The 68,863-nt window shown below is 43.2% G+C and overlaps 8 protein-coding genes and 1 pseudogene across 13 annotated transcripts; 3 read left to right on the top strand and 6 right to left on the bottom strand.

Moving 5' to 3' along the window:
* Positions 1-28: 28 nt before the first annotated feature.
* On the bottom strand, positions 29-5,513 carry LOC127766974 (B3 domain-containing protein Os03g0620500). The gene is made up of 7 exons (XM_052292166.1): positions 5,402-5,513; positions 3,685-3,812; positions 2,828-3,272; positions 2,471-2,694; positions 1,569-1,986; positions 1,270-1,487; positions 29-599 (listed from the first exon to the last, which is right to left on the bottom strand). Exons 2-7 carry the CDS (start codon positions 3,805-3,807, stop codon positions 336-338), a joined length of 1,692 nt encoding a protein of 563 aa, XP_052148126.1. The 5' UTR covers positions 3,808-3,812; positions 5,402-5,513; the 3' UTR covers positions 29-335.
* A 5,141-nt stretch (positions 5,514-10,654) lies between these two features.
* On the bottom strand, positions 10,655-15,556 carry LOC127765565 (B3 domain-containing protein Os03g0620400). Its single transcript, XM_052290485.1, has 7 exons — positions 14,799-15,556; positions 14,331-14,397; positions 13,697-13,828; positions 12,831-13,275; positions 12,471-12,694; positions 11,488-11,994; positions 10,655-11,177 (listed from the first exon to the last, which is right to left on the bottom strand). Exons 3-7 carry the CDS (start codon positions 13,817-13,819, stop codon positions 10,917-10,919), a joined length of 1,560 nt encoding a protein of 519 aa, XP_052146445.1. The 5' UTR covers positions 13,820-13,828; positions 14,331-14,397; positions 14,799-15,556; the 3' UTR covers positions 10,655-10,916.
* Positions 15,557-22,558: 7,002 nt separating this feature from the next.
* On the top strand, positions 22,559-23,677 carry LOC127768255 (uncharacterized). Its single transcript, XM_052293797.1, has one exon. It carries the CDS (start codon positions 22,624-22,626, stop codon positions 23,287-23,289), a length of 666 nt encoding a protein of 221 aa, XP_052149757.1. The 5' UTR covers positions 22,559-22,623; the 3' UTR covers positions 23,290-23,677.
* Positions 23,678-25,469: 1,792 nt separating this feature from the next.
* On the bottom strand, positions 25,470-28,272 carry LOC127768467 (putative B3 domain-containing protein Os03g0619850). Its single transcript, XM_052294047.1, has 5 exons — positions 28,170-28,272; positions 27,526-27,653; positions 26,498-26,948; positions 26,127-26,365; positions 25,470-25,984 (listed from the first exon to the last, which is right to left on the bottom strand). The coding sequence occupies exons 2-5, from the start codon at positions 27,646-27,648 to the stop codon at positions 25,721-25,723; spliced, it is 1,077 nt and encodes a 358-aa protein (XP_052150007.1). The 5' UTR covers positions 27,649-27,653; positions 28,170-28,272; the 3' UTR covers positions 25,470-25,720.
* Positions 28,273-32,291: 4,019 nt separating this feature from the next.
* Positions 32,292-36,592, bottom strand: LOC127767913 (B3 domain-containing protein Os03g0619800). Of its 2 annotated transcripts, none has more exons than XM_052293400.1 (7): positions 36,423-36,592; positions 35,867-36,182; positions 35,214-35,619; positions 34,906-35,114; positions 34,279-34,633; positions 33,949-34,187; positions 32,292-32,802 (listed from the first exon to the last, which is right to left on the bottom strand). In XM_052293400.1, the coding sequence occupies exons 2-7, from the start codon at positions 35,987-35,989 to the stop codon at positions 32,527-32,529; spliced, it is 1,608 nt and encodes a 535-aa protein (XP_052149360.1). In that variant the 5' UTR covers positions 35,990-36,182; positions 36,423-36,592; the 3' UTR covers positions 32,292-32,526. The 2 variants fall into 2 exon arrangements, with proteins under 2 accessions (XP_052149360.1, XP_052149359.1); XM_052293399.1 differs by having other exon boundaries at positions 35,867-36,021.
* A 3,007-nt stretch (positions 36,593-39,599) lies between these two features.
* Positions 39,600-43,263, bottom strand: LOC127765982 (B3 domain-containing protein Os03g0619600). 4 transcript variants are annotated; one of them, XM_052290969.1, is made up of 7 exons: positions 43,146-43,263; positions 42,414-42,595; positions 41,765-42,185; positions 41,468-41,673; positions 40,775-41,141; positions 40,444-40,676; positions 39,600-40,085 (listed from the first exon to the last, which is right to left on the bottom strand). In XM_052290969.1, the coding sequence occupies exons 2-7, from the start codon at positions 42,534-42,536 to the stop codon at positions 39,825-39,827; spliced, it is 1,611 nt and encodes a 536-aa protein (XP_052146929.1). In that variant the 5' UTR covers positions 42,537-42,595; positions 43,146-43,263; the 3' UTR covers positions 39,600-39,824. The 4 variants fall into 4 exon arrangements, with proteins under 4 accessions (XP_052146929.1, XP_052146928.1, XP_052146927.1 ...); XM_052290968.1 differs by having other exon boundaries at positions 42,800-43,256; XM_052290967.1 differs by having other exon boundaries at positions 42,932-43,256.
* Positions 43,264-45,433: 2,170 nt separating this feature from the next.
* On the bottom strand, positions 45,434-50,493 carry LOC127767827 (T-complex protein 1 subunit beta). 2 transcript variants are annotated; one of them, XM_052293277.1, is made up of 11 exons: positions 50,291-50,493; positions 48,892-48,952; positions 48,719-48,784; positions 48,520-48,631; positions 48,200-48,328; positions 47,700-47,771; positions 47,206-47,321; positions 46,996-47,072; positions 46,293-46,778; positions 45,878-46,193; positions 45,434-45,797 (listed from the first exon to the last, which is right to left on the bottom strand). In XM_052293277.1, exons 2-11 carry the CDS (start codon positions 48,946-48,948, stop codon positions 45,651-45,653), a joined length of 1,578 nt encoding a protein of 525 aa, XP_052149237.1. In that variant the 5' UTR covers positions 48,949-48,952; positions 50,291-50,493; the 3' UTR covers positions 45,434-45,650. The 2 variants fall into 2 exon arrangements, with proteins under 2 accessions (XP_052149237.1, XP_052149238.1); XM_052293278.1 differs by lacking the exon at positions 50,291-50,493 and adding an exon at positions 50,115-50,133.
* Positions 50,494-57,620: 7,127 nt separating this feature from the next.
* Positions 57,621-58,673, top strand: LOC127767981 (dof zinc finger protein DOF5.8-like). The gene has a single exon (XM_052293479.1). It carries the CDS (start codon positions 57,663-57,665, stop codon positions 58,425-58,427), a length of 765 nt encoding a protein of 254 aa, XP_052149439.1. The 5' UTR covers positions 57,621-57,662; the 3' UTR covers positions 58,428-58,673.
* Positions 58,674-59,479: 806 nt separating this feature from the next.
* On the top strand, positions 59,480-61,143 carry LOC127766341 (uncharacterized; annotated as a pseudogene).
* Positions 61,144-68,863: the final 7,720 nt, after the last annotated feature.

The following is a 68,863-nucleotide window of genomic DNA, read 5'->3' as shown; positions in this document are numbered from 1 at the left end:
GAACAAAAGGACAGGTGTTTAGCTTCGATGTAAACATAGAACTGACAAACAAGGCTCAAATTTTTGTACTTAGTGTAGAAATTCGCAAGTAGGACAACTACCATCAGCGAGGTTGTTTAAAAGCTGCCAACTCTGGATAAATATTGCAGTAGAGAGCTCCTTTAACCATTATTTAGACAGGCCCATAATTTTCAGGTTTCAACTCCAGCAGAAAGCTACACAAAGAAAGTGCTAAATAGAAGCTAATAACTATTCTCATTGCCAGTCTACCACTAATGAAAAAGTGCTTCTAGAGGTCCATATCTCTGATCTTCTACTACTAGAAGCTGTGGAAACTAGCTCCTCTCGCTGTGACGAATGATGTGGACTGTCATGGCAAGCCCCCTCTCACTGTTCTTCATCAGCTGGAAGAGGCAGATGTCCTCCGTTTGCAGACGGTTGTCGCGGACGAAATCGCGCCAGCCGAGGGTGAACATCCGTGCGTCGCCGCTCCGAGGGCGCATCTTGACCTGCCATGCCTTGCCCGTCCCCGTCGTCAGGAGCGTCAAGGTTTGCTCCCCTTCCGGGAGGTATCTTGTAGCAAACTGCCTGCCAAGGGTCTGTTTTCGGATACGGTACAGTGTTCATTACGGCAACAGGTTAGTACTAAGCTAATACAGCCACAAATATGAACAACTCTAGTTAACTACCAGACTTTGTTTGGATGGTGAATGGTGAATGTTCAAGATACGAAAACTTGAAATAGTAGATGCAGACATCTTGCCTAATTCAATAAAAACAATACAACCTATTGATAAGTAGCAGTAATAAATAAGTACTCTCTCGGTTCCAAAATATAAGGATTTCTAGGATTCAAATTTTGTACCATAATATAAGGATTTCTACACTGATTCCCATGGTTCATATCACTTCAATTAATCCAAAGCCAATCAGATGTTTCAAAAGGGAATATAATACATTCAAAATTAAAAAAATGACAACTGAAATGACTAAAGAGGAATCTTTTAACATAACCTTAGTACATTTCCTCTGCCCCCATCATATAGCAAATAGTACCGGATGAGATATATCATAATACTACGAATATTGACAGAAGTCTTGTCCAAATGTCCAAATTCATAGTACTAGCCTACGAGGATGTGTTCCATCCGGTACTATATAGGAGGGGGGGGGGGGGTTCTTGCTCAATGACCTAAAAATCCTTATATTTTGGAACGAAGGGAGTACTAAATAGTACTGGAAGTGTGTCCAGAAAAAAGCAAGACTTACAATGATGTAGAGCCCGTCGGTACCAACATTGCTCTTGTTCATTATCGACACATAAATGGGACCTTCAGATTGAATGGAGTGAACATTCTCTTCCACTTTCCTGAACTGTTCTTCAGTCAGAGAAACTCTGTCTGCTGTCAAGTAAGGCTTAGAACTCCCCACAGAAACATCAAAATTGAGAGGTTCCTGACGCTTTCCTTGACCATTGTTGCATTGTTCTGAAAAAGTAACATTTTCTCGTCAACAAAAAATTTCACATGTAACACAAAAGAGCAAATAACAATGTATCACAACATTACCATTGTCCGCTTCCTTCTTGACATTGGTTGTAGAAGGTTCCATTGTCCCTCTCCTACATTCAGTTGAGCTTACTCTTCTATCATCAGTCATTTTCAGCCTCATTCTGCCATTCCTAGATTCAAACCTTTTAGGAATATGGAGTGCACCAAAGGAGTGAGGAATTGTTTCACGGAGTAGATGCACTGTTGCCCTGAATTTTCTCCCATTAAAATTTTTTAGGTGAAAGATGCAGATATCTCCCTCTTTCACATGGTTGTGACGAACAAAGTCTATCCAACGCCCATGAAGGATGTACCCAACTTGATCTTTCCTAATGTAAAATTTGGGATGCCACTTCCTGTTCTTGCCATGCCACTTAAGTGTGATGGTTTGACTCGTACGCGGAAAGTACGCACATGCATAATGCTTAGCAATTACCTGATCCAGAGAGAGATTTGATGCTGTAAATGATTCTGAACCTACATAATTTGTGGCTTATGATGTAACGGAAGACGAAATAAAGATAAATTTAGCTCATTGTGCAAATTAAGGTGCACAGACCACAGCAACTTTAATGGCATTCTCTACTAAAATTAATCCAAAAAGCTACATTTCTGATTCAATTACCCATACAACATACACACAATTCATGCTCTTCTCCTTTTTTTTTTCCTACCAATTACAGAACTATACCTCTGATGGAGCTATCTCCATTAAAGGACTTGAATAACTATACCTGATGCATCTTCCTCACTTTCTACCGATCATGGGCATTTCTAATCTAGCTTCTCAAATGATTGTGGGATGCCTGCATCTAATTCACTGCATTTTGTTTCTTTTATAAATAGGTAAAACAATTATATTGTGTAAAATGCATGGATTATGGCCTATGTACTTGATTAAAAAAAAAGGCAGAACTTACAAGGGAAGCATGGTGTGAGTTAACATTGCTATGCTTCATGGTAGTCACATATAGAGGAATTTCAGGTCGAATTTCCTGGACAAGCATATCTAGTTTCTCCTCATGTGCTTCAGATAGATTAGTCCCGCGCGACAAGACATAACCAGGCATTGGAGCTATCTGAGGATCAACTAGATCATAGGATGACTCATGTTCAGAACTGCTGCTCTCCTTGGCCTCCTCTCCTGTGGATTCTCAACAAGGCAAATATAGAAAAAAAACTCCACTTTTCAGTTAACTATAAAATCTAATATAAAAATGTGTAGCTGAAGCATAGTACAAAAAAGGTTCACAGAGAAGAGAATCAGCAATTTAGACCTGATCCCCCAGATGAACATGTCGCTGCCAATTTCGCGGTTTTACTATGCTGACTGTCACTACCACTTTCACTTCTAGCAAATCTTTCACCCCCGGATGATTGCGCGGTATCATCATGGGTGCTGCTTGAAACATCGATAGGATCTGCATTTCTTTCTTGAACACCAGAGGCCCTTCTTTTGCCAGAACAGGAGAAGACTTTCTCACAACCATTAGAATCAAGGATCAGAACCGTGAAGCGGGAATTCTCGATGTGACGGAACAATAAGGAGTCATTCTCTTCTATCTGATGGGCATCTACAAATGCCTCCCATCCACACTGGAGGACTGTCTTATTCATGTGCTTGCTAACTTTGACGACATACACGTTGCCCTTGGGGGATTCTAGTTCAACTGTTCTTGATATTTTCCCTCCGAATTGGTCCAAGAACTTGTTTGGTATGATCTGTAGAGAAAAAGAATAACAGTGTAACATAATGGTATTGGTGTGAATAGAGCAATTCCTAGTTTCATACAACACTTGATATATTGTTAATGAGAAGTCCACAATGGCATAACAAAACATTGTTATTTCAAACACATGATATAGTGATTAACTTCAGCTTAGAATTTAGGACTTTGGAGTACTTGGTACAATGAGTCATCCTTGCATGTAAACTGTTATCAAGAAACCCAAGGTTTTTAACTAGTGAATTTTGCTCCCATGCTAGCTTGCATTTCAGCATGTTTGATTAGCATACCACTTGAAACTTAATCAAGTTCATCAGATAAGCGATAAACTAATCACATGCAAAATCCAATCAATCCACCATGAAGAATATGAGACTAAAAGTGAGTGGTCTTAGCTGCAGGCTTACCATGCTATGCTCAAAATTAGCACTCATTTGCCTGTGGAAGCATTTCATCTTTCCATTGGAATGGTCCACATATCTTTTGCAGCAATCACAGTATTTCTTCATCTGGGAACCTTGTCCAGCCATATGAACTGAAAATTGTAGCTTATGTCAGCTGAAGATGCAACTAATCAGCAAGTGCTGATTAAAGGTACAGATGCAACTAATCAACAAAGAGAGTACTGTTTTATCACCAGAATTATACTGTGGAGCAGTAGATAGAGATAAAAAAGTTATGAAGAGGGTTTTTTTTTTTGGGGAAGTTATGAAGAGGTTAATACTCCCTCCGTCCCTAAATATAAGAAATTTTGGTTAGATATGACGTATCCTAGTACAATAAATCTAGACATGTTTCATGTCCAAATTCATTATACTATGATGTGTCACATTTAACCAAAATCTCTTATATTTAGGGGTGGAGGGAGTAGTATTTTAAATCAAAATGGACACCTAAGCAAGGATAGGTGCTTCTCAAAGTTATGTGGAGCTTATATTATACTCTCTCGATCTCTCCAGGTTGATAATACTTATCGTTTTGAACAAAACTGATATGAAACTTTAAAATCTTTGACTATGAATAATTTCTAAAGTATTTGTCAAAGAAATATGGAGACCATATGTATAGATTAGTATTAAAATAAAACCATATATTTGTTGATATTTCTATGTATATTATAATAAAAAAATAGTGGTGAAATTTATTTTCTGAAGACCTTGTACTTGTTCAAAACTAAACCTACAGGGAGTACCAAGCAACTGTATGCAGAGAACAAAAGGGGGTCCAAGACCAAAAGTCAGAATCACTTGAACTTCCAATGAGCGTGCTGTCAATAAGGTAACTAATGAAAACCCCCACTAACCAAAGAAATTAGTAAGATGATTTATTAGGGAGTTATCTGCACACTAATAACCATGATTACTCGATCTTGCGCTGGAATACAGACAGTCAAAATTAGTAAAACTTTGGCAATCAACATCTTAATGAATATTTATGTTAGAGATACGAAAACGATATGGGAATATATCTGTCGGAAAGACTATGTCAAAACTCCAAATATTTTTACAGTGTTAATGTATTACAGTGTTAATGTATTACAACAGAATCTGAGGCATAACAACAGCAATCTTCTTCCTTACGTGACAAATTGATCCAACAGCCAGATTAAATCACCGGTTTCTTTTGTCCAATCTCTAGTCAGCTATACAACCAGTGCAGATAATCAATCTACTGAACAAATCTAGAACCTTGGACGTTCCATTCTCCATTTTGTCATGACTTTGAAATTGCTCCTTACTCTATCACAATCCAAACCTAGGGAAGTAATCTTGTTCACATCAAGAAATAGAAAATGATTCTCCTCGTTTGTTCATTTTCCTTTTTTTTAAAGAAAAAACGAAGGTAGAAACCCTGTCTTATTTCATTGATAGAGACGAGATACACATCGACCTAAGAAAGGGTTCACACCGAAAACACCATCATACAAGCACCTCAAGATCACTCCCGACGCTAAAACACCTATAACACCCAACGCCTTAAAAAAATTATGGATCATAATATACAAAAACAAAAAAAAAAAGAAAAAGACATAGACCTTCAAATTTAAAAGAAGAAAAAGACAGAAACCTTCAAATTTTGACTAATTTGTTAGTACTTAGTTGTTTAACAACAAAGAGTTACTACCTCTGGGTTTGGAATAGTCGTCTTGAAGGGAGATTTGCCGCTGCAGCAGTTGCGCTTTTCCGGCCCGCTGGTGGACGAACTCGCCTGATGAGTTCCCAACTTCCCAAGGCCAAGTGAGGCTCCTGGGCTGGCCAAGTCGCTGATTTGATTTGCTTAATAAGGGTAGTTTAGGGGTGGAAAAGGTCATAACTACCTGTAACTTCCTCCTCGTTTGCCGCGCTATTTTAAGGAGTGCTGGTGTATTTCTCATCGGATTCCTGCGGCCTTCTCTCATCACACCCACACTAAGCAGCTGATGATGATGTTGGGAACTTGTTGAGTATTAAGAAGCAGTAAAAATAGGGATAATAAGTCCTAAGGATCAAAGATGAATGCTGAGGGGATAAGAGCCTTAATTACGGCTCAAACACGTGGATTGAGACGTACTCAGTACATTCTTGAGGCATTATATTTTATTATACAATACAAATGTTGATGCGCTATACGCCTATACCCGATAATGGCATTTTAAGTATAGGGTATATTGAATCAGCGTATACGTGAGATTGCGATAAAGAGACGGAAGATATAAATTTTTATACAGGTTTGGACTCATTTTGATGGGTAATAACCCTACCCCTATCGACCGAAGACGGTGGTGCCATTATACAACTATCTCTCAGAAGTACAATGGGGAGGAAAACCTAATCTAGCCTATCAGAATAGCGGCATAAAACTTGAGCATGTAGTCGACGACTAGGTGTTGTCGGCTTTCTTGAGAAGGAACTCGGTGAGATTGGGAACTTATATAATATTTTAAATACCCTAAATATAACAAAGTTAAAACTATAAATGGATCAAATGTGCATCATAACATATTAAAAACAAGTTTTATTATTATTATTTCAAAAGTTTTTTTTTCACATATGTATATACTCCCTCCGTCCTATAATATAAGGGATTTTAAGTTTTTGCTTACAACGTTTGACCACTCGTCTTATTCAAAAAAATTTGAAATTATTATTTATTTTATTTGTGACTTACTTTATTATCTACAGTACTTTAAGCACAACTTTTCGTTTTTTATATTTGCAAAAAAATTGAATAAGACGAATGGTCAAACGTTGCAAGCAAAAACTCAAAATCCCTTATATTGTAGGACGGAGGGAGTATGTATTGGGCTAGGATTTTTTGGGTGGTCCTGGGACCACCCCTAGATCCGCCTGTGCCTCTTGGCTCTTAGGGCACCCGCAATGGTTATCTATAGGCTCTCTATAAGAGATCCATGTCAGCATATTTTCTTACTTGGAAGGGATTAAATGAAAAGAGAGAGCAAAGCTATCTACTAACCTGGAGATAGTCTATAGAGAAAAACGAGGCAATGTATTAGAGAACTATAGATACCCATATAGACATACTATTGAGGTGGTTTACTATTAATCTAGTCTATTGCTGAGATGCACGTGTTTTATAGAGAGCACCTTACTTTACCATTGTGGGTGCTCTTATTAGGCTTGTTGGATTCTATGTTCCCTCTTTTCTAGGGGGTCTTGTATTTATACTCTGAGTGCTCCCTTGTACAAGTAAAATTAGTTTGGGCCTAAACAGGACTATGTTATTTTCTTATCCGAAACTTTTCTTTTTATCTACTCAGGACTTTTCCCATACGTATGAGGCTTGATTCCATATAGGACTTGATGTATGGTGGGCCCCACCAAACTTACTTAGCCCTCGAACTCTATTCAAATGTATAAACCAAATCAGAGAAGGAGTCGAGTTGTTGATATAGAAAATTTTATCAGTATGGTAGCCGATAAAGTTTGACCCGAGAACTAACACCTTTTTGGAAGGTGAAACGATCACGTGGTTGGATCCGACAATTTGATAGAGTTTAGAACTTTTGTGTAAATAAAATCTCGACGGAGAAACCATCGTTTTATTTATTTTCTCCTAAAATACTCGAATAAACTGATTAGAAACCATAAAGTCCCCAAGCATGTCAGGTAGCTCAATATATAGGTATTTAAATATAAGTACATGCATATAAAAAACTTTTGCACCTTGTGCGTATATGTCCAAGATTGCAGATATATATACTTTCTCTTGTCTGATCAGATCCATGACTACTCGGATCGTATCCATACTTGGTTAGTTCTACTTAGATAAGGTAGTACTCGAGGGTATAAATGCAAGAACCCCAACCCCTAGGAGAAGAGGGGACAAGCGAGTATAGACAAAGACAAGTCAACATAGGCGAAGGCAAGCCTCGAAAGACCCGATACGGAGCTAAAAAAAAAAAGCTGACTAGAGCTACCTTCAATATAGGTGAGTTCTTATTCGAGGAAATGGACTATCTCAAGTCGTCGACCACATGTCAAAGCTTTATGCCGTCAGGCTGACAGAGATTAGATTAGGTCATCCTCAATATTGTACTCGTGGGATATTGATATATAATGACAACACCAGCTTTAGTCGACAGGAGTAGAGCTATTACCTATAAGCTGGGGACCTGAACCTGTATAAATTTCCCTAACTCTCATCTCTTTACATAATCTCGTGTATACTTTAGCCAACGATCCTCATATTCTACAACTACCTTTATCAGGTACAACTACAAAATCAATATCATATAAAACTACTTTTAAATGCAAATATAATGATATATAAACTATTCATGCTAAAAACCTTTGAGGAAATGCAATATTCGCCACAAATTTCATTAACAGAATACTAACTGTTCTTTTCAATGTGCGCTACTTACTCCCTCACCTCCCACTTGGTTCACATGTTTGTGCCAATTGTTCGCTTTTCTTGCATATGAAAATAATTAAGGTAAAAGAGCATTTGTGACCCTAGTGGGTTTTGGTTAATTGATGACAAACGATTAAAGGACTAATACACTTATTGAGTGTATAAGCAATGGATTAGTCCAATGAAGAGCCGATGAAGATGAGAAGAAGAAGAAGAAGCAACACAATGAGGTTTCATTGTGATCCAAGGCTACAAGTGACGGGAGATGGCAAGATGCGGTGAAGGGTTGGCAAGACTTGGCTATGCGATAGACCGTGCATGGGAGAAGGGCAAGCGGGGGCTTGGCACCGAAGGACCAGGCACAGTGGTAAATGAGCAAGTGCTTGGCCGAATGCTAACGAACTGATCAAGGCCATAGGATGCCACAAGTTGCTGAGGATCAACCCTTGGTGAAGAAGAAAGGCAAAATGAAATGTCGAAAGATCAAGAGGATGTGATTCATTGATCAAGGCAAAGAAAAAAAAATATGGCGTAAATGTATTAGTATTGGTATAGCTTTTCTATTTGTTCTTTAGTTGGTACAAAAAATGTACTATTAAGGGGGATGCTATCTTGATGTCTAGGGATGAGTTTGGTGCTCAAAATTTTTGTTGAAGTGTTTTTCATTCTTGGATTTTTAAGTACTGGTGATTTTTGGATTTATTCTAAAAATGATTTTTGGAAATTTCTAGAAAGCTATGCCATGGAAAAAGCTCTCTGGTGATTTTTGGAAACTTCGGAAAGTACTTTTTGGAAATTTCCGAAAATGATATGGCCAGCAAATTGCTCTCTGGTATTTTTTGGATATTTCTGAAATGCATTTCGGAAATTCCAAAATTTGATTTTTCTCTATAGTAATTTTCAGGTTTTTCCAAAATATTTTCAGAATTCCCCGAAATGCTATTTTGCCTAGTTTCTTGTTGTGCTCATGCTGAAATTTTACACTTTTCGGGAACTTCCGACAATCATTGTAGAAAGTTCCGAAAGTTGATTTTGCTCTATGGTAATTTTCGGATATTTCTGAAAATGCACTTCGGAAATTCCCCAAAAATGAAATCTTCGCCCTAACAGGCAGATCTGAGGCTATGGCTATAACCCCTTCAAGTCAAGGAGGCTGCTCACATTGAACACATCGTGCCCTTGGCTTGATTTTCTTGAGATTTACTTTGAGCCTTGCTTTCTCACTTCTTCCTCTCCACCGATCTACAAGTTTGGATTTCATGTGTGTCTGAGAGTAGTGGATTTGAGTTTGTGTGAGTGCTTGCTATTGACTTCATAAAGATTTTGTGAACACTAGTTCCAACCTAAGAAATCTTTGTTGCATTTGTTACTCTTGGTGATTGAGGACACACAGACGGCTAGGCTTCGATCTCAAGCGACCGATTCAATTGTGGTATATTGAGGAAAGTTTGTGAAGGTCGGATCTCACCTCGGAAATGAAAGAAATACCACTAGTGGAAGATGAGTGCATTTGTGCAACCTCAAGGATAAGGTTGGAAGAGACGCGGCTTATTGTGAGCTCCTCAATAGAGAGTAGAATCTCCTCAAGGATTTGAACTTTGGTAACATATTGACTTGCAAGAATCATAGTGATCACTCTCTCTCTCTCTCTCTCTCTCTCTCACTCTTCTAGCTTTGCTATTTGGTGCTGCTAGTAGTTTAGTTGCTATTTCTGTAATCCAGTTTAGTTGCTATTTGTGTAATCCACCTACTACTTGTGCCACTATTCCATTTTGCTTGCCTTGCTAGCTTGTTTCTAAGTTGCCTTGCTAGATTGTTTGTAAATATGATATTTTCGGAATATCCAAAAATATTTTGAAATATCTGAAAAAGTTTAGTTTCCTCATTTACTTAAAAGTTTTAAACGCCTATTCACCCCTCCTCTTGGTATCATCAGGATCCTTTCAATTGGTATCAGAGACAAGTCTTTCTTTTAAAGGACCTTCTTTAGGCTTCCCGAAAAACATTACTACCGCACATATGGTGCTTCCCGGAAAAGGAATAATTTTAAAAATGCAGTACAAATCACTGCAACAGGTTTTCTTTCAGTCTTGGAGGACGTCGATACTTAATTCAAAGAACAACGCAACGAGAATAGATGAAAGTAGCTTTGTATTTTCTCGTGTGGTGCTTTGCGTGAAAAGAAAAAAAAATAAAAATCACAAAAAATGCAATAGATGATGGTGAAATGGTAAATATTTAAGTATTACAATTTTTTATAGTATTATAGTGTATTATAACTTTTACATGAAATATTTCTAAACTCAATATTGCGATAATGAGAAACCAATATTCCCATAAAAGTATTTGCAACCTCTCTTTGCATGGCCATTGACTCCCCCACTCATTATCTCTTTTTTGCCATACTGCTATTCCCTACATATTTCAAATACTTTTGCAGTAATCCTTTAGACCTTAATACATGATTTTTTACAAGAACACAACCCTCTCGCAATATACATAGGAAAGGATAAGGGATCATCTTTGATGTGAACACAGAAAATGATGAGCAAGGCGCAAATTAATTTTATATACTAAATTTAGAAATTTGCAATGCTACCTTCTAGCGGTCGCAAGTAGGACAAGTACCATCAGCGAGGTTGTTTAAAAGTAGCTAACTCTTAATAATTAGTATTGCATAACCACAATTTTCAGAATTCAAATCCACTACTTCAGCAAAAGCTTACATAAATAAAGTACTAGAATAAAAGCCAACGCTTCTCATGGAAGTGCCACCAGAGGGAAACTAGCTCTTCTCGTTGCGACGAATGATATGGACTGTCATGGTAAGCTTACTCTCATCATTCATCAGCTGGAAGAGGCAGATGTCTTCAATTTGCAGATGGTTGTCATGGACAAAATGGCGCCAGCCTGTGGTGATCATCTGCGCATCGCCGCTCCGAGGGCGCATCTTGACCTGCCATGCATTGCTCTTCCCCGTCATCAGAAGCGTCAAAGTTTGCTCCCCTTCCGGGAGGTACCTTGTCGCGAATTGCCTGCCAAAGATCTGTTTTCGGATACAGTACAGTGTTCAGTACAGCAATAGGTTAACCAGTATATCCGCAAACATGAACAACTTAAATTACACCAAGGGTTATGAAAAATTGCAGTTCCAATTGCCAAGGCTTGTTTGGATGTGAATGTTCAAGATACAGTGCGATTAAGTGCTGTGGTGATACTGATTACTTACTAGATCCAGACATATTGTCTAATTCAAGAAAACAAACTATACCAACTACAGCCTATTGACAAGTAGTAGTAGTAGTAATAAATGCTAAATAGTAATGGAAGTGTGTCCAGGAAATGGCAAGACTTACAATGATGTAGAGCCCATCGGTACCAACATTGCTCTTGTTCATTATTGACACATACATGGGACCTTCAGATTGAATGGAGTGAACAACTTCTTCCACTTTCCTGACCTGTTCTTCAGTCAGAGAAACTCTGTCTGCTGTCAGGTAAGGCCTAGAACTTACTCTTCTAGCACCAGTCACTTTCGGCCACGTTCTGCCATCCCTTAAGTCAAACCTTTTATGACTAGTATGGAATGAACCTAAGGAACCAGATTTTGTTTCACGGAGTAGATGGACTGTTGCTCCGAATTCCCCCCCAGTAAACTTTGTTAGGTGAAAGATGCACATGTCTCCCTCCTTCACATGGTTGTCACGAACAAAGTTTTTCCAACACCCATAAAGCATGTATCCAGATCCATCTTTCCTAATGTAAAACATGGGATACCACTTCTTGTTCTTGCCTTGCCGCTGAAGTGTGATGGTTTGACTTTCAAGTGGGAAGTGTGCAGATGCATAGCGCTTAGGAATTACCTGATCCAGACAGAATATGATGCTGTAAATGTATTTTTGTGATGTAAAATAGAGAAAAGAGAAAATAAATTTTGCATTGTGCAAAGGTCTATAGACCACATCAAATTTAACAGCCTTCTCTACTGAAAGAAAAAGGCTGCATATTGTACAACTAACCATATACCATGCACAATTCATGCTGTTTATTGAAAAATGGAGTTATCTCGAAATGGAACTTGAATAACCTTATCTGATGCATCCTCATCGTTTTCTATTGATTACAAGCATTTCTAATCTAGGCTCTCAAATGATAGCAAGGTAACCTTACCATTTCTATTAATTTCAAAGTAACTCACTCTGTCGTATTACTATCATTATATCTAGAAAAGAACAATTATACTGTGTAAGTTGCATGGAATAAAGGGTGCATTCATAAACCCCAAAAGTTAGCACATGCAGGATTTGAACTATCTACTTGACTAAAAGGAAGTACTTACAAGACAAGCACGACGTGAGTTAACATTGCTATGCTTCATGATAGCCACAAATACAGGAATTTCAGGTTGAATGTCCTGGACAAGCATATCTACTTTTTCTTCCTGTGCTTCAGATAGACTAGTCCAACGCGATAAGACATAATTACGTCCTGGAGGCATCTGAGGATCATCTAGCTCATAGGATGACTCATCTTCAGAAGTACTGCTGTCAGTGCCCTCCTCTCCTGTGCATTTCACAATATTCAATAAGGCAAATATAGAGAAATCTATTTTTCAGAGTACTGCAAATCTAAAATGAAAATGTTTAGCTGATGCATGGTTCAAAAAGGTTCATGAAGAAGAGAATCGTCAATTTTAAACCTGATTCCCCAGACGAAGATGTTTCTGCCAATTTTGCAGTTTTTCCACGCTGACTGTCACTAGCCCTTTGGCATCTAACAAATTTTTTACTCCCTGATGATTGTGTGGTTTCATCATGAGTGCTCCTTGAAATATCAACTGGAGCTACATTTCTTTCTTGAACACTAGAAGTCTTTTTTATGCCAGCCCAGGTAAAGACTTTCTCACAACCATCAGAATCAAGGATCAGAACCTCAAAGCGGGAATTCTCAATGTGACGGAACAATAAGGAGTCATTCTCTTCTATGTGATGGGCATCTACAAATGCCTCCCATCCGCACTGTAGGATTGTCTTATTCATGTGCTCGGTGACTTTGACAATATACACAATACCCTTGGGGGATACTAGTTCAATGGTTCTTGACAACGTCCCACCAAAATGGTCCAAGAACTTGTTTGGTATGGTCTGTAGAAAAAAAAAAAAGGAACATAATGGTGTGAATAGCAAATGCTAGTTTCCTACAATAGTGGAGGAAAGGAAATATGATGAAAAAGATCGCATTTAATATTAATGAAAAGTCCATAATGACAAAACAGGACATTGTTATTTAGAGAACATGATATATTGATCAACTTCAGCTTAGGACTTACGAGTACTTTGATACTTCATCTTTACATGATAAACAGCTATGATGAAACTCAAGGTTTTTAGCTACTGAAATTTTGCTCCTGTGATAGCTCTCATTTCACTATGTTTAGTTAAAATGATACCAATTGAACATAATCGATTTCGCCAAAGCAGCTTTGAACTAACAACTTGCAAAATCCAACCAATCCACCATGAAGAACATGCGAATAAATGAGAGTGATCTTAGTTGCAGGCTTACCATGCTATGCCCAAAATTAGCACTCATTTGCAGGTGGAAGCACTTCATCTTTCCATTCAAATGGTCCACATATCTTTTGGACCAATCACAAGATTTCTTCTTTTGGGAACCTTGTCCAGCCATACATGTGAACTGAAATTTGTAGCATATGTTGCGTCAGCTGAAGATGCAAGTAATCAACAAGTACTCTCATGTGCACCAAGCTGAACAAACCAGATCCTAAACACGCTAGCAAAAGGTAGTTTTTTTCTTCCTAAAGAACACTTATGCCAGTTCTAGTAATAGTACATGTCACTCCTCATCCATATTTCTCAGAGGTGGCATTCTTCCTGGTCTACCTCCAACAGAAAATGATAAAAAGAAGAACATAGATTTTCTTAACTAAAAAAATGCAAATTGCATACCATTATATATTTCTGCAGCAAGTCAGAAAAGGAGCAAAGCCATCAAAATCAACCAATAAATGGTACTACTAAACAAATCAAAGCCAGGGATTATATATGTCGTTGTTCATGTACTGATATCCAACAAAAACAATGTTTGCAAGCATGTAAATGAAATTGATATAAAGAAACAGTAATTGTAGCCCTTTCCCCTCAGGTAGGACGCAAGATATAGAAGAAGGCAGTCTTACCTTTGCACACAGAACAGAAGTTCTACGAGCTGATGGTGATGCAGATCAGAGAAAAGCCCTGAAACTACTGGTAGATGTATATATACACAGAAACCAGCACAAGTGACAGATGCAGTCAACGTGAACAATCATGAAGAATCTTTCAAAGAGATAGTGAAGGATGAACCAATTGAAGGTGTATAGTCAATAGCCATATATGTGTAGTAAAAGAGAATCCCATGGAAAGACAGTTCATATATAGGCACTGGCACTATACTATATGAGATCAGCATAGCCTTTTCACTCAAAGTTGGCAGGGAATCTCATGATTTCCCCTCGTTCGTAGTAACAAGCAAGACAAAGATAGAACATGTATAATGTAGCAATGAAAAAATATTCTCCAGTACTACTGCTTTATAAAGATTACTATATGAGATGAAGTGCTGCACCTTGTAATTAACCCAGGTTAATTAGCAGAGTTTTATATACCTGCATCAGGAATTCAGGAATCCGGATATATCGCTGCTTCAGACTTGTAGTGCGTAGTGCTATAAGCATCTGTGTCCACTATATATGCAGAGACCCAAAAGGAGGCCGGTGAGCCGGTCTAAAAGTCATCAGGGATTTCCATAGCCATGGATGAATGGATTAAAAATCCAAGATGAATAGATGATTAATGATGAGAGTTGTGCCCAGCATTTGCCAGATTTGAGCAAGTTTTACTACTAGTAAAGACCACCGTAAGCTACAAAAATCCAAGACGATCAATGCATTAATACAGGACTAACAGCAAAGTAATACTGCCCTCAAAACAAGAACAGCAAAGCAATTCAAGATGATTAATGATGAGATATTCAGAATCATGCCGATTCCGGATCACATGCACATTAGAGCAATATATTTAATAGTAAAGATCACCGTTAGCTGCAAGAATACAGCGAATCAATAAGAAAAGCTTGCTGCTCTGCTACTACAATATATAAAAGCTTAGAAGAATATAGCGAATCCCAAGGTCTCCGTAACCGCGGGCTGGCGCGAGAGGCTGCTCCGTTCGTTGCTGAGGATCTGTGCTGCGAACCCGGCCGCGCGGGCGAGCGAGCTCGTTCAGACCGGTCTCAGCTCCCTTCTGCGCCGCCAAGCAGCTCCGGCCGCCGCCGACGGCCTCCCCCGCTCGTTGCCTTCCGCGGCGGCGCCATCGCCGGCCTGGAGAGTGACAATAGGAAGGGAAAAAAAAAGAGGTTAGGAGAAATGGGAAGACGGGGGAGTAAGTTGGGCCTTGGGCCATAGGTGCGGGTGAACTAATTCTAATGGGCTAGGTGACTAACTTAAGCCCATAGTGGTGGCAGCGGCGGCTCAGGGCCCATGCCCAATGTGAGCACACTTTGCACAAAAGAAAAAGGAAAGACTTAAATAAGTCGAATCTTCTCCCTCATTTCATGTTTGAAGACGTTTTACCTTTGGTCAAAATCAAACTGTTTTAAGTTTGACTAAGTTTATCGATAAATATTGTAATATTTATAATACTAAATTAGTTTAATCAAATCAATAATTGAATATATTTTCATAATAAATTTGTCTTGGATTAAAAATGTTACTACTTTTTTTCTACAAACTTAGTCAAACTTAAAGTAGTTTGACTTTGACTAAAGTCAAAACGTCTTATAACCTAAAATAGAGGGAGTAATTTGTATCCTTCAACCATAAAACCAGGTCCATTGACCCCTCCAGCTATTAAAATAGTGTAAAACTACTACCTCTGTTGATTTGAGAGTGGTTTTCACTGACGTGGCATCCACGTGGCCGACCAGTCATCAAAGGAATTAAAATATAAATGTGGGGCCCACATGTCATCATGCAATATCTCTCTCCTTCTTAGCGGCAGCAGAGGGCGTTGGTGGGTGGAGAAGCCCAAGGAAGCTAGGCGGTAGCGGCTTATCCCTGGCAGCGCGTCGCTCCGACTCCAACAACATGCTGCAACTCCACCCGACCACCTGCTTCAGCCACCACGCCGTCTGCTTCCGGTGCGTGCCTAGGCTTTGTGCCCCTCCGGGATCCGGCATCCCCTCCGTCACCCGTGTGAATCTGGCCCCCTCTCCCTCCTCCACATGCGCGGATCTGCCGATGGCGGTAATGGGAGAGGCAGATTCGACGCCTTCCCCCCCTCCCGCGCGGAACCAGCCGTCGCTCCGGCCCCCACGCGAGTGGATCCACCAACGACGGTGATAGGAGGGGTGGATCTCATGCCGCCTCTCCGTCCTCCACACGCGCGGATCTGCCAATGGCGGTAACGGGAGGGGCAGATCCGACGCCCTCCCCCCGTCCCAGGCGGATACCACCGCCTCTCCGTCCCCTTCGCGTGATGATCAGCTAGCGGCTTCGAGCAACGACGATGGCAACTTTTGGATCTAGGGTTAGGGTTTTTATTTTTCGGAATTTATTTTATTATTGTCAATTTCGTAGCCTGATGGCTTAAGCGCTCGCATGCGGTTGCTCTACCCACATATAAAAATACAATTTTTGTAGACACCTGGGTACAGGCGGGCCACCCACCTACCTGCAAAAATCGTTTTTGACTTTGAAAAATCTTTTCTGTGGTAGTGCGTGTGACATCCCGGTCCAGGGCTTAATAGGATTAATAGGATACTCATATCAACAAGTTGCAACTTCTTTTCTGGAAGCCGATCTCGAAAGAACTTTGAGTTGCAACTTATTTTCCGGAAGCCGATCTCGAAAGAACTCTGAGGTTAAGCATGCTTGGCCTAGAGCAATTTAGGAATGGGTGATCGATCGGGAAATTCTTCCCGAGTGCGCACGAGTGAGGACAAAGTGTGCAAAAAAGACTTGTGTTGGCCTGTGAGGGCAGTCTATAACCTATAAAAGCTGCCAGATGTAAGTGGCCCGGCCTGGGAGAGGCGGGTCGTTACAAATTGGTATCAGAGCCGACTCTCGCGGTTTCACGGGCGCGTCTGTCGCAGTTGTGTAGGCATGGTGCGCAAGCTGCCAGATGTAAGTGGGTCCGGCCTGGGAGAGGCGGGTCGTTACAAATTGACAGAGCCGACTCTCGCGGTTTCACGGGCGCGCGTGTCGCAGTTGTGCAGGCATGGTGCGCATGGCTGGTGTGGACCCGGAGTGGTCACACAACATGGCACATGCGCTGGCACTGGACACACGGACATGGTCAAGAGGGGACGTTCCTGGCCTAGGATCAGCATGGCACATGCGCTGGTACTGGACACACAGACATGGCCAAGAGGGGACGTTCCTGGCCTAGGGTTGACCGATGAGGACATCGGTGTCTTAAGGGGGTGAGTATATGACATCTCAATACAGGGCTCAATAAGATTAATGGAATACTCATATCAACAAGTTGTAACTTCTTTTCCGAACGAAAGAACTCTGAGGTTAAGCGTGCTTGGCCTGGTGCAATTTAGGGATGGGTGACCGACCGGAAAATTCTTCCCGAGTGTACACGAGTGAGGACAAAGTGTGTAGAAAATACTTGTGTTGGCCTGTGAAGGCAGTCTTGTGTTGGCCAGATGTAAGTGGACCCGGCCTAGGAGGGTCCACCTGGGAGAGGCGAGTCGTTACAGTGCGGCCACGGGAGCACCGGATCTAGCCGCAACTCTTCTGGATCCCCTAGCCTAGCCACTCCACTAGGCGTGCACCATCACGACCATCAACTCGATGTCGTCTTTCACTGCACACGGCCCCGTCTCTCTCGCGTCGTAGATGGCTAGCTCGTCGCCACGATTTGGCCTCGCTGCCATCGTCCTGGCTCATCGCACGGTTCTCTGGCGCGCGGTGAGGCAAAAAATACAAAGGAAGAAAGGGTAGCGGTGGCTAGGGTTCGCCCGCTAGCCGCCCACGCGAGGATGACATGGTGATGTTTACTTTTTATGACATTGTAGGGTTATAGAAATCGAATTTACCATATTAGATTGACAACACGCAACAGTCTATCAAAACTTTGCTGAAAGTTAAACAGACAGTGTTTGAAGAGAAGTATCTGGGCCTCCCAACACCTCCGGGCAGAATAAATTCTGGGAAGTTTCAGTCGTTAAAAGAAAAGTTTGAGAAAAGACTATCCGACTGGTGTGAGAAAAATCTTTCAATGGGAAGGAAGGAAGTCCTTATCAAATCAGTCCTGCAGGCTCTGCCGACGTACATGATGAGCGTTTCCAAAATTCCTGTTAGCCTTTGTGAGGAATATATGCAGCTGATTAGAAAATTTTGGTGGGGGGAAGATCGTCATAAGCGGAAGGTCCATTGGATCTCGTGGCATCAGCTTGTTAAGCCAAAGAGTCAGGGAGGAATTGGTTTCAGAGATCTGAAGCTCTTTAATCAAGCTCTCCTAGCCCGGCAGGCCTGGCGCCTCATTCAATACCCGGATAGTCTATGTGCTAAGGTTCTTAAAGCAAAGTATTATCCAAATGGTGAGTTATCTGATACATCATTCCCCAGTGAGTCTTCAGAGACTTGGAAAGGAATCAAGTACGACCTGGAATTACTGTAAAAAGGAATTATCTGGCGTATTGGTTCGGAGTCAAAAATCATAATTTGGAGAGACAATTGGATTCCAAGAGAACATAACTTGAAAGTTCTGGGCAAAAGAAGTAGAGCAAGACTTAAATGGGTTGCTGACCTAATGCTTCCAAATAAACAAGAGTGGGATGAAAGATTAATTCGGCAACTCTTCTATCCGGCTGATGCTGATATTATCCTGAACATTCAGCTTTCTCACAGAATGACTGAGGACTTCATCGCCTGGCACTACGACCGTGTGGGTATGTTTACTGTCCGGAGTGCATATAAGCTGGCCCTGGATATTCAGACTCGGTCCCAGGGAAATGTTGTCGGCTGCTCTTCTGCTGCTGATGGCAGGAAAGTGTGGTCTGACTTGTGGTCTACTCAGGTACCACAGAAAGTGAGAATATTTGCCTGGCGACTTGCTCAAGATTGCCTGGCAACACAATGTTGCAAGTACAAATGAGGTATTGTTACCAAACCAAACTGTGATATCTGTGGGGCCTATTCGGAAGATGCACATCATGCAACGGTGGACTGCACAAAGGCTAAAGCGTTGCGGTCTGAAATGCGGAAGATTTGGCAATTGCCACCAGAACAAGCCTTCAAGAAAATAGGTCCAGATTGGCTGCTAATGCTGCTGCAACAGGCGGACCCATCAATTCGTGTTGCCGCTCTCTTGCTGCTATGGCGCGCCTGGTTCTTGAGAAATGATATCATTCACGGCAACGGAAAGGGACAGACCTCTGCTTCTGTGATGTTCTTGCAACATTATGCAGAAACACTGTTCATGGTCCGACAAAAAGAAGTGGATTTGAAAGGAAAGGGTATATGTCAACCTAACATGCATGTCCACCCGTCTGTTCCTGACTCGAGGACTGTTTGGAAGCCACCTCCTCCTGGTTGGGTTAAGCTTAATGTGGATGGAGCCTTTTCGGCAGAACAGGGCATAGGCGCCATTGGCATCATCATCAGGAACTCAGAAGGGAAGGCAATTCTCTCTTCCTGGAGGTTTGTCAGACGCTGTGCTGAGGCTGAGGAAGTCGAACTGTTGGCCTGCTGTGAAGGACTAAAACTTGCAGCGGAATGGGTACCTTTGCCAGTTGAGCTAGAATCAGATTGCACTACGGTGATCACAAGACTCAAATCCAAAGGGGAAGACAGATCAAGATGGGCCTTCTTGTGGCGTGAGACGAAGGACGTTATGTCTTTAGTTAAGGAAGTGCGATTGTCGCATTGTAAACGAGAGTGTAATAGGGTAGCTCATGAACTTGCCCAGCTTGCAAAGCGGTCAGGGTAGAGCGCGGTTTGGCGTGAGACTGCTCCGGCTTGTATTTTGCAATATCAGAGGCATGATTGTAACCCTGTTCCCTAATCAATAAAGCTCTCGTTTCCCGCAAAAAATAATAATTTTTATTTTGGGTTTTATCGCTGTGCCACCAAGAATCCATGATACTTCATTCCTTCCTTTCCGTGTTCCCTCATCTACCGTTGTAAGTTGTAACTACGGAAAAACTTATCAGTTTCGAACTAGTAAAAATCAAAAGCGTCTTTCTTGCCGCCGCAAGGGGAAAAAAAGAAAACAGTTTTTACTTCTTGTGTCTGCTAGTCTGTACAGTGTGTGGGCTTAATCAACCGGTCCGTCATCCTATCTTGAGCACTCACTACTAAAGAAGGCAAACAGGTGTCACCATTATAGGTGCCGGTGACACCTATTATAGGTGCCGGCACACCAAAAACCGGCACCTATAATGCCTTCCCCGCCCATGCACCCACCTCCACACGTCACATATTCAAAAATCAGCACCTTTATGTCTAAATAGGTGCTGGTTTTTAAATAAAACCGGTACCTAAAACCTGTGTCAGAGAAAGGTGCCAGTTCTAGACCCAAAACCGGCACCTTTAATCTTCTCCCTACCACACTAGCCATTGGTGGGCCCTGCACATAGGTGCCAGTTTTTTAAAAACCGACACCTATAATAAATTGAAGGTGCCGGTTTTTTAAAAAAACCGACACCTTTACAGATCAAGTCGAGCTGGCTGAGCCGACCAGCGGGCCCCACAACCATCAAATAAGGTCATCTCGCTCAGGCTCTCCTCTCTCGTATCTTCTCTCTCGCCTCGCTCTCTTCTCTCTCTCCCTCCCTTCTCTCTCGCCTCGCTCTCCCGCGCGCTGCCGCGGAGGCGGAGGCGGTGACTCGGCAGCTGGAGGGGAGCCCTCCCCTCCGCCAGATCTGGCGGGAGGGGAGGCGGCGGCGGCAGGAGGGGGAGGCGGCGGCAGGAGGTAGCGGCAGCAGCGGGCGGTGGCGGCAGGAGAGGCGGCAGCGGCGGGTGGCGCCCTCCCCTCCGCCAGGTCTGGCGGGAGGGGAGGTGGCGTCACCGCATCGGCGGCCCCACGGAGGAAGGGTCGGCGGCGGCGGTCCGATGGCCCGGTGGCGGCGCCCTCCGCTCTGCCAAATCTGGCGGGAGGGGAGGTGACGGCAGCGGCTCGGTGGCGGGAGGTGGCGACAACGGCTTCATCAGCAGCGGTGGTGGCGGCGCCCTTGTCCTCTCCATCCGGATCCTCCTCCTCCTCCTTCTCCTTCTTCTCCTCTCCAATTTATTCGTGACGAATGTGTTTGATTCTTGATGAATGTGATGTTGATGTGTTTGATTTATGAATTTAAAGAAATTTTGGGATTTGGGTGTAGATGGGATCGGCTTGTGCATTGAGCCGATTTTTTTTTGGCTCATGAGCACCTCAAAGGTGCCGGTTCCAAAACCGGCAAATAGTGCCGGTTGGGTTAACAGTACCGCCTCCTACGTGCCGGTTGAGAAAACCGGTACCGAAGGAGTTCTCAACCAGCACTGTTTAGAGATTCTGTAGTAGTGACTCCATATACATACGTTGGCGGGGGCAGTGGACACCGATGGTAATTAATATACTACTGATAGTAACTTAATTTATCTGTATGCATGCATCCATCGATCTTAACCCCCACTTAGTCACGATATGCTTCCCACCACGATCGAATTAACCTTTAAATGAGGAATCAATTAACTAATGGCGCCCAAGTTAATTAATTAACAGATCGAAACCTGAAACTGCACGTATTCCATCGGCTAGATCCGCAGCACACTATTAAATTAACCCATGTAGCTAGAATTGTAAAATCTAAACATATAGCCACCGCGGTTTTAGTATCGAAAAGCAAAAGATAATTAGTTAACCACTATCTATCGCATGGACGCATGGTCAGTGCTAGCCAGGCAGCAGATCAGTACGCACGCACACTGCAGTTAGTGCAGTCGGAGCTAGCAGCGACCGAGATCGGTCAATCGATTTGCTGGTGCGTTTGCACTTAAGGCCCTGTTTAGTTCCCGAGACGAAAAATTTTGGTGTGGCACATCAAATATATAAAGATAGATTTAAATTATTAAACGTAGACTAATAACAAAATAAATTACAGATACCGTCAGTAAACTGCGAGATAAATTTATTAAGCCTAATTAATCTGTCATTAGTAAATATTCACTGTAGCACCACATTATCAAATTATGAAGCAATTAGGCTTCATCTCGCAATTTACACGTAATCTACATAATTAGTTTTTTTTTATATTTAATACTCCGTACATGTATCTAAATATTTAATGTGACAGGATGAAAAGTTTTGTTTGGAAACTAAACATAGCATAAGCTATATATAAAAGGGAGCTCACTTGTGCGTGCCGTGAAGGTGACACCACAAGCCGGAAAAACCAAACTTCCTCCTCCAGCTACGTACTTAGTATACTACACCACAGGTGAAATGGCTGCATCAGTGATGATCACCAGGTGGCACCCGGTGCTCGCGCTGGCCGTCCTCCTCGCCGCCGCCGCCGCCTCGCCACCCAAGACGACGGTCTCCGGCTACCGTCCCGATCACCATGACGACGACCACCACCACCACCACGGCGGCCACGACGCCGCCTTGTCGGTCACCACCGATCACCGCCACCACCATCATGGCGGTGAAGCCGCCTCGTCGGTGATCACCGATCACGACCACGGCCATCACCACGGCCACGGTCACCATGGCGGTGGCGGCCACGGCGGTGACGGCGCCGCTGCCTCGTCGGTAACCGATCACCACGACCACGGCCACGGTCACCATGGCGGTGGCGGCCACGGCGGTGACGGCGCCGCCGCCTCGTCGGTAACCGATCACCACGACCACGGCCACGGTCACCATGGCGGTGGCGGCCACGGCGGTGACGGCGCCGCCGCCTCGTCGGTAACCGATCACCACGACCACGGCCACGGTCACCATGGCGGCGGCCACGGCGGGCGCCGCGCGTTGTTGGCATCCACCAACGACGACACGTCGTCCGGCTGTTGCCCCGGCGGCGGCCACCACCACGGCCACGGTGGCGGCGGCGGCCATATGGGCCCGCGTGGAGACTCACATATGCCTCCCTATAAGATCGTAACGTAATTACACAATATACTACTGATCCGTACATATATGCCTGCAGGTATCTGTGAACGCTTCCAGCGCTGTACGTATAGTATGAATTATGTTTATTATACGTGCATACGTCGCCATGTGATGTGATCGCAGCTTAATTTGTGTACGTGTGTTGTGAGAAGTAGGTAATTAAGTGTGTTTTCTAAGTGTGTGCCCGAGAGTGTATCGATCAGTGGTGCTTCATATACTCATTTCGTCCTACTTCTACAAATCTGAAATGGGTCAGTATGACCGGCCTACTAGCCTGTATTGATTTTTCTTTGTGCTCTATGTGTGTATATATGTATAGTACTGCAGGCATATGTGGCTTGTTTGTTTTTTTTTATGAATTAATAAAGCATAGTGTTGACATTTATGAGTATATGTACTTTTAACATTTACTCCCTCTTTAAGCACTTCTAAAATTTGGCCAAGAATATAAGCATTTTACCATTATTATAATGAGAGAATCCATTGTGTGTTACTGAGTTTGTCCATGTTCTACAATATGTTACTGTATTTGCTTAACTTCTATAATATACTATCGCCGTCTAGTTAGCCTCCGTTAATACTATACAATTTTGTCCTAATGGCCAAAATACTCCTTGGACGAAAACTTCAAATTTTGGTCAAAAATTCTAAAATATCATATTGTAAAACTTCCAAAGTTCGAGATGGGTAACTTCTATGCTAGTTTACAACATGATATTTCGGAATTTTCAGCCAAATTTTGAAAATTTTTGTCCCAGGGGTATTTTGGTCATTAGAATTGAATTGCACAGTACTAACGGAGGCTAACTAGAAGGCGATGGTATATTATAAAAGTTAAGCAAAATGTGATGACATATTGTAGAACTTGAGAAACTCAGTGGCATATTTTAGAACGAGGATAAAGTAAGTGGCACATAATATATTCTCTCTATTATCATCCCTCGTTTATTTTATACACATGCTTTACCAGTAACATATCCTAAGTACACAAGCTTCCCGTGCACACCAACTAGCAAATGACAAAAAAAAAAATTGTACAAAACTGAGAGCACGAGAGAAGGCATTCGCCAGTCGGCATAATGCACAGCGACAGGACGTGGCCGCGATGCCAATTGCGCAAACCATGCTTTGATGTTTCTAAGGTCACACTGTACAGGCGCCAAACCTGTCCAAACCCTGCATTCGAGGATTTGCAGTAGCACCGCCAGAAAAAGCTCTTCGTCCATAGGTGTTGAGCATGACAAACTAAAGCCATCCGTCATGCCATAATTAGCATAAGAGCTCAAATTCGTAATTGACGACGGCGATGATGCAGAGGGGGGCATTTTGTGGGAGACATCGATGGATCTGTGAAATGGGATGGGTGGATTTGGGGTTATGTGGGTGAAAGGGTATACGTCTGCACACTGATTTGGAAAACGAACGCCGGACAAATACACATGTTTTTCTCATACTTACATGTGGGACTTTCTTACAACTATAAAAAGTGTCGGTCAGTCTGACCGTTTTCACCCCTACTTACATCCCTAGCTAAACAGTTACAAAATCGACCTAGACAGACCCAGAAAGGAGAACTTTTACGGTACATTCTACTGCTAGTACATACTAGCAGTATATTTGATCCAACGGTGTAAATTCATCTATTTTTCCTCCTAACTATCCTGCAGTATAAATTGAATTGGGTAAATTTGTCTTTTTATCTTTTTGCGTGGGGGGTATTTTTGTAAATTCATGCTATCTCACTTAGTCAGATCCGTTTGCCCGGCACCAGTCGAAACCGAAGCCGCTCGGCTTGCAATTGCCGCCGCTGGTTTCTTTTGACGCCGCCCCCGCCGCCGTCAGCCACAATCGGCGCCCCCGCCATCGGAAATCGATTCGATTTCCCTCCTTTCCTCTCGTGTCTTTCCGTCCACCCAAAACCCCTTTTTTTTTTCCCAAAAATTCCCCAAATCGGCGCCGGATGCTGGTTCTACGGGAGGGCGCCGGCCGGCGGACCAGGCAAAGGTGCAGAAGGGCGCCGGGGCGGGAGCGAGATGGGCCCAGCCTCCGTCACCGGTGTCGCCAGATGTAACGAGAGGAAACGGATGACGAATTGACGATATCCAGGGAAAAAATCCACGGGAAAGTTAATCCCTATTTGTGATAAAAAAAACAAAAACAATCTCTATTTTAAATGACTAAACAACCCTTTTCAGAATTTTAACAAATACCAAATCTACCCTATTATATACTGCTAGTATATACTAGCAGTAGAATGTGCCGTAAAAGTTCTAATAATATAAGGGCTTTTGATGAGATGTGACAAATCTGGAGATGTGTCCCATCCCACCAAAATCCCTTATATTATGGGACGGAGGGAATATAGCAGAAGGAGAAGGAGCTTTTGCCAATCTCTCTGATCTGCACCACGTACCACCAGGCTGGCTAACTAACTCTGCTGACTGAAGATGGTATGAACAGTCATGGTGAGTTTGCTCTCGTGTTTCTTGAGCTCCAACAGGCAGATATCCCCGACGCAGAGGCGGTTGTCACGCACGAACCTGCGCCAGCCATTGATCAGGAACCGCCTGGTGGTGCATCTGCCGCTCTTGGTCTGCATCACGGTGTCCCATCGCTGCCCCATCCGCTGGAGCACCACGGCTTGCCTCCTGTCTGGAAGATGCACAGCAGCTGCATATCTTGCACCTAATTCCTGTTTTTCACATGGAAAAACCATGGGTGTTACAAGCTTAGTTACAATGATAAGTGTGCCAATTATCCGATGTACTATGTAACTACTAGAAACTAAATTTCAAGCCAAATAGTTGAAAAATTCAGAGAGGGAAAGAGCTTACTAGCTGGCAAGGGGAACTAGTTAACCCAATATTGCTCTTGTTCATGATTGCTGCATAAATGGGAACTTCGGATTGGATGGATCGTACTTTCTCTTTGATTATCTTCTTTTGCAATGAAGATAGACGACTCTTGCTCTTCCATGATAGAATGTAGGGAGGGCCAGCAGGGCCTTCAGAATCCTCACTCTCCTGAGATTCATCAGAAACTCCATTCCTGTTGCTTTTCAGGGAAACATATTCTGCTACAACAAATTTACATGATTACATAACTGTACAATAAAAATTGAGGTTCGATTTCTTTTGTAAACAGTTTCACAAGAAACTAAAGGTATACCAGTCTAAAATTTGAGGCATATCTGCAAATTATTTACCTGATTCCTCAGATGATGAGGACACTGCTGTCAAGCTTGCAGTGTTTCTACGATCATTGGACGTATCCCTTTGACATCTAGCAAATCTTTCACTCCGTGATGGTTGCGCGGTATCATCACTAGATCTGCCTGAAGTATCAACAGGATCTACAGTTTTGTCATGAACACAAGAAGAACTGGTTTTTATGCCAGCACAGGAGAATACTCTCTCACAGCCATCAGAATCTAGGATCATAACCTCAAAACAGGAATTCTCGATGTGTCGGAACAACAAAGAGTCACCCACTTTTATGTGATGGGCATCAACAAATGCCTCCCAACCACATTGTATGACCGTCTTATTCATGCACTCAGTGACTTCAACAACATACAGAATACCATTGGGAGATTCCAATTTTATGGTTCCTGGGATCTTTCCTCCAAAATGGTTCACAAACCTATCTGGAATTATCTGTAGCAATAATATTGAAAAGCATTGATATAGACTTCTCCAAACAACAAGGGCAACATTAAACACGATATAGTGTAAAAGGTATGAATTTCAGGAAGGAAACGCTTACACAACCAGTACATCTTTTAATTAAGAGGGGTATAAATTATATTTTAAAGAATCACCCTTGCCATCTAGGATATTTATTTTAACCATCAATACTAGTCTAATTTGTTAGATAAAGATAGGTACAATTATGTTATCAAAATGCTTGTGCAAAAATCTATCCGTGCCTTCTGTCCTGTTCTATTCACATACTTCCCCTTATTGGTAAGAAAAGGGTTAGCATTTTATTACTTGAGGTTTGCAATAACTTTAACAGCTCAAATCAAGTATACCAAACATTAATATATTAGTATTGAGTTCAAACCATCCTATGTGAACAACCATGATATATTTAGGATCAGATGAAAACTTCTCAATAGGAGCTCAATCCAACCAATCGTTCTTTATGGATATCTCAGTAATATTCATGGACGTATTACCAGATGAGATATACATCTAGGAGAAAAAGACACTGAATCTGTGAGGATCTTACCATGCTATGCATAGAATCAGTAGTCATTCTAATGAGGAAGCAACTCATTTTTCCACCCAAATGTTCCAGGTATCTCTTGCAACAAGCACAAGACTTCTTCATACGAGAACCACCTCCAGCCATGTGAACTATAAAATTGCAGCTTCAAGTCAGATTCGTATTCAGTAGAAACACAAGACTCCCCATGAAACACAATATTAAAACAGCAGGAAATAGGTAGTTTCCTCCTTAAAACATGTACTACTTGAATGATCTTTTTTTCGCAATCTTCAGATTACTGCATGGAGCAATATGGAAACTAAACAATCAATGCATGCTACATCCTGCACTGATTTTCTTTTAAACAAGATGTACTTATAAATTTCCAGAGACAGCATGATGTCATGATTTTCCAGTTACTAGCAGGCAGGATGATCATCTTAGCAAGTCCAAGCACAGGACAAGCAGGAACACCCTAATCAGGAATATAAGTTCCCCATTACAGTACCAGAGCATAATTTTTGGGTGAGAAAATGAAAGAGAGAGAGAGAGAGAGAGAGAGAGCGAGAGCGAGAAGATAAGAAAACTCTCGCACGAAGGATGGGAAGGGAAACAAGAACTTTTTTGACATAAAGGGAAACAAGAACTCGATGAAGGAAACTTACCGCGATGTCGAGATGGGCGATGAGTTCTTGGATGAAGCTTGCAAGCATCTCACGATGTACTACTCGATCGGCCTACTCCGTATTTATGGAAGAAGAGTGAGAGAGTAAAGAGAAAGGGCAGGAGGCAAGCAGTCAGAAACGTTTCAACTTTAACTTCTAGTCCATAAATGGAGGAAGACTTTCTTCTTTTCCGCACCTACGTTTCTGAACCGCTAAAGTTGATCTACTGGTGGATAAAATTTTGGATTAAAGTGGCACGCTTTTCAAACTGTTAAACGATGCGTTTCGTGCGAAAACTTTCTATATGAAAGTTGTTCTAAAATATCATATTAATCCATTTTTCAAGTTTGTAATAATTAAAACTTAATTAATCACACGTTATTACCATCTCATTTTGCGTGAAACATTTAATTTTCATTTTCATCTTGATTTTCATCTTCAAGAGATTCAAACACCACCTAAGAGCAAGTTTAATAGCATAGCCAACTAATAGCTCCAATTCATCTATAGCCAATCTAATAGCTTATTCATACAATAGTTGCATACTACACTATTAATACATGGTCCCACCTGTCATACATACACTGCGTTTGGAGTCCATGCTATAGCTAGCTACAAATCTGTAGCTCGTTGCTCTTCTCTCTCCTCATTTATCTTCTTAAAATATGTTTGTAGCTGGCTTATAGCATAATATTGTACCTGCACTAAATAGGTACTCCCACCTTCTCAAGATATAAGCATTTTTAGAATAGTGCAAGTCAAATATTTTTAACTTTAACTATTAATAGCACAAAAATAAAAAAAGATCAATCATTTAAAATTAATATTACTAGATTTATCATTAAACAAACTATCATAATATACAACTCTTTTTATTTAAAACATCTTATTTTGATATATATTCTTAGTTAAAGTAGTATCTCAAAAGACTGTGTCGAAATCTAAAAATACTTATAATTTGGGACGGCGGGAGTAGTTTATTAAAAAAATTGTAGAAAAACTTTTTTTTAGAAACATAGTTCAATCATAGGTGCTCACAACGCACGCTTACCACTGAAGGTATATCTTAAAATTGATGAAATCATCATGGGTGTCAAGTCCAGAACTTGAACCCGGGTGGGTTGGTTCCACACAAGAACCTACCAATTAAGCTACGCTAACTTCGCTGTAGAAAAAAACTATTTAAAACATCATATTAATTGAAGTTTTAAATTTGAAATAATTAATACTCAATTAATTATACACTAATAACTCATCTTGTTTTACGTATCTTAATCTTTTTATTTCTTCTTAGCATTGTGAAAGTAAAAAAAAAAGAGTAATTAATTATTTTTTGTTTTTGAGAAGATTTTTACTTACTCCTAGGATCCCATCCTAGAGTAATTAATCTCTAGAGATTAGTGCTATCCCTTTTGTTTAGCACTAACTAGATTGTTTTAGATAGAATGATAAATAAATAGTTGAGTTGAAAATTTTAAATATGAATTGGAAGGCTTGAAAATTAAGTTGAATATATGAGAAAATTTTAGATTAGATTTGAAAGTTTCATAATTGAGTTAAAAATATTTTCAAATCTAGAGTTAGAAAGTTTTTAAATTTAAGTTGAAAGTTTTCAAATCTTGGCTTGAAAGTTTTCAAATATAAGTTGAAAATTTTCAAATCTTGCATTGAAAGTTTTTGAATTGAGTCGAAAGTTTTCTAATCTTGCATTGAAAGTTTTCGAAACTTGAGTTGAAAGATTTCAAATCTGAGTTGAATGTTTTGAAACCACTTTTCACCTATTCTTTCAGTGTCCTTTTAGTGCTGATTGCTGGGCTCAAATTGGAATTGTGTGGGATATTTCTCTTGCCTTCGAAGATATGCTGCATTAGGCAGTGAATTCTTATAGGTCTACACACTTTGTCGAGAAAATCATTTATACAGCCTGGAACATTTGCAAACAGAGGAACTCCCTAATTTTTGAGAATTTACCACCCTCAATTTCTTCATGGAAAGCCCTCTTTAAGAGTGATCTTTCCCTTTTAGTTTTTAGATTAAATGTTTCTGAGAGACAGTCCCTTTTGAATTGGTTAAATCTCTTGTAATTTCTGTTCATTAATAAAGTTTTTTACTGTGGGGGCTTCCCCTACAGTGCTTTCCCTCAAAAAAATGTTTTGAAATCTCGAGTTGAAAATTTTCAAATCCGAGTTGAAAGTTTTTAAATTTTGTCTTACGGATTTAAATTTTGAGATGAAAATTTTTGAAGTTTGAGTTAAAAGTTTTCAAATTTTGACCTCAAAGTATAAATATTAAGTCGAAAGTTTCCAAATCTAACTTAAAAGTTTTCAATCTGTTTTAAATCTTAATTCTGTCATTATCCTTAACTAACCGAATTAGTTACCTTAACTTACTGGAAAAAAGTTGGGGAAAAAAAGAATCCCACGAAAAAAGTCACGGAAAAACAAGGAATCCCACGAAAAAGTTACGGAAAAAAAAAGAATACACGTCGCGTGCGTGTTGCCGATGCGTACGCTAGATAGCTTTTCCGGAGAAAGGAAACGGTAACGTGCACACGTAAACACGCGTATACGATATTGGGAAGCGGATCATCTAATGCGAACTCCCCCTGACGTGGTCACTGATAGGTGGGCCCCGCGAGCGGTGGGACCCACATGTCAGTCACCATGTTCCTCTGACTTCACGTCAGAGGATCCCAATCCACGATATTGGTATGATGTAGGTGTTGAAATCATGAAAACGGTCCGATAATAGCCTCAATTATTTTAGTAACCATTTTTTCCTGGAATCTAAAAGGTAAAGCGGGAAATAAAAATGGTATCAGAAATATAGAAAAATAGAAAATACTACTAGAACTATATGGATAGGAATATGTCGGTATCAATCTATAAATATTGAAAACATTGAACTGTTTATATCACATATTTTAAATGTCCAGATTCATAGTAAAAAATAACAATGTCTTGGGACGTATGGAGTATCACCCCGTTGGGGTCAAACAGGGCCTCTAGACGAGAGCACGCTAGGGCACTCAGGCACACATGGTGAATCGAGTATATTTCTGCAAATGTTTTTGAAAACGGTACGTTCACGCAAAATGTGGCAAGAAACAGTGTATTTTCATTTCTTTTTCCATTTAACTCCATATAATTCCTTAATCACAGTGAGAATTTTCAAATGTAGTTATATTTTAGGATAGATGGAATACTTGCGTACAATTCCAGGTGTAGTACATAAATTCTTTTCCAATATATAAAAATGTAACATGACAAAAAAACTAGGGTTATTGATGTCATCAAGCAGAACTGAATTATGGGGCATGTTTGATTTACTACCAAATTTGGTAGAAACAAAAATTCCGGCTTTTTTACTTGACAAACAAATTCCCCGGTAGAACTAAATTTTATAGTTTGTTGGGTCAACTATGTGATAGGGTCTATTGCCTTTCCAACTTTTATTTGGTAAAGTTTATTTTTTTCAATAACCCCCAAAAAAAATGCCCATAGACATTTAGCTGATAAAAAGATTTTACATTCATAGCTAAAAAGAATTGGCCTACTGTGATCAAGTCAGAAGAGATTTTGTATGTGATGATATTATAGTATGACATAATTGAGCGTCATGGATGCCACTAAACGTTTGTGGTGATATTTTTTTTTCCCAGAAACATCGTATATGTTTGTGACGAATTTGTTGGTTTAACATTATATAAATATTTTTATATTTGCACAAATTTTTTAAATAAGACAAATAGTCAAACGTTGGTCCAAAAGTTAATGGTGTCATACATTAAAATACGGATGGAGTAGTTTTGTGGTAAGCTGCCATATTAAGATGATGGATATCCATTTTCATCGTAATTAAGATTAACTAAAACATCTATTGTAGTTGTTTTTTAACTGTTTACGTCACTACTACACATACGTACTATAAAAGTTCAGTAATGCTAGTTTTGACAAAAAGGAAATGATCATCACAAAATAATTTAAACAAGTACCATGAACATAAATTTGATTTAGTTTACACATCCTCCAAAACAATATTTGCACATTATCAAATATAACCACATTTTGAACGATCCGTAGCCCGAGGAGAGGCAGATCAAAACATGGTCCGAAGTAGAAAAACTGAAGACCACAAATTCTCAGGGTCTCACAAGGTGGATATAGTGCATCGGAAAGTTAACATCATTCACAAATACAAATAGGTTTCATCCTCCTACCCTTTCGGACTTCAGGTTGCAAAACAAGCAAATTGAAGAACAAATACAAACAGGTTTCATCCTCCTTTCGGAATTCTGATTACAAAACAAGAAAAAATAAGCTTCCAAAGTATCATCGATCAGACATTATGCATCATTCTACTCTACTTCAGGGTAACGCTGCAGATTGGAAATGATATGGACCTCCATGGTGAGCTTCTTCTTCTTCAGTTCGAACAGACAGAAGTCCCCGACACGAAGGCGGTTGTCGTGAGCAAATTTGCGCCAACCTGCAGTAAGGAACCACCTCTTTCCCTTTGTATATCTACGACGCACCACCAAATTGATTTGCCAGATCATCCCCTTGCATTGGAGCACCAAAGTTTGATGATTTTTATCCGGAAGATATGAGGCAGCATATCGCGAACTTAGCTCCTGATATTACACAGATAGAATTGTAACAAGTTACAGTGACAGGTTTTACAATTTTCCTGTGTGGCATTTGCTCTTACCACTAGCTAGTGGATTCATGAGTTGCCAAAAGAACAGTGTATAAAATGAAATATTTTAAGTACTCCGTCCATTCCAAAATATAAGGCACAACCACCCTTAACCCAAAGACTAAGAAATAATTATTATGACTTCTTAGTTTGGATCACCCTAATAAATATAATGCATGTACCCAATAGAATTAGAAATCTTTAAGAGTGAAGAATTTTTTAAAAAATAATAATTTAGTGGAGAAGATGTACTACTCCCTTCGTCCCAATGTGTAGCAACCTAGGATGGAATTAGACCCATCATAGGATTACGAATTTGGACATATGACCTAGGTTGCTACATATTGGGATGGAGGGAGTAATTAATTGCATGTATACATGCACGCCTTATATTATGAAACATCTGAAAAAGTAGTTATGTCTTATATTATGGAATTGAGAGGGTATTTAAAAACAAGATATTCGAAGATAACTACCCTTTTTAGTGGAAATGTTTAAAAATGCATTTCTAGAAAAAGTATGTTACGGCATTTTGGAGAAGTTTGATATATCATTCTATCTAATGGAATCACATGGATGCACACAACTATGATCACTTACTACAAGCTCTCCACACATGCTGCGGCAGTTGATAAAAAGCAAAATTTCAGTTCACACAATACCTAGTGCTTACAAAACCTGGCCTAAATACTGTTCTTTTTTTTTACTTAAATGGCAACCCAATATTAGGGGGTATGCAAAAGGTTTGCATATAATTGCATTAAGACGAAGGAAAGGTTTACAAAAGCAACAAACCCGACCTATAGGCTTACCAACCGGATAAAATAGAGTGATTTTATGGTCCTTGAGGCGGTACCATATTTTTTAGTGTAAAATTTGGTACCTCCGGTACTACTAGAAGGTACGAAAATTTGCTATTTTGGTACCTCTCAAGAACTAAAATTTCTCGATAAAAAAGTTTGCAGATTGATTGTCGCAGCAGATTTCATGACCTCTCAAGATTTCATGACCCTAAACCCTATTGAAACTAAGGATTCAGACCGCTCAAGATTTAAAAAGAAAAAGAAGGAATTGATCTTACTAGTCCGCGGAATTTCCCCTTGCCACCACTGCCAGCAAGTTTGCTTATGGTTGCTACACAAATGGGAATTTCAGATTGGATGGCTCGCACTTTCTCCTCAACTGTCTTCTTCTGCAATTGAGATAACCGGCGTCTCATTGATGAGATGTAGGGAGGTTCAGAAGGACCGTCAGAGTCTTCACTCTCCAGTGATTCGTGTGAAACTCCATGCTTGTTGCTCTCAGAGGAAACGTCCCCCCCTGCAAATTATTTTAGATCATAAGAAAAAAATAACCAAAATGCCTAAAATGTGTCAAATTAATGACAAATACATTTATATGATGCCATCACCTGGTGCCTCCTTAATATGGACTTGTGAAGCCATCTTTGAATTTCTTTTGTTTTGACTTGAGCCAATCTTGTGAACATCAGTCCCATCCCTGGAATGAGTCGCTTCTGCTTGGAGCAAATGGACAGTAAACACGAAGTTTCTTCCTCCTTTTGTTGGTACGAAGAGGCAGATGTCTTCTTCCTGCAGACAATTGTCATGGACAAAGTTTTGCCACTGTCCCCTAAGCATGTGATCACTCTTGTCTATTCTCTTGTAGAACCTGGGATACCACTTCTTTCTCTTGCTTGGCCTCTGAAGCGTGATAGTTGCGGTTTCACGTGGAAAGTGTACAGAAGCATAGCGGCTAGAAATAACCTGATTACAACAATATGGAAGGATGTGATGCTTTGAACAGGTTACAAAGAATACGAAAACTCAGGATGAACTATAAAAAAGCAAAAAAAAAATGTTTTTATGTAATTTTTCACATAGTTTAAAAAATTCCTATATAATATTTATTATTGAAACCACAACAATGAAAAGACATATTCTGATATTAACAACATACACATACAGATTCATCAAGCAAATATCAGATCATTTTGAAAGCAGTGAGTTACCCATTCGACGTAAAATAATAAAGTTACCAGATAAGGAGCTGGAGACTGAAGATTGCACTTCTTCATAACAGCCACAAACACAGTAATTTCAGGTTGAATATCCTGGATATGCGCGACCACTCTCTCCTTTTGTGCTTCAGATAAATAAGTCCTGCGTGATAGCACGTAATCAGACCCTGAAGGTGTCTGAGGTTCAACTGACTCATGAAATTCATATCCAGAAGGACTGTCTTCTCCTGTACAAAATTTCCCAAGAGGTTCAATCTCTTGTGTAAACTGCATGTACAGTAGTCCAAAATTTGAAGCACATTTCCAAATAATGTAAAAAATATTACCTGATTTCTCAGATGAAGAGCACATTGCTGTCAAATTTTCAGTGTTTCTACTCCGTGATGATTGCGTGGTATCATTACTAGAGCTACCTGAACTATCAACAGGATCTACAGTTTTGTCTTGAACACAAGAACCGTTTCTTGTGCCAGCACAGGAGAATACTTTCTCACAGTCATCAGAATCTAGAATCAGAACCTCATAACGGGAATTCTCGATGTGTCGGAATAACAAAGATTCACCCTCTTTTATGTTATGAGCATCAACAAATGCCTCCCAACCGCATTGTAGGAGTGTCTTATTCATGCACTCAGTGACTTCAACAACATACAAAATACCATTAGGAGATTCCAATTTTATGGTTCCTGGGATCTTTCCTCCAAAATGGCTGACAAATCTATCTGGCATGATCTGTAGCAACAATGTTTGAAACAGTATTGATATGGACTTCTCTAAACAACAATAAGTGGCAACATAAAACTTGATATCATGTAAAAGGTATAAATTGCAGTGAGGAAATGCATTCCAAACAACTATGTGTAGTACAGCCAATGAAATATTCAGGAAGAGATGAAAACTTTGAAAGGGGAATTTCAATATATCATGACTAGATGAGACACTTTGGAGTAAAAAAAACACCAACTTGTGAGGAGCTTACCATGCTGTGCATAGAATCAGCAGCCATTCGCCTGAGGAAACATCTCATTTTTCCACCCAGATGCTCCAGGTATTCTTTGCAACAAGCACAAGACTTCTTCCTATGGGTATTACCTCCAGCCATGACAACTCAAATTTGCAGCTTAAATCAGATTCCTATTCAATAGAAAACCACAATCTTGAAACCACAGAATGTAGGTAAAGACGAAGCCTCTTGTTACTTGAGTAGTAACTTTTTCCCCCTCTTCAGATGCATGCTACTTCACTGATTTTCCTTTAAACAAGATGTACTAAATTTCCGGAGACAGCAATGCAATCTAAAGAACGTTAGTTCAAGAAATATTAGCAAGTCCAAGTCCAAGACAAGCTAGAACCTAAGAACATTTTATTTCAGGAATAGGTTCCGCATTACAATTTTTTTTTAAAAAAAAAGGAAATCCCCATTACAGTACCAGAGTACTAATAGTATTATTGTGGAGTGAGAAATGAGAGATACTCTCACGCAAAGGATGGGAGGAAAAGAAACTTGAAGAAGAGAGTCACAGGTAGAAACTTACTGGGTGGTCTGAAGTCCAGATGAGATGAAGCTCCCAAGCATATCGTAGTGTTTGTGTGAGAGAGAGAGACAGAGATAGACAGATAGTAGGAGTATGCTCATGGAGTCATCCAAGTATCCAACTGAGGAGAATACAGACGCTGAGAGCGCAGCAGGAGTCAGAACTCAGAAGCATTACGGCTCTTCAACTTCCTTAAAAAAAAGCGTGTACTGTACATTCCAGATTCCTAAACAGGACCGGACAAGTTAGTCTATCAGTTGCCATATTTCTTATTAATAAGTAAAGCGGATTATTAGGAAATAAAAATTAATTTATAGGTAAAATTTTTATATATTTGTTCGTACCGACTTAAAAGTTAATGCTAAAAAATTATATTAGAAGTATCTTAAAATTAACATTCGAAAATTTAAATTTTAACTTTTATTTTAGTTTATTAGACCAACCAATGGTACTCACCGGGTGATTAATTACTCCCTCTTTTATGAGCTCAGCTTCAGCCTTTGTCTCTTCGATTATTATAGTTGTTGCCATAATTTAAACTATAAAACTTGATTTTTAACCTTTTTTATGAAATTATGAAACAATATCTAAATCAACTACAACATTTCATCTATTCATAGTGAAACATCATGACTACACCAGCTGAAATATTGTTGGTAGAATAAAAAATGAAACAGATTTTCTTAATAGGGCGTTTCCGTACTATGTGGGGGATTTGTTACAACGGGACGCGTGTGGGGGGGGGGGGGGCGCCTGATTTTTTTCCGCAACATCCGGCACCCGATCCCGAGCATTTTTTGGGTTTTTATGGGTGGATATCCATCGCGAAAACAGTTGACAAATGTTGTGTTTTCTTTTTCGATAATGCATCCGACAAAATTGTTAGCCATACAAAATAGAAACTACTACTAGCATCCACTGTTCCACTGCAACACGGTAGGATTGCTGGGTAGGGTGGTAACGGGGCCAGCTCGTTGGCTTACAAAATATAAGAGCTGAGTCTAAAAAGAGTTGAGCTAAAATTTAATATATTTTTAAGCTAAAAATATTTGAAGGTTGAGATGGGTTGTGAAAGGGGCCCTGACCTATTACCACCCCTATTGGCTATTGCTGGGTGCATCTACACACAGTGCCTTAGGGCAGTCCCAAACCCTCCACCTAGAATAGTGTCTATGGCATTAACTACATTGTCATATAGGACTTTTAGCTTATGTGGCACTATATTAATTAAGAGAGAGTGAAGAGAGGAAGAAACTGGGTCTCATGCAAGACACAGCTTCAACACGAGAACCTATGCACTAGACACTATCAAGTTTTGCATTGGGAGAGAATAGTGTCTTCATAATAGATGAAGAATAAATATGATTGGTAGAGAAGAGAAGTGATGTATTTATTCATGGCCCACTTTAAGAAACCATGGGGTGTAGAGTGTAGTTTCTATTGTGATGTCTTATGGACATGGCACCATAGACACTGCTTATAGACACTATGGGTTGGGACTACCCTTAGAGCAGGTTTAATAGAAGCGCTAGCTGTCGACTATAGTGCATACATGTCATCTCCAGGTCATTTACAACCCGCTATACCGCCAACTTACACAATAGTGATCTACAGTATACTTTTAGCCAAAGTATTATTTTATATGTTAATGGGACCCACATCTTTTCCTCTTTCTTCCTTGCCCGTTCTCTTCTCTATCCAGTAGCTACTGTAGTACTAATCTACTATCATCTATGCGAGCATCTCCACCATAGGACCTCCTGCTTCACACCGACACCGAGTCACTGGAATGTGCCGGCGACTGCGCTCTCCATGCCCAAGCCACGCCGGTGACAGCCTTCACTCCTACCTCATCCTCCTCCAATCAAGCATGCCAACGCTCTCAACTTCTTCTCCTTCATGGCAGCTAGCTAGGCTTCAAGCTGGCCACTCTGGTCACTATGACGTCACTCACCGAGCTCCCCTCCTGGCCACCGTTCCTCGGCCCCGAGCTCACGGCCTCAATGGCGTCCTGCCATGTTTTGTTCCTGCACAGTTCTTGTGGGTCCAATAGCTGCTCACTAGCTTCCCATTCGCTCGGCCTTGGAGCGCGTGTGTAGTCAGCGACAAATTAGTCGCCGGCTCACACTCTCTCTCCTCTAATCTTTCTTCCAGCTCACCAAAGAAATCCACCATGGATGCATTATTTTTTCGAGGGGACAGGTAGGGAGCTCCTGCAATTCACTATAGAAGAAGAGAGTTGATCCAGTTTACAAGGGAAATCGGACCCAAAAACCTTACAACAGCACGGTTAATTAAAGGAAAACCGGTAAAAACCCCGACATTGACAAACTGAACCTAAGTACAGCCGTCCAACAAGAGATAAACTCCTAAAACGAAGCCTTCAAGAAGGTTACGCCGACAGAACGGCTACATCGTCCGATCCTAACAAATTTAGGTTTTCACCAGGAGAAAACTCTTGAAGTGGAGTTGAACGAGGGCTCCAGTAGCAACGCCTTCAAGAAGGTGAACGGCGCCCAAGGACGTCGCCGTTGCTAGCACCGAGAGCGGAGCAAGACTTTCGCCTTGGAGCACCCATCAACCATAGCATCCACGACGGGAGCCACCAAATGTCACCTACACACCGAGGATACCTGCGATATTCACACCACCTGCACGACGACCGGACTCCAACCACCCCGTTCCCACCCGAGGACGCGCCGGATCTGGGCAAGGAGCCAGATCCGGCCGTCTTCCTCTCCACCAACGCCGGCCGACGTCTAGAGGGGTGCCGGAGGACGCCAGTGGCAGCCGCGGGGTGCCTGCGTGCTCTGGCCAGCGCCGGCCGCCTCGCCGCCGCCGGATCCGGGTGCGCCGCCGCCGGATCCGCGACCTCCACCATCGCCACCCCAACGACGTCGCCATCCCCGCCGCCATCACCCACAACACCACCCGGCGCAACTCACCTCGACCGCCACCGTCGCCCGTCCCCGCCGCCAGCCCATCCTGCCAGATCCGGCCGGAACGGCGCGGATCTGGCGGACACCGCCGTCGCCACTCCGGGCGGCTCCCCAGGCCGCCCGAGCGCGAGGAGACGAGGAGCACCCCGCCGCCACCGTCCTTGTGGCCACGCGGCTTCGCCGGCGGCCGCTCGGGCGACGGCGAGGCGGATCGGAGAAGGGGGTAGGGGTGGGGGAGAGGGGCGGCCGGGTCGTCGCCTCCCGAGCCGCCCCTGGGGAGAGCGATGCGAGAGCTGTCGTGATGTTTGGTGTCTACCATGGATGCATTATCGCCGGTCAGAATAGCTTATTGTACCTGCTCTTACTACACATTATATATTATGCAGTGCAACTGCTTCAAAACGCCACCACCTGAAATCTGAAACCGCAAAGCAGCAGCAGCGGACAGCAGAGCAGAACAAAGCTAACAGCACTGCTCCCTGAAGATGGCATGGACAGCCATGGTGAGCCGCCACCTCTCGTGCGTCTTGAACTCAAACAGGCAGATGTCCCCGACGCGCAGGCGGTTGTCGCGCACGAACCTGTGCCAGCCGCTGATCAGGAGCCGCCTGGTTCCGCTCCTGATCTGCATCACGGTGGCCCATCTCTCCCCCCTCCGCTGCAGCACCACGGTCTGCCTCCTGTCTGGAAGATGAACAGCAGCGGCGAATCGCGCGCCTAGCTCCTGTATTTTTTGTCACATAGTAGTACAAAGATGATGAATGTTACAAGCTCACACTTTACAATGATAAACGTGCAATGTTAAGTAACTGCTACCTCCGTCCTAAAAAGACTAGATTTCTGGCTATGTGCCTGGACGAGTACTTGTCCAATGGCATAGCTGGAAACAAAGTATTTTTGTGACAGAGGTAGTAGAAACTGTAAGTTCAGGCCAAATAGTTTGCTGATACCAACTGTTAATAGTTGAGACGTCATGATGAAAATGTTGCCCCATTTTCAGCAAACCGGATCTTAACAATAAACACAAGAACCCCGGTGTTGTGTAATATAAATTTCAAGATCGGAAGAAGGAAAGAGCTTACTAGCTGGCAACGGGAAGCACTTCGCTCAACATTGCTCTTCTTCATGATTGCTACATAAACGGGAAATTTGGATTGGATGGATCGCACTTTCTCTTCAACTATCTTCTTTTGCAACCGAGACAGGCGGCTCTTGCATGGTACAATGTAGGGAGGATGAGCAGGGCCTTCAGAATCCTCATCCTCCTCAGATTCGTCAGAGACTCCATTCCTGTTTCTCGAGGAAACATTTTCTTCTGCAACAGTCTCACATCATATAGTCATAAGAAAGCAATATGATATATTGTTTGTTTGTTTGAAATCTAGCTATATAAGTTTTTTTTTGTATGGTAACCTTGATCAATTGGTTCCTCCTTGATACTGATCTCTGAAGCTGACTTCACATCTGTTCTTCCAAGGCTTGAGCCGGCTCTATCAACACCAGTTCCACCCCGGGAATAAGCTGCCGCTACGCGAAGCAGATGAACCGTAAACGTGAAATTTCTTCTTGCATCCTTAGTTGGTACAAAGACACAGATGTCCTGTTCCTGCACACGATTGTCTTTCACAAACTCTACCCAAGATCCCCTGAGAATGTTCATCCTCGCGTCTTTTCTCTTGTAGAATCTGGGATGCCACTTCTTGCTTTTGCATGGCCTCTGAAGTGTCACGGTTACGCTTTTATGTGGAAAGTGTACTTCAGCATAGCAAAAGGAAATGACCTAATGACAGGATAGGGCAGGGTGTGATATCATTAACAAGTACTAATCAAGAACAGAAAATCAAGGTTGAAGTAAAGAAAAATTATGCTGCCCATCATGTTTTAAAAATGCATTTAAAAGAAGGTCTGAATGCTCCTGAGAACTTGAACAAAACTGAAATTCCCATATTATTGTAAGCACAAAACTGAATTTACCATATAATATTAAAAGCATGTTCTTTGAATGAAAATTGAAATATTGACAACACAAGTACACTGGTTCAGTATTCAACAAGCAATAAACAAAGCATTGAGTTGTCAGTTGAACAGAAAGTAACAGTAGATTACCAAAAAAGGAGTTGGCAATTGAACATTGGACTTTCTCATGATAGCTACAAACGCGGTAGTTTCAGGCTGAATCTCCTGGATAAGTGCATCTACTTTATCCTTTTGGAATTCAGATAGATAACTCCTGCGAGATAATACATAAGGTTCTTGAGACGTCTCAAGATCACCTGACTCAACAGATTCATGTTCAGAGGGACTGTCCTCTCCTGTACAAAATTTGTCAAGAAACTTTAGAATAATAATCCTAATTTTGCCAAAGTTTAAGCATGTAAGCAAACAATTTAACAAAGGACTTGCCTGAATCCTCAGAAGAAGATGCCAAGTTTGCTGTTTTTCGACGATGGCTGAAGCTTCCCTTTTGATTTCTAGCAAATCCTTCACTCTCTGATGATTCTGCAGTATCATCACAAGAGCTGCTACTTTTTTCTTGAATACTTTTACAAGTGTTTCTTATGCCAGCACAGGAAAATACTTTCTCACAATCATCGGAATCAAAGATCAGAACCTCAAAACGAGAATTCTCGACGCGACGGAACAACAAGGAGTCATTCTCTTCTATGTGATGGGCATCAACAAATGCCTCCCAACCACATCTGAGGACTGTCTTATTCTTGCACTTAGTGACTTCAACAACATACAGAATACCATTAGGGGATTGCAGTTTTATGGTCCCTGAGAAATCTCCTCCAAAATGGTTCACAAATTTACATGGCATGATCTGTAGCAACAGCATTGAGAAGTATTTTTTTAGATAATGAAAAAAATATAGAGTTCTTTAACAGCAAGATTAGCAGAAAATATGATTAAAACAAAAAAGGTATTCACAATAGAACTGTAAGATATTTAAGAGCTAAATAAAACTTGTCGGAGGAACTAAACCAATTCTAAATGTATATCCAGCTGAGATATTTAGTAACAGAAAGCAATAAACTTGCCAGAGGCTTACCATGCTACGTCTAGAATCGGCCGTCATTCGCCTGACGAAACAGTTCATCTTTCCATCCAAATGCTCCAAATATTTTTGGCAACAAACGCATGATTTCTTCATACATGAACCACTTCCAGCCATGTCAACTGAGATTCACAGCCTAAATCAGATGCCCATTCAGTAGAAAACAAAACAATCTCCTGCATAAGAATTTCCACAAAGACACGATCTCAAATAACCACACTATATTGATTGTTTTTGAGATACTACGAAGCAAATAGTAGTACAGTACAATATGCCACTACCACTCTAAAAAGAGGGGATAAGATCTACTTCCTCCGTTTTTATATCTATCTAGATTCATTAACATCAATATAAATGTTAAAAATGCTTGAATGACTTACATTGTGAAACGGAGACGGAGGGAGTAGTACCAAAAACTACAAAGTGATGTGTTATAGAAAACCAAAGCAGAAACAAGGATGATATTTGGAGACACAAAAATACACAGCGGTGAAGAGCTGAGACGGCCTTACCTTCGATTCTCTCAACAAAAGAATCTTTATGGAGTTACAGGTCAGTAGATCATTGGAGTTTCATTCTAAGAAACAAGAACCAATACAAATGCTGCTACTAATCGGTGTACTAGTTTAGAGTTACTAAACATATTCAAGCGAGGTGGATAGGAGAAAGAAACTTGAAGAAGGGCTAATTGCAGATGAGAAACGATGGAACCAACGAGCACTTTACCACGAGGTTGCAAGGAGCGATGAAGACAACTCTGGAGTCTGGACTCGGAGCCAAATGTCCAGCTGAAACTTGAGCCTACAGAGTGTAGTACTAGTACTATTACTAGTACCATACACACACACCCCAAGTCAGAATCACTTCAACTTCCAAGTGTGTTTTTATATCGTAAATTTCACAAAATTATAGATAGGTTGACCAAACTATCAAAATCCTACAGATTTAATAAAGAGCATTTTTCCCATCCTTGAGAAGGTACCATGAGGTACCAATCTAATCTAACCGTTGGTTCAGAGGGATATGATCGGACTAAAAAATCTATCAAGGACACGAGGGTAATGGGGTCAGCACCACCCACAACGAGCTCGTGCCCGGGGATGCCTCCGTGCCGCCGTCGCCGTCCACGACGACAAGGAGTTCGCGGCTCGTCGTCCACAACCACAAGGAGTTCACGGCTGCACGATGCGCACGTACGCCAGCTCACCGCTGCCGGACATGCCAACTCTAGACTACTACCGGCCGCCGCCGCCGCCCGTGTACTACACTCTGCCATCCCCGCCGCACACAACTGTCTGCCGCCGCCGTACGGAGGCTACAACCCGATGCCGTCGGGGTGGTTCGCATCCAAGGCGTCGTTGTGCCATCGTTGCATCCATGATAGCGCCATCCCATCGTCGCATCGATCCCACCGCGGCTGCCGTCGCATCGATCCTACCGCGGCTATCGTCGCATCGATCCTGTCGCAGCCGTCGTCGCATCGATCCTGCCGCGGCCACCAGTCACCGTCGCATCCACCCTGCAGCAGCCACCGTCGCATCCACCCCAGCAGCGGTCGCGGCCGCCGTCGCATCCAGGACCTTCGATGCCTGCCTGCGATGCCGCGTGTGCGGAGAACAACGAAAACGATGCGTGCGGGAAGCGGAAGAGAACGCGAAATTACATAACTACCCTCCCACCATGGTACCGCATCTATTGATCCCTGCAGTACCACGCGGTACAGAAGCTGGACCAGCCGTTCGATGCGGCTAGATGGACGGCCACGATTCGGTACCGCGCTGGCTCAAGGACGGTAAAAAATCTCTTTAATAAATTATATCAAAAAATATAGATTTAGTATCAAATTTATCAGAAAACTACATATTTAAGGCCAAATATCACATAACTACATATTTAATATCGAAATAATCACAAAACTATAAAATTTAGAGGTCAAATCCTTAGCACTACCATTATTTTTTTTCTCAAAAATGAACAATAGAATTTAAATTTTTTTAAGAAATCCATGTATAAAAGTTTTTACAACTAGGAATAATTAATTGATGTTGAAGAAGTGGGAGACTAGGAAGTGATAAGACAGAACAGAAGAATAAAAAAGATCTCAATGATGATGATAAACACAAAAACGATCAAGGTAACTCCGACATATGGCCTGTTTGGGGAGTTTAAAATTCTAAAAAAAGGGCCTGTTTGAGAATCTAGAAAAGTTGATTTTTCCAACTTCTGACTTTTAGTTCATTTTCTGGATTCCACAACTACAGATTCTTATAATTCAGATCAAAAGCTGGACTATCTGGGGAGCTTCTGATGATTTTGAGAGAAGCTAGAGCAGGTAAAAACTCTCCCAGACCCATAGGCAGAATCGCAAAGACCATCATTATAGAATCTTTTGGGAGCTTTTCCACGGACACTAGCTGAAATTACAGGACAAGACCGGGTAGTACTCAAATCAGACGAAGACTAATGTTGGCCTACAACTTCTAGACCTGCGGAAGTACTCCACTCCAGTACAGAATCTTACTACTCCACTGCTCTGCAGGTGATAAACAGGTTCAGCTGCCAATTCTAATTTCTACTGTCACCCGGTTACATTTGGGTTCTCTGTTCAACGACAAGTCTTCAATCGAATTGGACTGCAAGATCACAAATGATAGTATCACAAAAACGATGTCGCAATATCCGCATTACCTCGAGATTCCATGAACTCGAGATCATACGCATCAGCACCAATGATTTTACACAGTTTCTTTATCCCATTTGATTCATTCGGTTCGGTTCAGACACCTAATCAAGTGAAATTTGAGTAGTAGACCAGATCACACATTCAAACAACATCCATTTTGAGGTGGTGAGGTGCTGCCTCTTCGATATCAAGTCATACTCTCCTCCACGCGCAACGCAACGACGCAAAGGGGCTGATTATAGAACAAATGTTAAACAGGGTGCATAGAAATGCCATGTCCCAGGTACCAGCGGAAACAGCAGCCACTACACTAAAGTGTAAAGACAAGCACTTTGCAAATTGCAAAATTGCAACCCAAAGATACACATTGCAATAGAAGCCTAGGATGGCGGTTGAAACATAAGCTGGTTCGATAAAAATGAAGCCAACTCCACCCTAGTTGTTTAGAGTACAGCACTCAAAACGGGATCACACTAACCAAGCGTGAAACCGCACAAAACTTGACAGACAAACGTGATCCTACATAAGATAAGGAAGAGTTTGTGTGATCACATCCTATCCTCTCTCCTGCGTGGGGCACAAGTTATGATCTCATCAACCCTGAGAATCATCTCAGCCGCCTCGGTGGCGGAGAGAAGGATGGCTTGCTTCACCTTGAAGGCCTCCGATATGCCTCGCTTTTGCATGTCTCCAACCTGCAGATCATAATGTTAAGTTTCAAACCCAGTCTAAGGTTCAAAAGAAACTAAGAACTTCTGATTATTCGTCAACTTACGCTGCCTGTGATGACATCGATTCCAGCAGTGCAATTCTCCTTGTGGTGCTCAGCTCGGAGCTGAGAGATCAGCTCAGCACTGTCCAGACCAGCATTATCAGCTATGATTGTTGGGATGGCTTGCAGGGCACGTGAAAAGGCATCGATAGCATGAGATTTCTTCCCAGGGGTCTTCCTTGCGAGATCATCCACAGCTTTGGCCATCACCATCTCCGGCCAACCACCCCCAAATAAGACACGGGTGTCATTTACTGTCTGGGAAAGCACACATAAGGCATCGTGCAAGGACCTCTCAGCCTCGTCAAGCACATGCTCACTGTAGAAAATAAAAACACATAAATATAGTACGTATAAAAACATATGAAAATTACAAAATTATGCTACACAAGGATGCGTGTGAACAATAAAGGCATACCTTGCTCCTCTTAAAACAATGGTGCAAGCCTGGCCCATCGCGACACCAGAGAAGTGAATAAGTTTGTCCTCCCCAATCATAATCTCTTCAATGACATTGCAATGCCCAAGCTTAACAGACTCTGGGTTGTCAAAAGTTGATGCAATGTCACCACCGGTGACAAGAGCTAGCCGTTCAATGCCCTCAAAGTCAGCATGCTCAATTGCAAGTATGCCAGCATCAGCAAAAAGTTCTTCAGGGAAGTTATAGATCAACTGCCTATTGACAAAGCAGTTAATTCCATGACCAATGATTTTCTGAACTTTCTCTCTCATTTTCTGCTTTTCGGCAGCTTCAATTTCTGCGACCTTAGCCATCGAATCCACTCGGACACGTGCCCCATATATCTTTACTTTGTCTGTGTCCATAGCTGTGTTTGCAACTAAAATTTTGGCATTCTCAATTCTCTTTGGTTGTCCAAGACCAATTTTCTTGTCAAGAATGAAACTGCAAAACAGAAACCAAAATGTTAAACGGACAGCAGAATCAGAATCATGGTTGTCAGTTGGGTATAGTGTTTCCTAGTACACTCCGTATTTGCTCAGTGTTAATTGGCAAACTACTTGGCACAAACTATCACACTAATGACTGATTAGAAACTAATCTATTGAAGGACATCAAATGTTGAAATATTTCCGATAGTACAGCTTTTGGAAGAACATACCCTTCATCCAAAAAGGAGTCCTTGAGGGATCCTCCAGGTTTCTTCAGAATTTGAATCGCTTCCAAGTTTGTGCTACCCTGCACAGTGGTGCATATCAATCATTAGAAAAGCATCATGTGACAACACAAACATCATCAGACAGCATCCCAGATATAGTAGTTGCAATAACAAGAAATTTCAACACCAACTTCCACTCAACCCTGTGAATACCTTAAGTCTTAGGACAGCATCAACAGCAAGTTCAGCAAAGTACTCCTTGTCCTGAGAGAGGATTTTTGAACTAAGTGTAGTCATGGCAATGTTCATGAGATCTGATCTAAACTTATCTGCAGATCCAAAGGAAGCTTATCCAGTCAGATCAACATGTTCAGGTGAGCATATTCTTTAGACAAGAAATAATGCATATGGAGTTCGTTGAACTTATACAGCGGATTGAAAACTATCCTCAGAGCTCAGCCAAGAAAATTAGGTTTGAATGATGCCAGACCCTGTGTGCTAGTACTCCAGGAAGGTTTGTGAAACTTGAGTGGAATGTATCTCCACATCAGAATAAGGATTAATTCAAATTGAAAGAACCAGTTCAATCTTATTTTAATTTTGAGGATTTAAGAGTATCTAGATGATGGAAAGATAGTCTTCCAACTCTTAACACATTGAAAAAGTTCAAAACAAGTTAAATAACCATATGTGAGAAACATAGTTACCTATATTTTCTTTGTTGTCCATGGTCCTCTCCAGCAAAGCGTTTCTAGCACACTCAACAGCCATTCTGTAACCTATAGTTTCACAAAGAAATGGAGCATTGGAGATGTTAGTGTACTCATGAATTCACATAATGGTTTTTCTTGTTGGTGCAGTGAAAAATCTGAATTCAGCCTATGCATATGAACAAACTGCATTCAACCAACTATTTAAGAATGCTAACTTCCAATTTTCAAACCAACCAAGCAATCTTCCATCTGTTGTATTGTCCTTGCGAAAATCTCAACGCACTTCTATTGTCAATTGTAATATAGATTTATAGTAGTACATGAACTAGTGCGTGTTGAGAATTTTACCCTCAACAAACCAATTTACACATATTGAAGAGGTGACTAATTAATTGAGTTAACCTAGTTTGATATGTTAGGAATACCATATTATACAAATCATGCAAAATATGGTGTGAGCCTGGAAAGCATATTAAACCAACGATGAGAATTACCTGCAATTATAGTCATTGGATGAATTTTCATGTTAACTAACTTTTCAGCCTCCCTCAAAAGTTCTCCAGCCAAAACAACCACAGAGGTTGTCCCGTCACCAACTTCATCATCTTGAACTTTTGAGATGTCTAACAATGCGTTAAGGACTTAACTTCCTTGATACATCATACATATCAAATACTCAAATGAGGTAGCATGAGAAACTATAAGTACGCATGTTGCTGTATAAAGGAAACTTGCCCCTTTGCCACTTCATCTATGACTTGCTATTGTGTTAGTATGAAAAATCATCAAGCAACAGATTCAAATGAAAGGATACCAACAAGGACCTTTGCAGCAGGGTTGTCTATATGAAGGGACTTCAAAATTGTAGCCCCATCATTTGTAACAGTAACACTCCTCCCTCTGCCTGTTGATTGCAAGATCTTGTCCTGAACATAAATATTGCCACATGTAAAAATTTACTACACTGGAATCATGTACTTCAAGCACTAGCAGTCTAGCACTAAGGAGCATACCATTCCTTTAGGTCCCAATGTAGTCTTGACCAAATCTGCAATAGCCATAGCACCAATGAAGGCTGCCTGCCAATTTAAAGACACCAGGTTGTTGTGTAAAATTGCAGGATCTATACAACTAACTAAGAAAAACCAATTAAAAAGGTCAAATCGATAAGAAAGGGTTTTCACACCATCCTGGCACGTTCGCCCTTCTCCTCAACAGCATCATCCTTCAGCACCCTCTCCATTTACCTAAAGACAGAAAAAACTCAAGATTGTGACACTCTGAGGTACTGAAACATACAAAGCACGCAGAAACAATAGAAGTAAATGCAGATTGGATATCACACTGATGAGGTGGTTTCCATGACAAGAGAGCAGAGGCGAAAGAGATTCAGAGTGACTTTTGCATAGCTTGATTAGGGTGTGGGCACCAGCGCCAGGCCTGGAACTAGAGAGTGGGAGTGGACAGTTGTTATGGGTAAGCCCATAACAGATATTTTCATTACATTTGCTCCTAGGGATGATATGGGAGCAGGACAGAGCATCCCATGGTCTGGCCTTTGCAATATGCCTAGGCTGATCTCAATGCTCAGCAGTCCTTACCTAGGTAGATATAAACAGGATGGATAAGAGGCCACAAGAGGGGTTTTGAAACCAGAGAACCACCACGTAGGAGTATGTACAAAGTACAGTCCTTAGCTAGATGGATATTGAAACTAGGAGAAATTAAAACTTAACATTGTACTCCAAATTTCAGCGCCAAACCTATTCTGCTCCTGGTCCTGTTGAGTGCGGTGACATAAATAACAAAATCAGAAATAACTGGTACACACATATTACTCCAATACCAAGAGTCCAAGACACTTTGCAAATATTTGAGAATAAATAATAATCAGTACTTCCCCCGTTTCACAATGTAAGTCATTCTAGCATTTCCCACGTTCATATTGATCTTAATGAATCTAGATAGATATATATGTCTAGATTCATTAACATCAATATGAATGTGGGAAATGCTAGAATGACTTACATTGTGAAACGGAGAGAGTACATAATTTGCACTACCGGAAGCAGACAATAGTGACTACACTCGCCTTTTGTCCATTACAAGTTGAATTACTGAGTTCATCTATTGTTAACAGAACAGGCAAGTTCCAATCAATCAACCGTAAACTAAATAGCGCACTTTCCCTAGGATTACGAGCTGCGTTCTTGTTCCCCGACAGGTAATGCGCTCATCAAGGAAGAGGGGGACCAAGTCCAACCCCAACCGCGGGGCAAAGGGTTTAGGCTGAACCCCAGTACTAAGATTTAGGCCAGAGAGAAAAGCTTCCAGATCTAGGAGAGAAATCAGGTTGAGGCAAAGATGAAAGCGCGAGTAGAGAGGGAATGGGAAAGAGGATGCGCGTACGGGCGATCACCGGGCGGAAGACGCCGGCGCCGCTACTCTCGCGGCGGGATGGAGATCGGCGGGCGGCGGGCGGCGGACGAACTCGAGAGGAGAGCGGGAGTCGAGGAGGGCGAGGGGACGGAGGGGGAGGTCGACTAGGGTTTAGGGAGCAAGGGAGGAGTCAAGAGGCCAATTACGCTGCACTGTTGGCCGGAGCGGAGCCCGGATCTTGCTCGCGGGGAAGTCGCCGAGTCCGGTGATGGGGAGGAAGCCCTTCCGGGCGTCGTCGTCGTCGGCGGCGGCGGCGGCGGAGCGAGGGAGGGGTTGAGGCGGCGAGGAGGGGTTTGGGGTCGCGAGGAAGAGGTAGCAGCGATGGATCTAGGGCTCGCGGGAAAGAATGAGTGGCGTTCTCTCGAAGCTCTCCTCTTGGGCCCATTTTTGCTCTTGGAAAGTGTTCTGTTGGGCCTATTTCGGCCTGTTTAAGGCCTCGCTTTGAAGCATACCAGTACAAGCAGTAAAAAGTTCACTTTAGGTCCCTCACTTGTAGTAGTTTCGTAGTAATCGTCCCTAAATCGAAATATATATGTAACACATCCCTGATATTGCAAAAATGGGTTACATTGTGTCCCAAGGAAGTTTGTTCTCGGCTTTATCTAATGTGACGGCTGAGTCAGCGTGAGACCCACGTGTTAGCAGCCCAATCTTCTTCCACCGGCGACGGGCGAGGAGAAGGGTGGCGGCTGGCAGGGAGGAGCTCGCCGACGCCGGGTGGGGAGAAGGATGGCAGCTAGCGGAAGAAGGGTGGTGGCCTCCCTATCCAGGCCTACACCTGTGGCTACGCTGTTGGCGGCGCCCTCCCCATGGCCTCACTGTCGCTGCTAGTCCGCCTCAACCGCCAACGCATCTCCGCCTAGTGCGTGTCCTCTCGGATCTCCATCGCTCTCCACCAAAGGCTCGCCACTATCCTCTCTCCTGCAATGGTCGGTTCGCCTTCTACAATGGTGAGGCTACCCAAATCGTGAATGCCCTCACCGGCGAGGAGATCCCATTCCATTCACTCCTCTAAAGGAATGTGGCGGTGTTGAAGGTCGTGTTCACTCCTAACCTGACGCTGAGCAACTTCACCACGACTGCCCTCATCAACCATGCCCGAGTCACCTATATGACTAGCAGGAACAGCGGATGGACCGACGTCAAGTGTCCGCGTCTCAGGGCTCTCAACTACGGAGATTATTGCCTCACGGGAGGCAGTGATGTGCTTGTCCTTCGCCTCACCGTCGACCGCCATTCCCAGTGAAGACTGGGATCCTTTAAACCATTGTTCGACAAGCCTAGCACGATGTTCTATCTGGCGGAAGAAGATTGGCTTGCTGACATGTTGGGGCCACGTGGGTCCCACAAATGACTCTACCACCACATCAGCTAAAACTGAGAGCAATATTACCTTGGGATCCAATGTGATCCATTTTACAAGATTAGAGATGTGTTATATATGTATTATAGTTCATGGACAATTTTGAAACTTGACTACAATGAGAGGCCTCAAGTGAACTTTTTCCATAAAGGTTGAAGAAATATGTTTACTTTATATCCTGCATGTTGATGTTGAGTTTAATCAGATCCTATAATATTAGATATAACATGTCCCTTAACTTTCAGTATCATATTACTCGAGGTACGAGGATAATACCGTGCCTAGTTTCAGATGACGTGACGAGTTGATGATTGCGATTAATCCAGCGAGTCGACATGGGACCCACCTACCAGTCTCATACTCCTCTCTTTTTCTCTTTCTCAACTTCTCTCGCTCTCCGCTTCCCGCTTCTCTGCGCCGTGACAGGAAACCGACACGACCCTGATGACCGTGACGCCGACGACCACCTAAGAGCAAGTTTAATAGTATAGCCAACTACTGGCTCCATATAATCTATAGTCAATTTAGTATCCAACTCATATAATAGATATCTATAGCATATACTACATAATTCATATTTGGTCCCACCTATCATACACACATGTATCTTCGAGTCTGTGCTGCAGCTGGCTATAAATCCGTAGCCTACTGGTCTTCTCTCTTTTTTTTATCTTTTTAAAATGTGTTTATGGTTGATTTATAGTCTGTTATTGTACATGCTATAAGAGCTCAGATGTCGGCAAAGGCGACGTGGGCATTCCCAGTGGTCCGCGTGGAGGCGAAGTACGGGTTCTCCAGGTTCATCGTGCAACATTTCTTTCATCATGTGATGTAGTTAAAGACTTCAAGTGCATCAAAGTGCGTGTGAAGTGCTCTAAAGTAACTCCTTAATTACATTTTTCGGCAAAACTAATTTCTTTCTATTTCCAAGTTAGAGCCTCCCTTATGGGCTGGTTTGGTTTGAGATCTAAATTATACTTACCAATATTTAGCTATTTCAGTAGTGTTTAGTGTCTATTTGGTTTGAAACCAAATTTTGGCATGCCTAAGAAAATAGGCCATTTCAATAGTGAACTTAGGCTATTTTGGCTTTAATCCAAACACAACTTTACCTTACCAAAATTAGTTATGCTAAAACTTGCCAAAATTTGGCACTGACAAAATTTGGTAAGGCCTATTAGGCCACAAACCAAACCAATCCTATATTTTCAGGATAAAGTGTCCTAAAAGTCAAATCATAATTGTATCTTAGTAAAAAAAATGGTAAAATCATGATCCTCCATATGGCTAGCAAGGTTAATCCACCCTTAATATATATACAGTATTTCTGTGGTTTCTTTCAGTGGTGTGTGGAGACATGAATCAAAGTACTACTATATGATTCCTGTTTTTATTGAAAGTGTACATAGTCTTTCATAGTACTCATGACAGAAGTCCGATTAGACTAGTTTTTCAATTCAAAAGGCACTCTACATGAGCTTTACATCTTACTGAATATCTTAGACACATTAATTTTGTGCTTAAATTCATGCATATGTGCACTGAAAATCTGAATTCATTGATGAAGCTTAAAACTCAAATCCTCCTAAGAATTACATAGCTATACCTAGCACATATAAATTACTCCCTCTGATCTGGAATATTTGACATGCAGGGTAAGATTCAGTCGAACGTTTGAATTTTGACTATTAATATAATATTAAAATAAATTCATAAAATCTAAAAAGTTTATCATATTATGATGCTAGTACCTTTTGAGGCAAACTTAAGCATACGATTTTTAAGCAAAGCATTGAGAAATTATTAATGTCAAAAAAATTAATATTCCGAAGGAGAGAAGCGTTCTTACGGATAAATAGGAAGTAACCATTGTGAGTAATTGTTTAGAATACAGTCAACACACCCTTCGGAACGAGGAAGGGATCTGGAATGCATGATTGTGACAATATAGGAATAGAGAAAACACATGAAATTTTTTAAAACGTGTGAATCAAAAACACATAAAATTTTTGAAACTATCGTTTGGATAACACACATGAAAAATAAAGGAATTTTGTGTCATTGGAAGAGAAAAATATGAGGCAAAATGTCGTGCTAGATTTCCTCCAAAGTTCCTATGAAATAGCCAATTCCATAGGATTTTCATAGGAATTTGATAGAGCTATTCCTTTGTCCAAAAGACCACATAAGACGTTTAGGATTCAAATCCTCCCAAATTTTTCTAGTTTTCTTTATTACAAAGAAGCATTGGTCTAGCCTTTCATATAGGTGCCTCCAAAATTTTTTAGCATGGCAGGAATTGGTCATTACAACTCCTTTTTAAGAACCGATGGGAAGTGTTTCGCTTAGTTCGCTGCCAAAGTTTTATTTTAGCATTCACTAAGGCAAATAATAGGGAGTACCTATATTTATGACGCCATATTTTTCATCAAAAAATAGTCGGCATGTATTTACATTATAAGTCTCTAAATTACATATGCAATTAGTGTATTTACAATATAAATCTCAGAATTACATATGTAAGTCCTAAAATTACATATGTAAATCCTAAAATTACATACTAATTACCTATGTAAGTGGTGTGTAAGTATGGTGTAACTAATGTGTAAATTTGTATAAGAGAAGGTAACAGTGCAATATTAAACGCTAATCAGCAAAGAAGATTGGGGCTAGCTCGCCGCAACGCGTGAAAAATATCCAACTATTGAAAGATTCACAGCCGAATACTCGCGGAGAAATCGTACGGCCAGCGACTCTGACTGAAAATCAGTCAAAAAACTGTCGATATAATTTTAGCAATTTCGAACTATTTTGTCTGTGAATTAGATTGTGAGTTTTGACTTGGGATTGTTGTAATCCCAAGTCAAAACTAACAATCCAATTCAACAACCACACGGATCCGACCAGATCAAGGACAAATCAACACTAATTCATCACATGTCAAGTTTGTCAACACGAATATGGCCGTGGTCGTCACTGTCGTGGAGTCACACTGTATAGATGTCGAGCCACACCTTATATATCCACATGGAGGGCTCCCAAGCATTACCATTGACGGATCCGGTGCCCTCCACCACCGCTGCCCCCAACCTTTAGCCGCCGCCGCTGTATGGAATGGATTGTGTTTGTGCATGGAGAGATGGAGAGTCATCCATTGTCGTGGACCATATGAATGTTATGTGTTACCTTTTTCGTAGTCGGCTATATTAAGACCGTTGCATGTAAAAATAATACATGCAACGTCCGTTTTTGAAAATCAATTTTCAGTGATTAGTCTATTAATTTGTAAAAATGGTAGGAGATTTTGATGAGAATGGTTTTCATAGTAGTTACTCACTCCAGGCTGATAATATATACTTGTCGTTTTAGATAAAGATGATGCCAAATTTTAAAATCTTTGATTATTAATCATTTTTAAAATATTTGTCTTTTAAATATGGTGACAATATGTATAGATTAGTCTTGAAAAATACTTTAATAAAATTATATATTTATTAACACTTTTATACATAATATAATAGACAATAATGGTTAAAGTTGTTTTTTTGACAATAATGGTTAAAGTTGTTTTTTTGGAGACTGTGCTCTTGTCCAAAACGATAAGTATTATAAACCGGAGAGAGTAATAGACTTCTTATGCATAGCGCAGGTGTAGGCTCAATTCATCAATTGTCACGACAACACAGTACTCCTACTCCGTAATAGTGTAGTATACGGCAGGCACGGATAGCATACGTACGGGGAGGATCGGCTCGGCCGGGCCTACGGCTACGATACGCGCGGCTAGGTAGCTCCAATCGCAAGGCGCCAATGGCCAAAATGAGCCTCGCATGCCGCGCCGCCCGACCGGTCGCGGCGGCCGGACGGACGAGCGCGATGGAGCGCGAGAGGGGAGGGCCCCTTGTGTGCGTCAGGTCAGGCAGGCCCGGATAGTAGCTCGATCAGGCGGCGGACCACTCATCTCCGCCTCCGCGGTCGCCAGAAACATCATCTGGGGCCATATTTTACAGTGGCCACCACCCACCCTGTATGCCATGGCCAATTTGCCGGCGCGTCCTCGGTGTCCGCGCCGGGCGGCCGGGCTCGATCGGTTGTCACGGCGTGGCGTGGCGTGGGGGACGGTCGCGCGCGCGATCCGTCAAAGGCTGCCGCCGCGCTGGTCCATGCCGGCCGGCCGGGCCACCCCAACTGCAGCCAAGCAAGCAATTCTAGTAGTAGTAGCTGCTGATGAGGATTGGCTAGCCGTGGCCAAGGGAGAAGAGGAGGCATGGCAGTGAGTGACAGGAACACATCGGCAGTGTGTAGGCACCTATTTGCCCCCTCCTCGGTCCGGGAACCCTTGTCCTCTCTTTTACGCCCTTGCTCGCTTCCCTAGGTTTTTGTCACATGCAACATTTTTGCGACTCCGCCTCCTCCTCGCACAACAACATGGCTAGCTTGTGGTCACATTTCATTTCAACTTGTCTTATCTACGATCAATTATACTGCTTCCTCCGTCCCATAATCTAAACACACCGTGTGTACAGATTTATTATACTAGGATATATCACATCCACTCAAAATCTCTTAGCCTATGTACAATCGTGCCCCTGGAGAGTATCCCTAGTGCACGCCATCCTACTCCGTTTGCTTTTTCGTCCACACCGTCCCCCCGCAATAGAACACGTGTCTCTGCTGGGGGATGCGGCCCTTGCTTGTTTTTGGCACGGGCACGCAGCCGAGGAAGCGTGTTGGGCGCGAGTGTGGCTTGTGGACACCGTTCCCACCGAAAAATTTCCCCTTCCACCCCTCAGCCCCTCTCACTCATCGCCCTCACAGCTGCCGGTGATGAGAGAGAGAGGCGAGCGGGCGGCGGCAGCGGCGGCAAGGGAGAGGGAGAGAGGTGAGCGTCGGCGGCGAGAGGGAGAGGGAGACGATGCCGGTGATGGCCTGGAGATGATGCCGGCGACCTCCTCCGTCGGCGCCATGGCCTCCTCCTCAATGCGGCAGGACCGGCGCCGCTCCATCCCGATTTGGCCGCAATAGCTCCAGCGCGCATGACGGTGCCGGATCTGCCGCTGCCGGCGCCGGAACGAGATCGGCGACGGTGGCGGGGCGAGGCCGACGCGAGGCGGGGAGGATGGCGATGGCCATCGCAACCCGCGCGTGGCTCTCTGTCCGCCACCTCGACCCGTGCGCCGTTCTCCGTCGGTGGCGATGGGAGAGAGAGGCAGCGACGATGGGCGGCGGCGAGAGAGAGGATGAGGGAGAGAGTGGTGATGGGTGAGAGAGGGAGAGAGAGGGGAGCGACGGCGATGGGAGAGAGCGGGAGGCGGCGGCGGTGAGCGACAGTGGTGGGAGAGAGCGGGAGGCGGCGACAAGCGGTGGCGAGAGAGAGAGAGAGAGGGAGAGAGCGTTGACGAGAGAGAGGGAAGAGTTGCTGAGGGGTAGTTGAGGAAATTTAATATCGTGACTTTTTGGTAGGGATACCTACTGTGAGCTAGAATATCTTCATGTAGTTGTTTCGGATTTTGAGGAACCCACCTAGTTATGGTCTCCATTAAGAGACAAGTGTCCCTATGAGTGTCTTTAGTTAGTGAGGATATTTTATGTATATCTTCCGTTATACATACCCTCATATTACGGGACGGAGGGAGACTAACTTCGTAGAGTACTACAGTAGTAACAAAAACAACACAAGGCACAGACTGTAGTTCAACAGTGAAAACATTACTTCTACTATGAGCACACATATATATCCATCCAAATGCCATGGTCATTGCGAAAATTGTCATCTTGCATATATGCATGCAGGGTTACGTTTACTCCCAGTACACACAAGACACTACTAGCTTAGACACATCTTCATTCAGAGAAGATAGTACAGTACAGTAGCCTAGCATATGATTCCTTGCTCTGCAAAGAAAGCTACTGCACATAGGCAGGGTGTGCAGTCAGTGCCTACACCCCCTGCACCCTGCCTACCCTTCTCGCCAGCCTTCTGTCACCCTCCGTACCATCATCTACAATCACCCCTCTTCCCTGTACCACGAAGCATCTACCATGGCCATCGCCACGCCTCGCCTCTATATATACACCGTGCTCTCATTCTCCTGCTAACCAAACACAGAATCATCATCCATCGATCCAAGTAGCTAGCAAGAGCTCTTGTAAAAATGCCAGGACAGGTGATGGAAGCTGCGCTGCAGCAGCTGCCGGCGTCCATGGCGTCGGGATCGCTCCTGCTGCCTCCCGCCTGCCTCCAGCATCCGCTTCCGGCGGCGGCGGCGGCGTCAGGCGGCGTGGGAGGGAGTAGCAGGGAGCAGTGCCCGCGGTGCGCGTCGCACGACACCAAGTTCTGCTACTACAACAACTACAACACGTCGCAGCCGCGCCACTTCTGCCGCGCCTGCCGCCGCTACTGGACGCTCGGCGGCTCCCTCCGCAACGTCCCCATCGGCGGCTCCACCCGCAAGCGCCCTCGCCCCCCCGTGCGCCGCCCGCCCGTCCACTTCGCCGCCGCCGCCGCACCGCCTCATCACTATCATCATCATCACGGCGGGCCGCTCACGCCGCCGCCGGCGACCTCTTCTTCCTCGCAGCAGGCGGGCCTGCTCGGCTCGCTGTTCGCGCTCGGCGCGGCGCCGCTGCTGGAGGGCCGCGTCGGCGTCGGCTTCGACCTCGGCCTCGGCCTGCCCGGCCCGGGCCACCACCATGCCGTCGCCGGCGGCGGCGGACCTGCTGCAGCGGTGGCGACGTCGTCGTCGTCGTCGGCGGCGGCGCCTCTGCTCTGGCCCACCGGGCTGTTGGACAGCAGCAGCAATAATGCCGAGACATGGAGGATGGCGGCCGGCGGCATGTGGCCGGAGTTCACTGCGGCGGCGGCGCAGGTGGGCGGGCTGATGCATGGAGGGGCCCAGCAGCAACCACAGCTTATGTGATAGTACTTCTACAGTGCAAAAATACTTTCCCATGCATGCATGCATGTAATGGTCGACTAGGATTAGCTTAATTGTGTTTTCAGTACTGCTGCAGGATGTTCCCGTAGTTAGTCGATATGGAGGGTGTCTAATAGCGCTGGGTGGGTTAATTACGTGTTCTTTACTGCGTGGTCGATGTTAGTACGAACGTTGTTGTTGTTGTGTTCTGTTTTAAAACAAGTGTTACTGTGTGTGTGGTATATGATCCATAGTACCGAGCTAGTACAAATTAAATTAAAGTTCCTTTTTTTTCCCATGAAAACCCCTTTGTTTGTGTCATATTTGCTATTTATATATTTACTTCTTTCTGCTATGCTCTTGTTTTCGGAACTTGTTTGGACAAGGAAAATGGGCGAAGGGTTAAAATGAAATGAGGTTACCAGAATGGATGTGCTGCCTGTAGTACCATTAATCTACTAGTTCTCGTGCTACCAAAGCTGCCAGGATAAATCTTCAACGGCGGCGGCCCGACTCGAGTATCTGGACTGGGCTTTGAGCTAGTAGTTTTTCATTCTTCAGCCGCGCGAGAGCTGCCCAGGGAAAGGACGACAGGCTAACAAGTACGGAATAAGTTTAATTTAGGTCCTCCTTTTACAATACCAGACATGACGCTCCTCTGCTATTTATGTTGATGCCCTCATTACAAGGTTGTGTCAATCCCGCTATGATGGTAAAAGTGGTGTCGCAACACACATAATATCAATCATCAACGCGGTTCAGCGACTAAGAGCTATGGACATGACTATTTCTAATGATTTTCTTGTCTATTTCATTATGAATTCGTTGCCATTAGATTTTGAATCACTAAAAGCTAAGCTATCATACTCAGAAGAATAAATAGTCAATTACAGAATTAATAAGTCATGCTGTTAATGAGGAAAAACGACTAAATGCCGAAAGGCGTAATAAGCAATCTTTCTCCACTAAAGCTCTAAAGACTAATAAGAATCTCACTAATGAGCCCAATGAGTGAAGCGCCATCATTGTCTGCAAACTTTGCCATAAGTCTGGGCATGAGTAAGAGGACTGCGAGGGCTTCAAACAACAGCTTCCTTAGAAGGGTAATCTTACTAATTGCAATATCATTGCCCATACTTATGACACATTTATATGATACCTAATGCCCTTTAATTCTTGGTGAATGACATAGGTGCATTGCACTTATTCAATACAGTAAAAGGAGAGCAAAGCCATCTTAATGGGAATAAATTTGATGAGGAGACAGTTGAAGATCTTCCTTAGTCTATAAGGACCTTGGTTGTTTCTTTTTTGCTATGTTTGTTCAGTTATGTTTTCGGACATATTTTCATTTATATGGCTACAATATTGAGTTTGATAATAAGGGTTATTTATTGAATTCAATAATAAAGTTGAGAGACTTGCCTTCGAGCGAGACAAATTATAATCGCTCCATTATGATACTGTGTTTGATGTTTGCGATGTTGTATGAGACCTCATCGAAATTATGACATTGTTGTTTAAGTCACATTTCGAAAGGGAAGATTATGTTTCACTGCATTAGAAACGCCTTTACTAACTCTGAAGTCTCTAAAGATAGTAGAGGTACATTAAAAATATAAAGTTTTCTTTCAACGGTAAAATATTATTCATAATAAATACCAGTCTTCCAAACACAGACATGGACGTGCTTCACAATATATGTATTGTTGTGTGTTCGCTGCTGGTACATATGGCAGACGTACGTAGTATCACGTTAATGCTAGCAGAGGATATAGAGACTAAACTTTAGATCATGTCACATCGGATGTTTGTATACTAATTTGGAGTATTCGGTGAGACGTGGAGATCGAATCTGTCGCCGACGACTCTGCCAATTCTGTCCAGGTTAAATCTCTCAACTCAGCTGAAGTGCATGCAATTTACTGTTGATTAGCATGTTTTTTAAGATAATGTGTCGATTAGTATGTTTAATGGTGATTAGTTCATTAATTTAGCTAATTATTATGTGTGTGTATCAATTGCGTCGTGTAGAACATCAGGCTGGTGATTGACATCGGCGACACAACGATCCAGGTCCCTCTCAATGGCCCCACCGTCGTGCAGAACATCGGCCGTCAGGCTGCCGCCGCCGCCGTCGCCGGAGATTCGTCAGCCGGTGGTGTTAGTGAGAAAACCGGTGGTGCTGGTGGCGGCGGCGGCGAGGAGTGGATGCAAGAACAGGATGGCTTGTTGTGCATGCGCGGGTGGCTGATGGCGGTGGCCACGCTGTTTGCCGCCATGGCGTTCCAGGCAGCGCTGCGGCCGCCGGGGTGGATGCCTGCCGAGGCCGCGTGACTGGTTCGCGGCGCTGCTCGCCGCCGAACCGGCGGCGGCCGCCGTCACGAGGGACCAGGCCGGAAAGGCGATGCTGTACCTGATCGTCTACACCTGCACCTTCGCCACGTCGCTCGCCGTGCTCCCTGATGCTGCTCGCTGTCGGCAGCGGCTGCGCGTCGAGGAGGGTCACCGCGAGGCTGATCACCAACATGATGACGGCCGTCGCGCTGTTCGCCGCGGCGACGTTCGCGCTCTACGCCGCCGACGACTACCGGCTCATGGACCGTTCGTCGGCACCGTCGTGGCCGCCGTCACCGTCGTGGTCGTCAGGTGCAATCTTGCTCTGCCGTTTCGGGGAGGCGACGCCGGCCATGGTTGTAGCTGGGTTTCAAGATTGTAAACGCGTCTATGCAAAATTGGGTCATTGGCTTTGCATCCAAACCACACAAGGACACATTGATTCTGGAAAGGAATAAGTTCACATTAGATCCCTTATCAACGAATCCGATTTTCGTCCTTCAACCGGAAAACCAGATACAACAGGTCCCTCAACTATCAAAACGGTGCACTTGAGGTCCCTCGGCGGTTTAGATGACGGTTTTGGCTGACGTGGCGTCTACGTGGCTAATTTGACTCCGTCTTCATCTGACGTGGCAATGACGTGGCGCTTATGTGGCAATTCAATCCAAAAAAATAATAAAACCTATGGGATCCACATGTCAGTTTCACACACACAATAATAAAAAAATAGTGGGCCCCACCTGTAATTCTCAATCCCCTCCTCTTCTTCCTCCTCTCTCCCCATCTCCCCTCTCTTCATCTCTCTCCCCTCTGCTCCCTACTCTCGCCGGCGCAGATAAGGACGACGTGGAGAGCAGGAGAGGTGCGGCCGACGAGCCGATGCTGTTCAACGGCGCCGCAGGCGGCGACCGCGTCGAGACCGAGCGCTTCCTCCGCGCCGTCGACGACCTGCGCCGCCGTCCCTGGCTCCAACTTTTCACTGTTCTTGGCAGGTTCCTCCGTTGTTTTGTGTTGTTGCTCTTGTTCTTCCATAGTGTTGTGATGTGCTGCTAGGATCGATACAATACAGTTATACGGCATTACGGCCATGCCATAAAGGTGGCAAAACCTCATCTTTCAGATTCAACTTGGTTGTTTTGCTGCGTGTGAGACTCTGAGCAAGTTCTGAGCTTTTCTTTTGTGCAAGAGAAGAATCTGGCTTGCTTGCTCTTATCGTTGAAATCTCTCAATGCTGGTGTCTGCCCTGCTGCTACTCGCGTCGGCTGTCATCCGGGTCGTCGGTCGGGCCCAGGGGTGGTGCGGCTACCGCCGTGTAGAGATGGCACGGCTTGAGGATGAGTCCAGGCATGTGCTGTCGTCCCGTGCGCTCGACCTTCAGATCGAGGCGCTCGCTTATCACGGGGGCTCGCTCTCCATCTCCAGTGACCGGTCAAACTCGGCCTCGTCTGCTGAACTCCAGGTGGTGGATGAGGACAACTCCGTGTCGTCGTCCGTTGGGCGGCGGAGCCGCGAGGTCGACCTCCTCCTCGACGACGCTGTCTCCGACCTTTGCGCCTCCGCTGCGTGCGTGGTGTGTGCGGCGGGCGACGAGGAGAGGAGCGGCGGCCCCCGGCGTTAGGCCCATAGGGGCGGGAGTGGAGGAGGCCGCACCTCTCCACGTCGTCCTTATCTGCGCCGGTGAGAGGAGGGAGCATAGGGGAGAGAGATGAGGAGGGGATTGAGAATGACAGGTGGGGCCCATGTTGGCCCCACCATTTTTTTTATTATTGTGTGTGTGAAACTGACATGTGGGTCCCATAGGGTTTATTATTTTTCGAGATCGAATTGCCACGTAAGCTCCACGTCATTGCCACATCAGATGAAGACCGAGTCAAACTAGCCACGTAGGTGCCACGCCAGCCAAAACCGCCATCTAAAACGCTGAGGGACCTCAAATGCACCGGTTTTGATAGTTGAGGGACCTGCTGTATCTGGTTTTCCGGTTGAAGGACGAAAATCGGATTCGTTGACAAGTTAAGGGACCTTAGATGAACTTATTCCTTCTGGAAAATCACGATGAGACGAAACATAATAAGACCAGATATGATAATTACTGGGACTGCGGGCCGGCCTGTGTTTAATTCAGCCACAGCCCATATTATTACACACGTAACGCATAAGAACAATGTTTTGTACCACATGAAAAATCTACATCGGTTTAGACCGGTATAAAAGAGGACACGATCGAGATGCTCCTGCCAAGCTCGGTGGTGCGAGCTTGTAATCCCAGCTGCGGGGGGCGGGAGTTGGCAGGGTTTGGCTGTTGTTGGGGGATCGAGGTATATACGAGATATTTATCCCCCGGGTCTCGTGCCGGATGCTAGCATTCAATATCCGACTTTGGCCCTATCTACTCACGAGAGAAGCCACGGCCCTTGTGCTGCCTAACGAAAACGTCTAGGTGACTCCCTATCTACTCACGAGAGAAGCCACGGCCCTATCCCGTCCAACTTCTCTTTTTTTTTTAATTCATGGTACATTCTTATTTTCACACCCTTTCCACTCACGAGATCATCCACGGATTTGATCACTTCAATCGATCATGAGAGAAGCCACGGCCCTATCCTATCCAACTCCACGGCCCTTGTGCCGTCTAACGAAAACGTCTAGGTGACTCCCTATCTACTCACGAGAGAAGCCACGGCCCTATCCTGTTCAACTCCTCTTTTTTTTTTAATTCATGGTACATTCTTATTTTCACACCCTTTCCACTCACGAGATCATCCACGGATTTGATCACTACAATTGATCATGAGAGAAACCACGGCCCTATCCTGTCCAACTCCTCTTTTCTTTTTAAATTCATTCTTATTTTCACATTCTTTCCACTCACAAAATCATCCACGGATTTAATCACTACAATCGATCCAAACTCTAAATGTGCCAAATGGGTTTAACACACTAAAACCTAGGTCTTAGGGGATCGACCTAAATAATGATTGGAAAGAAGTAGAGGAGATGTTTTAGAAAAAAAAAGCTATTATATAAAAAAAAGAAAAAAAAAGCTAAGTTGTTGGAAGAGCAAATTATTATCTGCAGGTAGTAATCCGACTCTTATTAATTCAGTGTTGAGGAGCGTACCAATATGTATGTTAACCTTTTTACGATCCTTTGGGGAATTTTTTTTTTAAAACCTGATTATAATATATCAAGAATTTATTTGTCAATGTGGATTGGGTATTCTAAACTTGAATGAGATGTTTGCTCCACAAACGGTTATTCAGGTTAATAAATGAGGAAGGGGTGTGGCAAAATATTCTTTGAAACAAATTTGATGGAAGAAAATTATTTCTTTAGTTGAAAAGAAATCAAGCGATTCTCCCTTTCTGTTAGGTTTGATGAAGGTCAAACATGAGTTTTGTGTCCAGGTTCTTTTCTGTTGAAAAATGGAACTCAAATTCGTTTACGAGAGGATGTGTGGCTTGGACGGAAAAAGCTTTAAAGATCACTATCCAATGCTATAGGAAAAAGTCTGAATTACCCCTATGTACTCTTGTGTGAGTACGAATTACTCCCATAAACCACAAAATCAAACATCCTTCACCCTCAACTTTTCATACTGAATGGATTGCCCCCTTGACTCGCTTTGGAGCGGTTTTTGTCCTACGTGACACACACATGGTAGTTATGCTTCTTCCTCTCTTGGTCTCCTCTTCCTCGACTCATCTCAATCGATATCCATCTCTACCCGCTGCTCGCCACCTCACCAGCCCTAGCCCCAAAGCCAATCCCTAGCAGCTCGTCGTCTTCATCATCGCCGCTGAGACCTGCCGCACCTGAGGCTGGCGCTTGCTGGGAGGTGCCCATGGAAGTGGGGGAGCCGATCCTCGCAGACAGACCAGAGAGCAGAGAGGGCTTGGAGAGAGGTGGAGGTGGCCGACGGGTGTGCTGAGGTCGTCATGGTAGCAAAGGGGACCGCCCGGCGGCGGCCACCCAAGGAGGCTGCCGATGAGGCCCAACACAGGTGTTGGTGGGGAAGAGGTACGGGCCTCGGCGCGAAGATGGACGGCACAACTAGTGGCAGTGCGATAAGAAGTCATCCTCGCCCCACAAAGGGGAGCAGATATGACGCAACTGTGAGCTGGTCGGCTATCTTCACCACCTTACGCTACGAGAGAAGCGTCACACTCACATCCCCCACGGCCGACGCCATGGCCTACCATTGAGGGTAGGAGGAGGACGCTGCCTGCGCCGTGTTGATGAGAGGGTGACGGGATTGGGATGGTGTTGATTTTTAAGATCGATAATATAATTTATGGGGTGCACAAGACTAAGACTAAGAAAAGATGGTGACATAGAAATTCCTAATCAAACACTTTAGGCCAAGGGAATCAGAGGAAGCAGTAATGATCATAGTGATCTCTATCTCTGCCCCTTATTTTGCGCTCAACCGAAACACCAGTGGTGCTAATTTTCAGCTACCTGAATAATATTCTGACGCAGCTGCCGATCGAGGCAGCTCCCGGGGTCTCTTGTTAATTTCACGGAAAACGCTTTATACCGCACGTCTGAAGAAACATAAATATCGGACACCTTATCTATCCTACGGACGAACCATATCACTGCATCATACATACATAACTATTTCTTTTCATTCTTTCCTCCTCTCTTTAAATATTTTTTCTTCTAAATTACTTATCCGATTTACGAACTGATCACACCGTTGTATTCGTTGCAATTAAATCTTTACAACAAGATATCATATGATTATATTATGTCAAAAGAAAAACATGTGTTTCAAACCGTTAAAATAAAATGTTTCATACGTGATAGTGATATGTTTTAATGTGCGTCTTCAGTGTGTTTCATAAAATTCCTAAAACTACCTGCTACTACTCTCTCCAACTCATCTATGCACACATGCATGTATTTTAGCAAGCTTCAAAATGATTTTTCTCTTAAATTATTTATCCAATCCATGATCCGATCACACCATTGTATTCGTTTTAATTAAATCTTTATAACAAGATATCGCATGATTATATTTTGTTAAAAGAAAAACACATGTTTCAATTTGTTAATACTTGTTGTTTCATACGTGACAACGACATGTTTCAACGTGTATCTTCACCATGTTTCATAAAATATTTAAATGTTTCAGTTGCTGATTTTTTTGTTTCACCCTATATAACTTAATGTTTCACTTGTTGGTCAACTGCAATATTTGACCATCCGATTTTTTTTGGAGCATCGGACGTCCGATGGGTAGCTTCCTCCTAATTTCACACCTTGCTAAACCTCACTAAATCTTCACTAGAGAGTCTCTTGTCTTAATTATTCTGCTGTTAGCAGTTTGGTGGCTGGGTATTAGTCGGGTACTCAGCTTCTCTAGTCTTGCCAATTCTAGTGAACAACTTACAATTGTAGAGCAGAGCAGGTGAAGGTGCATGAGCAGAGTACACCGTCGTACAGAACATCGACCGTCAGGCTGCCGCGATGACACGTCAGCTGGTGGTGCTGGTGGCTTCGGCCGCGAGTGGCTGCAAGAACAGGACGGCTTGAATATTCTGACGCAGCGGTGGATCGAGGCAGCTCCCGGGTCTCTTGTTAATTTTACCCCTCGCTGAACCTCACTAAATATTTTCTAGAGAGTCTCTTGTCTTAATTATTTTGCTGCTAGCAGTTTTGTGGCTGGGCATTGGTCAGCTACTCAGCTTCTCTAGTCTTGCCAATTCTAGCGAAACTGTGACATGAACAACTTAGAATTGTAGAGCAGGAGAAGATGCATGAGCAGAGTACATAACAATGGCGTCGTATATAAAACCGTAATCAATCATTCAAGGATTGTACATCTCGTCGATCTATGCAGACAACTCCTGCCAATTCTGTCCAGGTCGGTTAATCTCTATTCGTCGTGCCGCCGTGCCTCCTTGTTGGTCGTTGACTCCGCGGCGTGCCTCCTTGTCGGACGGAGACTCTTCGCGGTGCCACCTCGCCTCCTCCTCACTGAGTCACCTAGACACCGCGTTGCCAGCCGCCATCCAGCCCCTAGCCAACTTTGTAGCCGCTGATGTGGTGTTCTTTTTTTTATCGTGTTGAACATATTTTGGTGCTCAATTGATTTCATTGTGAGTTGGGGTTTTCTAGCTTGTATTTGTAATTTGATCTGACTCTTTCCCTAGTTTCAAAATATGTGTTGTTTACTATTACTCATTGTGCTGTGTTGATTGGAGGAAGATTTGACTTTGTGCAGGACGGTGGATGAGGATTGATTTCGCCCCGTTCATCCCTTCGGGGCTAGGGTCAGGGAAACTCGCAGAGGAGCAGGGTGGAGATGTTCTTGTCCAACCCGCCCCTAGTAAAAACCGTCGAGAGAGTTAATTTGCATTGGTTTTAATAGGTGAGGGAGTCTTGTATCCGGTTTTATGGTTGGGGATGCAAATCAAACTTAGCCTATAGTTGAGGGAGGTAAATGGAATTTTTTCTTTCTGTTACTTTGCTACATTGGACTTCGGCCTAGGAGGATTGTGGATGGCATCTAAACCCAGCCCAATTGTGGTGATAGATTGCCTCAACAGACAAGCCATGGCTCTATCCTGCCCCAACTCCTCTTTTATTCTTATGATTTTTTCTTTTAACTAGCAAGGTCTGGTAATGGTTTCTTACCACCGCAAAAAAAAAAAAAGAATTCCATGTTAGATAACCTAGCTCTGATGTTAGATGATTTGTTTGCTTACTTCCATTCTAGCAGATAGAAAGAAACTAAAAGACACAGCAGGGCAGTTGAACAGAGTTCTGTTGACACCACAATCCTATTTTTGTTGACAGTAAATATTAATTTAGGGACGGTTTGAGTGTACAAGGGTTAGGCTGAGTTCCTAATCAAATTACAAATACCTAAACAAACACTTGGGTGAAGGGAATCAGAGGAAGCAGTAATGACTAATGACCAATGTGGTCTCTAGCTCTGTGCCCCATTTTTTGTGCTCAATCAAAACACCATATTTGATCATTTTCAGGCAGCCACCGGAGTTTGTTCTCCTACTTCACCAAATGTTCACCTACGTCATAATTATTCTGCTGTTACTAGTTTGGTATCCCTTGCCAAAACTGCAATATCATATCTAGCTAAACTAGCTAGCCTATCACATGAAGTCGTGAACAAGGTACAATAGCAGAGCAGGTGAAGTACATGCTGAGCTTGAGCTTGGCAGAATGAGAATCTGTACCAAACTGTATTCAATCATCCAAGGTTTGCATATCATTGACCGGCGTGGATCCAGAAAGAAGTGGAGTCTGGAGAGCCAATCTGTAGCCAACAGCAGAGGCTCAGGGGCAAACCCTAGCCGCCGCCGCCGCCACCCACCCTCCTCTCCTCTCTCTGTCTCGCCGCCGTCGGAGTTAGTTGCTGGACAACCGTGCGGGGAGCTGGGATGGCGGCGGCGGGGCGTAACCACGGCGACGCGTCGTCTCTGGCGCGAGGGAGGCGGGGCGGAGCGTGGCGAGCCAGGCGGAGGGAGGCGCGCTCGACGGCGAGCGAGGCTGGGGATCCGGCACCGCGGTGGCTAGATCCGGTGCTCCCGCGGCCGGATCTGGCCGCGCAGTGCAGGGCGACGGCTCCGTCATGGGCGCGGAGTGCTGCGGCCGAAGGCCGTTGGCGGCGGCAGCAGCGGCGGAGCGAGGGCCGCACTGCGACGACGGCGGCAGAGGGTGGGCCGTGCTTCGACGACGACAGCGGCGCGAGGGCCGCGCTGCGGTGGCGGCGGCGCGGTTCGAGGGCCGTGTTGCGGCGGCGATGGTGGCGCGAGGGCCGCGTGCCGGCGAGGGGAGGACTGCCGCCCGTTGGCGGCGTGCTCCTGCCTCTCTCCGCCCGGCTTGGTGGTGTGCGTGGGGAGGAACTGTGGGGTGGTGGACTGGGCTAACTGGTGGCTAAGAAGATGATGTGGTGGTTCGTTGACGGTTGTTGTGTGAGGTGGTGGTGGCAATGGATGGAAATCGATGGCGAAACCCTTGCTTAGCCTTGGCTGGCATGACGACGGCGACGCCCTATGGCGCCGTTTCCCTTCTTGGAGGCGTCGTTATGGCGTTTTTCTTTATCGCTATCAATCTCCAGGTGAAAA

This window comes from Oryza glaberrima, chromosome 3, assembly GCF_000147395.1.
Source record: "Oryza glaberrima chromosome 3, OglaRS2, whole genome shotgun sequence".
Lineage (NCBI taxonomy): Eukaryota > Viridiplantae > Streptophyta > Magnoliopsida > Poales > Poaceae > Oryza > Oryza glaberrima.
Note: the sequence above shows the minus strand (reverse complement) of the source record. Positions and strands in the feature narration are given on the sequence as shown.

What these genes read in the sequence shown, in the direction of transcription:
- LOC127766974 (XM_052292166.1), bottom strand. Translation starts at nt 3,807, where the DNA reads ATGGCTGGACAAGGTTCCCAGATGAAGAAATACTGTGATTGCTGCAAA. An exon ending in CTAATTTTGAGCATAGCATG is followed by an intron (nt 3,273 to 3,684) that starts GTAAGCCTGCAG and finishes TTTTCTCTACAG; the next exon opens with ATCATACCAAACAAGTTCTT. An exon ending in CAAGAAGGAAGCGGACAATG is followed by an intron (nt 1,488 to 1,568) that starts GTAATGTTGTGA and finishes TTACTTTTTCAG; the next exon opens with AACAATGCAACAATGGTCAA.
- LOC127765565 (XM_052290485.1), bottom strand. Translation starts at nt 13,819, where the DNA reads ATGGCTGGACAAGGTTCCCAAAAGAAGAAATCTTGTGATTGGTCCAAA. An exon ending in ATCTTCGTCTGGGGAATCAG is followed by an intron (nt 12,695 to 12,830) that starts GTTTAAAATTGA and finishes TGAAATGCACAG; the next exon opens with GAGAGGAGGGCACTGACAGC. An exon ending in CCGATGGGCTCTACATCATT is followed by an intron (nt 11,178 to 11,487) that starts GTAAGTCTTGCC and finishes ATCCGAAAACAG; the next exon opens with ATCTTTGGCAGGCAATTCGC.
- LOC127768255 (XM_052293797.1), top strand. Translation starts at nt 22,624, where the DNA reads ATGGCTGCATCAGTGATGATCACCAGGTGGCACCCGGTGCTCGCGCTG.
- LOC127768467 (XM_052294047.1), bottom strand. Translation starts at nt 27,648, where the DNA reads ATGGCTGGAGGTGGTTCTCGTATGAAGAAGTCTTGTGCTTGTTGCAAG. An exon ending in CTCATCATCTGAGGAATCAG is followed by an intron (nt 26,366 to 26,497) that starts GTAAATAATTTG and finishes TTGTTGTAGCAG; the next exon opens with AATATGTTTCCCTGAAAAGC. An exon ending in CTAGTTCCCCTTGCCAGCTA is followed by an intron (nt 25,985 to 26,126) that starts GTAAGCTCTTTC and finishes TGTGAAAAACAG; the next exon opens with GAATTAGGTGCAAGATATGC.
- LOC127767913 (XM_052293400.1), bottom strand. Translation starts at nt 35,989, where the DNA reads ATGGCTGGAGGTAATACCCATAGGAAGAAGTCTTGTGCTTGTTGCAAA. An exon ending in CTGATTCTATGCACAGCATG is followed by an intron (nt 35,620 to 35,866) that starts GTAAGCTCCTCA and finishes TTGTTGCTACAG; the next exon opens with ATCATGCCAGATAGATTTGT. An exon ending in AGGGGAAATTCCGCGGACTA is followed by an intron (nt 32,803 to 33,948) that starts GTAAGATCAATT and finishes GTGTAATATCAG; the next exon opens with GAGCTAAGTTCGCGATATGC.
- LOC127765982 (XM_052290969.1), bottom strand. Translation starts at nt 42,536, where the DNA reads ATGGCTGGAAGTGGTTCATGTATGAAGAAATCATGCGTTTGTTGCCAA. An exon ending in CCGATTCTAGACGTAGCATG is followed by an intron (nt 42,186 to 42,413) that starts GTAAGCCTCTGG and finishes CTGTTGCTACAG; the next exon opens with ATCATGCCATGTAAATTTGT. An exon ending in AATTGCCAACTCCTTTTTTG is followed by an intron (nt 41,142 to 41,467) that starts GTAATCTACTGT and finishes TCCTGTCATTAG; the next exon opens with GTCATTTCCTTTTGCTATGC.
- LOC127767827 (XM_052293277.1), bottom strand. Translation starts at nt 48,948, where the DNA reads ATGGAGAGGGTGCTGAAGGATGATGCTGTTGAGGAGAAGGGCGAACGT. An exon ending in TGCTGCAAAGGTCCTTGTTG is followed by an intron (nt 48,329 to 48,519) that starts GTATCCTTTCAT and finishes ACGCATTGTTAG; the next exon opens with ACATCTCAAAAGTTCAAGAT. An exon ending in TCCAATGACTATAATTGCAG is followed by an intron (nt 47,772 to 48,199) that starts GTAATTCTCATC and finishes GTGAAACTATAG; the next exon opens with GTTACAGAATGGCTGTTGAG.
- LOC127767981 (XM_052293479.1), top strand. Translation starts at nt 57,663, where the DNA reads ATGCCAGGACAGGTGATGGAAGCTGCGCTGCAGCAGCTGCCGGCGTCC.